The 56203-nt window shown below is 36.1% G+C and overlaps 1 protein-coding gene across 4 annotated transcripts; it reads right to left on the bottom strand.

Annotated features, from left to right (window-relative positions):
- Positions 1 to 21109: 21109 nt before the first annotated feature.
- Positions 21110 to 51912, bottom strand: LOC129952738 (gustatory and pheromone receptor 39a-like). Of its 4 annotated transcripts, none has more exons than XM_056065545.1 (4): positions 51691 to 51912; positions 21534 to 21596; positions 21352 to 21441; positions 21110 to 21292 (listed from the first exon to the last, which is right to left on the bottom strand). In XM_056065545.1, the coding sequence occupies exons 1-4, from the start codon at positions 51817 to 51819 to the stop codon at positions 21191 to 21193; spliced, it is 384 nt and encodes a 127-aa protein (XP_055921520.1). In that variant the 5' UTR covers positions 51820 to 51912; the 3' UTR covers positions 21110 to 21190. The 4 variants fall into 4 exon arrangements, with proteins under 4 accessions (XP_055921520.1, XP_055921518.1, XP_055921519.1 ...); XM_056065543.1 differs by lacking the exon at positions 51691 to 51912 and adding an exon at positions 39068 to 39953; XM_056065544.1 differs by lacking the exon at positions 51691 to 51912 and adding an exon at positions 32976 to 33884.
- Positions 51913 to 56203: the final 4291 nt, after the last annotated feature.

The raw sequence follows: 56203 nt of genomic DNA, 5'->3' as shown, positions 1-56203 counted from the left end.
TCAAAAATTGTCCATTAGGTGCCGACTTTGATACCTTTTAGATGCGTTTTAAGCGAGATATTCGCATTTAAAGTTTGGACATGGATTTTTGCCCATAACTTGTTGTAGAGTTGGTCTTATTCAAAGATAGGCACACCAATGGAAAGGGAATGATTCCTAGATCACAATCCTGAAATTTCAGCCATCTAGGTGGTCTAGATCAAGAAATATTGGAGTTCAAAAATTGTCCACTAGGTGCCGACTTTGATACCTTTTAGATGCGTTTTAAGCGAGATATTCGCATTTAAAGTTTGGACATGGATTTTTGCCCATAACTTGTTGTAGAGTTGGTCTTATTCAAAGATAGGCACACCAATGGAAAGGGAATGATTCCTAGATCATAATCCTGAAATTTCAGCCATCTAGGTGGTCTAGATCAAGAAATATTGGAGTTCAAAAATTGTCCATTAGGTGCCGACTTTGATACCTTTTAGATGCGTTTTAAGCGAGATATTCGCATTTAAAGTTTGGACATGGATTTTTGCCCATAACTTGTTGTAGAGTTGGTCTTATTCAAAGATAGGCACACCAATGGAAAGGGAATGATTCCTAGATCACAATCCTGAAATTTCAGCCATCTAGGTGGTCTAGATCAAGAAATATTGGAGTTCAAAAATTGTCCACTAGGTGCCGACTTTGATACCTTTTAGATGCGTTTTAAGCGAGATATTCGCATTTAAAGTTTGGACATGGATTTTTGCCCATAACTTGCTGTAGAGTTGGTCTTATTCAAAGATAGGCACACCAATGGAAAGGGAATGATTCCTAGATCACAATCCTGAAATTTCAGCCATCTAGGTGGTCTAGATCAAGAAATATTGGAGTTCAAAAATTGTCCATTAGGTGCCGACTTTGATACCTTTTAGATGCGTTTTAAGCGAGATATTCGCATTTAAAGTTTGGACATGGATTTTTGCCCATAACTTGTTGTAGAGTTGGTCTTATTCAAAGATAGGCACACCAATGGAAAGGGAATGATTCCTAGATCACAATCCTGAAATTTCAGCCATCTAGGTGGTCTAGATCAAGAAATATTGGAGTTCAAAAATTGTCCATTAGGTGCCGACTTTGATACCTTTTAGATGCGTTTTAAGCGAGATATTCGCATTTAAAGTTTGGACATGGATTTTTGCCCATAACTTGTTGTAGAGTTGGTCTTATTCAAAGATAGGCACACCAATGGAAAGGGAATGATTCCTAGATCACAATCCTGAAATTTCAGCCATCTAGGTGGTCTAGATCAAGAAATATTGGAGTTCAAAAATTGTCCATTAGGTGCCGACTTTGATACCTTTTAGATGCGTTTTAAGCGAGATATTCGCATTTAAGGTTTGGACATGGATTTTTGCCCATAACTTGTTGTAGAGTTGGTCTTATTCAAAGATAGGCACACCAATGGAAAGGGAATGATTCCTAGATCACAATCCTGAAATTTCAGCCATCTAGGTGGTCTAGATCAAGAAATATTGGAGTTCAAAAATTGTCCACTAGGTGCCGACTTTGATACCTTTTAGATGCGTTTTAAGCGAGATATTCGCATTTAAAGTTTGGACATGGATTTTTGCCCATAACTTGTTGTAGAGTTGGTCTTATTCAAAGATAGGCACACCAATGGAAAGGGAATGATTCCTAGATCACAATCCTGAAATTTCAGCCATCTAGGTGGTCTAGATCAAGAAATATTGGAGTTCAAAAATTGTCCACTAGGTGCCGACTTTGATACCTTTTAGATGCGTTTTAAGCGAGATATTCGCATTTAAAGTTTGGACATGGATTTTTGCCCATAACTTGTTGTAGAGTTGGTCTTATTCAAAGATAGGCACACCAATGGAAAGGGAATGATTCCTAGATCACAATCCTGAAATTTCAGCCATCTAGGTGGTCTAGATCAAGAAATATTGGAGTTCAAAAATTGTCCATTAGGTGCCGACTTTGATACCTTTTAGATGCGTTTTAAGCGAGATATTCGCATTTAAAGTTTGGACATGGATTTTTGCCCATTACTTGTTGTAGAGTTGGTCTTATTCAAAGATAGGCACACCAATGGAAAGGGAATGATTCCTAGATCACAATCCTGAAATTTCAGCCATCTAGGTGGTCTAGATCAAGAAATATTGGAGTTCAAAAATTGTCCATTAGGTGCCGACTTTGATACCTTTTAGATGCGTTCTAAGCGAGATATTCGCATTTAAAGATTGGACATGGATTTTTGCCCATAACTTGTTGTAGAGTTGGTCTTATTCAAAGATAGGCACACCAATGGAAAGGGAATGATTCCTAGATCACAATCCTGAAATTTCAGCCATCTAGGTGGTCTAGATCAAGAAATATTGGAGTTCAAAAATTGTCCACTAGGTGCCGACTTTGATACCTTTTAGATGCGTTTTAAGCGAGATATTCGCATTTAAAGTTTGGACATGGATTTTTGCCCATAACTTGTTGTAGAGTTGGTCTTATTCAAAGATAGGCACACCAATGGAAAGGGAATGATTCCTAGATCACAATCCTGAAATTTCAGCCATCTAGGTGGTCTAGATCAAGAAATATTGGAGTTCAAAAATTGTCCACTAGGTGCCGACTTTGATACCTTTTAGATGCGTTTTAAGCGAGATATTCGCATTTAAAGTTTGGACATGGATTTTTGCCCATAACTTGTTGTAGAGTTGGTCTTATTCAAAGATAGGCACACCAATGGAAAGGGAATGATTCCTAGATCACAATCCAGAAATTTCAGCCATCTAGGTGGTCTAGATCAAGAAATATTGGAGTTCAAAAATTGTCCATTAGGTGCCGACTTTGATACCTTTTAGATGCGTTTTAAGCGAGATATTCGCATTTAAAGTTTGGACATGGATTTTTGCCCATAACTTGCTGTTGAGTTGGTCTTATTCAAAGATAGGCACACCAATGGAAAGAGAATGATTCCTAGATCACAATCCTGAAATTTCAGCCATCTAGGTGGTCTAGATCAAGAAATATTGGAGTTCAAAAATTGTCCATTAGGTGCCGACTTTGATACCTTTTAGATGCGTTTTAAGCGAGATATTCGCATTTAAAGTTTGGACATGGATTTTTGCCCATAACTTGTTGTAGAGTTGGTCTTATTCAAAGATAGGCACACCAATGGAAAAAGAATGATTCCTAGATCACAATCCTGAAATTTCAGCCATCTAGGTGGTCTAGATCAAGAAATATTGGAGTTCAAAAATTGTCCATTAGGTGCCGACTTTGATACCTTTTAGATGCGTTTTAAGCGAGATATTCGCATTTAAAGTTTGGAGATGGATTTTTGCCCATAACTTGTTGTAGAGTTGGTCTTATTCAAAGATAGGCACACCAATGGAAAGGGAATGATTCCTAGATCACAATCCTGAAATTTCAGCCATCTAGGTGGTCTAGATCAAGAAATATTGGAGTTCAAAAATTGTCCATTAGGTGCCGACTTTGATACCTTTTAGATGCGTTTTAAGCGAGATATTCGCATTTAAAGTTTGGACATGGATTTTTGCCCATAACTTGTTGTAGAGTTGGTCTTATTCAAAGATAGGCACACCAATGGAAAGGAAATGATTCCTAGATCACAATCCTGAAATTTCAGCCATCTAGGTGGTCTAGATCAAGAAATATTGGAGTTCAAAAATTGTCCATTAGGTGCCGACTTTGATACCTTTTAGATGCGTTTTAAGCGAGATATTCGCATTTAAAGTTTGGACATGGATTTTTGCCCATAACTTGCTGTAGAGTTGGTCTTATTCAAAGATAGGCACACCAATGGAAAGGGAATGATTCCTAGATCACAATCCTCAAATTTCAGCCATCTAGGTGGTCTAGATCAAGAAATATTGGAGTTCAAAAATTGTCCATTAGGTGCCGACTTTGATACCTTTTAGATGCGTTTTAAGCGAGATATTCGCATTTAAAGTTTGGACATGGATTTTTGCCAAGAACTTGTTGTAGAGTTGGTCTTATTCAAAGATAGGCACACCAATGGAAAGGGAATGATTCCTAGATCACAATCCTGAAATTTCAGCCATCTAGGTGGTCTAGATCAAGAAATATTGGAGTTCAAAAATTGTCCACTAGGTGCCGACTTTGATACCTTTTAGATGCGTTTTAAGCGAGATATTCGCATTTAAAGTTTGGACATGGATTTTTGCCCATAACTTGCTGTAGAGTTGGTCTTATTCAAAGATAGGCACACCAATGGAAAGGGAATGATTCCTAGATCACAATCCTGAAATTTCAGCCATCTAGGTGGTCTAGATCAAGAAATATTGGAGTTCAAAAATTGTCCATTAGGTGCCGACTTTGATACCTTTTAGATGCGTTTTAAGCGAGATATTCGCATTTAAAGTTTGGACATGGATTTTTGCCCATAACTTGTTGTAGAGTTGGTCTTATTCAAAGATAGGCACACCAATGGAAAGGGAATGATTCCTAGATCACAATCCTGAAATTTCAGCCATCTAGGTGGTCTAGATCAAGAAATATTGGAGTTCAAAAATTGTCCATTAGGTGCCGACTTTGATACCTTTTAGATGCGTTTTAAGCGAGATATTCGCATTTAAAGTTTGGACATGGATTTTTGCCCATAACTTGTTGTAGAGTTGGTCTTATTCAAATATAGGCACACCAATGGAAAGGGAATGATTCCTAGATCACAATCCTGAAATTTCAGCCATCTAGGTGGTCTAGATCAAGAAATATTGGAGTTCAAAAATTGTCCATTAGGTGCCGACTTTGATACCTTTTAGATGCGTTTTAAGCGCGATATTCGCATTTAAAGTTTGGACATGGATTTTTGCCCATAACTTGTTGTAGAGTTGGTCTTATTCAAAGATAGGCACACCAATGGAAAGGGAATGATTCCTAGATCACAATCCTGAAATTTCAGCCATCTAGGTGGTCTAGATCAAGAAATATTGGAGTTCAAAAATTGTCCATTAGGTGCCGACTTTGATACCTTTTAGATGCGTTTAAGCGAGATATTCGCATTTAAAGTTTGGACATGGATTTTTGCCCATAACTTGTTGTAGAGTTGGTCTTATTCAAAGATAGGCACACCAATGGAAAGGGAATGATTCCTAGATCACAATCCTGAAATTTCAGCCATCTAGGTGGTCTAGATCAAGAAATATTGGAGTTCAAAAATTGTCCACTAGGTGCCGACTTTTATGCCTTTTAGATGCGTTTTAAGCGAGATATTCGCATTTAGAGTTTGGACATGGATTTTTGCCCATAACTTGTTGTAGAGTTGGTCTTATTCAAAGATAGGCACACCAATGGAAAGGGAATGATTCCTAGATCACAATCCTGGAATTTCAGCCATCTAGGTGGTCTAGATCAAGAAATATTGGATGTTCAAAAATTGTCCATTAGGTGCCGACTTTGATACCTTTTAGATGCGTTTTAAGCGAGATATTCGCATTTAAAGTTTGGACATGGATTTTTGCCCATAACTTGTTGTAGAGTTGGTCTTTATCAAAGATAGACACACCAATGGAAAGGGAATGATTCCTAGATCACAATCCTGGAATTTCAGCCATCTAGGTGGTCTAGATCAAGAAATATTGGAGTTCAAAAAAAGTCCTCTAAATGCCTACTTTTATGCCTTTTAGATGCGTATTAAGCGAGATATTCGCATTTAAAGTTTGAACATGGATTTTTGCCCATAACTTGTTGTAGAGTTGGTCTTGTTCAAAGATAGGAATACCAATGGAAAGGAAATGATTCTTAGATCACAATCCTGAATTTTCAGCCATCTAGGTGGTCTAGATCAAGAAATATTGGAGTTCAAAAATTGTCCATTAGGTGCCGACTTTTATGCCTTTTAGATGCGTTTTAAGCGAGATATTCGCATTTAAAGTTTGGAGATGGATTTTTGCCCATAACTTCTTGTAGAGTTGGTCTTATTCAAAGATAGGCCCACCAATGGAAAGGGAATGATTCCTAGATCACAATCCTGAAATTTCAGCCATCTAGGTGGTCTAGATCAAGAAATATTGGAGTTCAAAAATAGTTCTCTAGGAGCCGCCTTTTATACCTTTTAGATGCGTACTAAGCGAGATATTCGCATTTAAAGTTTGGACATGGATTTTTGCCCATAACTTGTTGTAGAGTTGGTCTTATTCAAAGATAGGCACACCAAGGGAAAGGGAATGCTTCCTAGATCACAATCCTGAAATTTCAGCCATCTAGGTGGTCTAGATCAAGAAATATTGGAGTTCAAAAATTGTCCACTAGGTGCCGACTTTGATACCTTTTAGATGCGTTTTAAGCGAGATATTCGCATTTAAAGTTTGGACATGGATTTTTGCCCATAACTTGTTGTAGAGTTGGTCTTATTCAAAGATAGGCACACCAATGGAAAGGGAATGATTCCTAGATCACAATCCTGAAATTTCAGCCATCTAGGTGGTCTAGATCAAGAAATATTGGAGTTCAAAAATTGTCCATTAGGTGCCGACTTTGATACCTTTTAGATGCGTTTTAAGCGAGATATTCGCATTTAAAGTTTGGACATGGATTTTTGCCCATAACTTGTTGTAGAGTTGGTCTTATTCAAAGATAGGCACACCAATGGAAAGGGAATGATTCCTAGATCACAATCCAGAAATTTCAGCCAACTAGGTGGTCTATATCAAGAAATATTGGAGTTCAAAAATTGTCCATTAGGTGCCGACTTTTATGCATTTTAGATGCGTTTTAAGCGAGATATTCGCATTTAAAGTTTGGACATGGATTTTTGCCCATAACTTGTTGTAGAGTTGGTCTTATTCAAAGATAGGCACACCAATGGAAAGGGAATGATTCCTAGATCACAATCCTGAAATTTCAGCCATCTAGGTGGTCTAGATCAAGAAATATTGGAGTTCAAAAATTGTCCACTAGGTGCCAACTTTTATGCCTTTTAGATGCGTTTTAAGCGAGATATTCGCATTTAAAGTTCGGACATGGATTTTTGCCCATAACTTGTTGTAGAGTTGGTCTTATTCAAAGATAGGCACACCAATGGAAAGGGAATGATTCCTAGATCACAATCCAGAAATTTCAGCCAACTAGGTGGTCTATATCAAGAAATATTGGAGTTCAAAAATTGTCCATTAGGTGCCGACTTTTATGCCTTTTAGATGCGTTTTAAGCGAGATATTCGCATTTAAAGTTTGGAGATGGATTTTTGCCCATAATTTGTTGTAGAGTTGGTCTTATTCAAAGATAGGCACACCAATGGAAAGGGAATGATTCCTAGATCACAATCCTGAAATTTCAGCCATCTAGGTGGTCTAGATCAAGAAATATTGGAGTTCAAAAATTGTCCACTAGGTGCCGACTTTTATGCATTTTAGATGCGTTTTATGCGAGATATTCGCATTTAAAGTTTGGACATGGATTTTTGCCCATAACTTGTTGTAGAGTTGGTCTTATTCAAAGATAGGCACACCAATGGAAAGGGAATGATTCCTAGATCACAATCCTGAAATTTCAGCCATCTAGGTGGTCTAGATCAAGAAATATTGGAGTTCAAAAATTGTCCATTAGGTGCCGACTTTTATGCCTTTTAGATGCGTTTTAAGCGAGATATTCGCATTTAAAGTTTGGACATGGATTTTTGCCCATAACTTGTTGTAGAGTTGGTCTTATTCAAAGATAGGCACACCAATGGAAAGGGAATGATTCCTAGATCACAATCCTGAAATTTCAGCCATCTAGGTGGTCTAGATCAAGAAATATTGGAGTTCAAAAATTGTCCACTAGGTGCCAACTTTTATGCCTTTTAGATGCGTTTTAAGCGAGATATTCGCATTTAAAGTTTGGACATGGATTTTTGCCCATAACTTGTTGTAGAGTTGGTCTTATTCAAAGATAGGCACACCAATGGAAAGGGAATGATTCCTAGATCACAATCCTGAAATTTCAGCCATCTAGGTGGTCTAGATCAAGAAATATTGGAGTTCAAAAATTGTCCACTAGGTGCCGACTTTTATGCATTTTAGATGCGTTTTAAGCGAGATATTCGCATTTAAAGTTTGGACATGGATTTTTGCCCATAACTTGTTGTAGAGTTGGTCTTATTCAAAGATAGGCACACCAATGGAAAGGAAATGATTCCTAGATCACTATCCTGAAATTTCAGCCATCTAGGTGGTCTAGATAAAGAAATATTGGAGTTCAAAAATTGTCCATTAGGTGCCGACTTTGATACCTTTTAGATGCGTTTTAAGCGAGATATTCGCATTTAAAGTTTGGACATGGATTTTTGCCCATAACTTGTTGTAGAGTTGGTCTTATTCAAAGATAGGCACACCAATGGAAAGGGAATGATTCCTAGATCACAATCCAGAAATTTCAGCCAACTAGGTGGTCTATATCAAGAAATATTGGAGTTCAAAAATTGTCCATTAGGTGCCGACTTTTATGCCTTTTAGATGCGTTTTAAGCGAGATATTCGCATTTAAAGTTTGGACATGGATTTTTGCCCATAACTTGTTGTAGAGTTGGTCTTATTCAAAGATAGGCACACCAATGGAAAGGAAATGATTCCTAGATCACAATCCTGAAATTTCAGCCATCTAGGTGGTCTAGATCAAGAAATATTGGAGTTCAAAAATTGTCCACTCGGTGCCAACTTTTATGCCTTTTAGATGCGTTTTAAGCGAGATATTCGCATTTAAAGTTTGGACATGGATTTTTGCCCATAACTTGTTGTAGAGTTGGTCTTATTCAAAGATAGGCACACCAATGGAAAGGGAATGATTCCTAGATCACAATCCTGAAATTTCAGCCATCTAGGTGGTCTAGATCAAGAAATATTGGAGTTCAAAAATTTTTCACTAGGTGCCGACTTTTATGCCTTTTAGATGCGTATTGATCGAGATATTCGCATTTAATGTTTGAACATGGATTTTTGCCCATAACTTGTTGTAGAGTTGGTCTTATTCAAAGATAGGCACACCAATGGAAAGGGAATGATTCCTAGATCACAATCCTGAAATTTCAGCCATCTAGGTGGTCTAGATCAAGAAATATTGGATGTTCAAAAATTGTCCATTAGGTGCCGACTTTGATACCTTTTAGATGCGTTTTAAGCGAGATATTCGCATTTAAAGTTTGGACATGGATTTTTGCCCATAACTTGTTGTAGAGTTGGTCTTATTCAAAGATAGGCACACCAATGGAAAGGGAATGATTCCTAGATCACAATCCTGAAATTTCAGCCATCTAGGTGGTCTAGATCAAGAAATATTGGAGTTCAAAAATTGTCCATTAGGTGCCGACTTTGATACCTTTTAGATGCGTTTTAAGCGAGATATTCGCATTTAAAGTTTGGACATGGATTTTTGCCCATAACTTGTTGTAGAGTTGGTCTTTATCAAAGATAGACACACCAATGGAAAGGGAATGATTCCTAGATCACAATCCTGGAATTTCAGCCATCTAGGTGGTCTAGATCAAGAAATATTGGAGTTCAAAAAAAGTCCTCTAAATGCCTACTTTTATGCCTTTTAGATGCGTATTAAGCGAGATATTCGCATTTAAAGTTTGAACATGGATTTTTGCCCATAACTTGTTGTAGAGTTGGTCTTGTTCAAAGATAGAAATACCAATGGAAAGGAAATGATTCTTAGATCACAATCCTGAATTTTCAGCCATCTAGGTGGTCTAGATCAAGAAATATTGGAGTTCAAAAATTGTCCATTAGGTGCCGACTTTTATGCCTTTTAGATGCGTTTTAAGCGAGATATTCGCATTTAAAGTTTGGACATGGATTTTTGCCCATAACTTGTTGAAGAGTTGGTCTTATTTAAAGATAGGCACACCAATGGAAAGGGAATGATTCCTAGATCACAATCCTGAAATTTCAGCCATCTAGGTGGTCTAGATCAAGAAATATTGGAGTTCAAAAATAGTCCTCAAGGTGCCGACTTTTATACCTTTTAGATGCGTATTAAGCGAGATAGTCGCATTTAAAGTTTGAACATGGATTTTTGCCCATAACTTGTTGTAGAGTTGGTCTTATTCAAAGATAGGCACACCAATGGAAAGGAAATGATTCCTAGATCACTATCCTGAAATTTCAGCCATCTAGGTGGTCTAGATAAAGAAATATTGGAGTTCAAAAATTGTCCATTAGGTGCCGACTTTGATACCTTTTAGATGCGTTTTAAGCGAGATATTCGCATTTAAAGTTTGGACATGGATTTTTGCCCATAACTTGTTGTAGAGTTGGTCTTATTCAAAGATAGGCACACCAATGGAAAGGGAATGATTCCTAGATCACAATCCAGAAATTTCAGCCAACTAGGTGGTCTATATCAAGAAATATTGGAGTTCAAAAATTGTCCATTAGGTGCCGACTTTTATGCCTTTTAGATGCGTTTTAAGCGAGATATTCGCATTTAAAGTTTGGACATGGATTTTTGCCCATAACTTGTTGTAGAGTTGGTCTTATTCAAAGATAGGCACATCAATGGAAAGGGAATGATTCCTAGATCACAATCCTGAAATTTCAGCCATCTAGGTGGTCTAGATCAAGAAATATTGGAGTTCAAAAATTGTCCACTAGGTGCCAACTTTTATGCCTTTTAGATGCGTTTTAAGCGAGATATTCGCATTTAAAGTTTGGACATGGATTTTTGCCCATAACTTGTTGTAGAGTTGGTCTTATTCAAAGATAGGCACACCAATGGAAAGGGAATGATTCCTAGATCACAACCCAGAAATTTCAGCCAACTAGGTGGTCTATATCAAGAAATATTGGAGTTCAAAAATTGTCCATTAGGTGCCGACTTTTATGCCTTTTAGATGCGTTTTAAGCGAGATATTCGCATTTAAAGTTTGGACATGGATTTTTGCCCATAACTTGTTGTAGAGTTGGTCTTATTCAAAGATAGGCACACCAATGGAAAGGGAATGATTCCTAGATCACAATCCTGAAATTTCAGCCATCTAGGTGGTCTAGATCAAGAAATATTGGAGTTCAAAAATTGTCCACTAGGTGCCAACTTTTATGCCTTTTAGATGCGTTTTAAGCGAGATATTCGCATTTAAAGTTTGGACATGGATTTTTGCCCATAACTTGTTGTAGAGTTGGTCTTATTCAAAGATAGGCACACCAATGGAAAGGGAATGATTCCTAGATCACAATCCTGAAATTTCAGCCATCTAGGTGGTCTAGATCAAGAAATATTGGAGTTCAAAAATTGTCCTCTTGATGCCGACTTTTATGCCTTTTAGATGCGTTTTAAGCGAGATATTCGCATTTAAAGTTTGGACATGGATTTTTGCCCATAACTTCTTGTAGAGTTGGTCTTATTCAAAGATAGGCACACCAATGGAAAGGGAATGATTCCTAGATCACAATCCTGAAATTTCAGCCATCTAGGTGGTCTAGATCAAGAAATATTGGAGTTCAAAAATTGTCCATTAGGTGCCGACTTTGATACCTTTTAGATGCGTTTTAAGCGAGATATTCGCATTTACAGTTTGGACATGGATTTTTGCCCATTGTTGTAGAGTTGGTCTTATTCAAAGATAGGCACACCAATGGAAAGGGAATGATTCCTAGATCACAATCCTGAAATTTCAGCCATCTAGGTGGTCTAGATCAAGAAATATTGGAGTTCAAAAATTGTCCACTAGGTGCCGACTTTTATGCCTTTTAGATGCGTTTTAAGCGAGATATTCGCATTTAGAGTTTGGACATGGATTTTTGCCCATAACTTGTTGTAGAGTTGGTCTTATTCAAAGATAGGCACACCAATGGAAAGGGAATGATTCCTAGATCACAATCCTGGAATTTCAGCCATCTAGGTGGTCTAGATCAAGAAATATTGGATGTTCAAAAATTGTCCATTAGGTGCCGACTTTGATACCTTTTAGATGCGTTTTAAGCGAGATATTCGCATTTAAAGTTTGGACATGGATTTTTGCCCATAACTTGTTGTAGAGTTGGTCTTATTCAAAGATAGGCACACCAATGGAAAGGGAATGATTCCTAGATCACAATCCTGGAATTTCAGCCATCTAGGTGGTCTAGATCAAGAAATATTGGAGTTCAAAAAAAGTCCTCTAAATGCCTACTTTTATGCCTTTTAGATGCGTATTAAGCGAGATATTCGCATTTAAAGTTTGAACATGGATTTTTGCCCATAACTTGTTGTAGAGTTGGTCTTGTTCAAAGATAGGAATACCAATGGAAAGGAAATGATTCTTAGATCACAATCCTGAATTTTCAGCCATCTAGGTGGTCTAGATGAAGAAATATTGGAGTTCAAAAATTTTTCACTAGGTGCCGACTTTTATGCCTTTTAGATGCGTATTGATCGAGATATTCGCATTTAATGTTTGAACATGGATTTTTGCCCATAACTTGTTGTAGAGTTGGTCTTATTCAAAGATAGGCACACCAATGGAAAGGGAATGATTCCTAGATCACAATCCTGAAATTTCAGCCATCTAGGTGGTCTAGATCAAGAAATATTGGAGTTCAAAAATTGTCCACTAGGTGCCAACTTTTATGCCTTTTAGATGCGTTTTAAGCGAGATATTCGCATTTAAAGTTTGGACATGGATTTTTGCCCATAACTTGTTGTAGAGTTGGTCTTATTCAAAGATAGGCACACCAATGGAAAGGGAATGATTCCTAGATCACAATCCAGAAATTTCAGCCAACTAGGTGGTCTATATCAAGAAATATTGGAGTTCAAAAATTGTCCATTAGGTGCCGACTTTTATGCCTTTTAGATGCGTTTTAAGCGAGATATTCGCATTTAAAGTTTGGACATGGATTTTTGCCCATAACTTGTTGTAGAGTTGGTCTTATTCAAAGATAGGCACACCAATGGAAAGGGAATGATTCCTAGATCACAATCCTGAAATTTCAGCCATCTAGGTGGTCTAGATCAAGAAATATTGGAGTTCAAAAATTGTCCACTAGGTGCCAACTTTTATGCCTTTTAGATGCGTTTTAAGCGAGATATTCGCATTTAAAGTTTGGACATGGATTTTTGCCCATAACTTGTTGTAGAGTTGGTCTTATTCAAAGATAGGCACACCAATGGAAAGGGAATGATTCCTAGATCACAATCCTGAAATTTCAGCCATCTAGGTGGTCTAGATCAAGAAATAGTGGAGTTCAAAAATTGTCCTCTTGGTGCCGACTTTTATGCCTTTTAGATGCGTTTTAAGCGAGATATTCGCATTTAAAGTTTGGACATTGATTTTTGCCCATAACTTCTTGTAGAGTTGGTCTTATTCAAAGATAGGCACACCAATGGAAAGGGAATGATTCCTAGATCACAATCCTGAAATTTCAGCCATCTAGGTGGTCTAGATCAAGAAATATTGGAGTTCAAAAATTGTCCACTAGGTGCCGACTTTGATACCTTTTAGATGCGTTTTAAGCGAGATATTCGCATTTAAAGTTTGGACATGGATTTTTGCCCATAACTTGTTGTAGAGTTGGTCTTATTCAAAGATAGGCACACCAATGGAAAGGGAATGATTCCTAGATCACAATCCTGAAATTTCAGCCATCTAGGTGGTCTAGATCAAGAAATATTGGAGTTCAAAAATTGTCCACTAGGTGCCGACTTTTATGCCTTTTAGATGCGTTTTAAGCGAGATATTCGCATTTAGAGTTTGGACATGGATTTTTGCCCATAACTTGTTGTAGAGTTGGTCTTATTCAAAGATAGGCACACCAATGGAAAGGGAATGATTCCTAGATCACAATCCTGGAATTTCAGCCATCTAGGTGGTCTAGATCAAGAAATATTGGAGTTCAAAAAAAGTCTTCTAAATGCCTACTTTTATGCCTTTTAGATGCGTATTAAGCGAGATATTCGCATTTAAAGTTTGAACATGGATTTTTGCCCATAACTTGTTGTAGAGTTGGTCTTGTTCAAAGATAGGAATACCAATGGAAAGGAAATTATTCTTAGATCACAATCCTGAATTTTCAGCCATCTAGGTGGTCTAGATGAAGAAATATTGGAGTTCAAAAATTTTTCACTAGGTACCGACTTTTATGCCTTTTAGATGCGTATTGAGCGAGATATTCGCATTTAATGTTTGAACATGGATTTTTGCCCATAACTTGTTGTAGAGTTAGTCTTATTCAAAGATAGGCACACCAATGGAAAGGGAATGATTCCTAGATCACAATCCTGAAATTTCAGCCATCTAGGTGGTCTAGATCAAGAAATATTGGAGTTCAAAAATTGTCCATTAGGTGCCGACTTTTATGCCTTTTAGATGCGTTTTAAGCGAGATATTCGCATTTAAAGTTTGGACGTGGATTTTTGCCCATTACTTGTTGTAGAGTTGGTCTTATTCAAAGATAGGCACACCAATGGAAAGGGAATGATTCCTAGATCACAATCCTGAAATTTCAGCCATCTAGGTGGTCTAGATCAAGAAATATTGGAGTTCAAAAATTGTCCATTAGGTGCCGACTTTGATACCTTTTAGATGCGTACTAAGCGAGATATTCGCATTTAAAGTTTGAAAATGGATTTTTGCCCATAACTTGTTGTAGAGTTGGTCTTATTCAAAGATAGGCACACCAAGGGAAAGGGAATGCTTCCTAGATCACAATCCTGAAATTTCAGCCATCTAGGTGGTCTAGATCAAGAAATATTGGAGTTCAAAAATAGTCCTCAAGGTGCCGACTTTTATACCTTTTAGATGCGTATTAAGCGAGATAGTCGCATTTAAAGTTTGAACATGGATTTTTGCCCATAACTTGTTGTAAACTTGGTCTTGTTCAAAGATAGGAATACCAATGGAAAGGAAATGATTCCTAGATCACAATCCTGAATTTTCAGCCATCTAGATGGTCTAGATCAAGAAATATTGGAGTTCAAAAATTTTTCACTAGGTGCCGACTTTTATGCCTTTTAGATGCGTATTAAGCGAGATATTCGCATTTAAAGTTTGAAAATGGATTTTTGCCCATAACTTCTTGTAGAGTTGGTCTTATTCAAAGATAGGCACACCAAGGGAAAGGGAATGATTCCTAGATCACAATCCTGAAATTTCAGCCATCTAGGTGGTCTAGATCAAGAAATATTCGCATTTAAAGTTTGAACATGGATTTTTGCCCATAACTTGTTCTAGAGTTGGTCTTATTCAAAGATAAGCACACCAATGGAAAGGGATTGATTCCTGTGTGCTTATTATATAAAAACATCATTGTTCCCGTAGAGAAATCAATCTTTTTTTCACGATACAAGCTTGGGCCACCCTAATGTACATTAATGAAGTATGTATATGGATGCATTTTTCTCAATATTTAAATAAGATTTATTTATAACTTATTACTACGAAAATTATTCACAACGCATGATTTTTTTTGAATATATCAATTGAAAACTGTTATTTTTCTTAAACACTTTGTTAAAAATTTTAATGAAAAATAAAATTACTTACTCCTTTAAAGAAATTATTTTCAATACCAACTAACATCAGAAATTCACTGCTTAATCCGTTCGCGAGACGAAATTAAAATTTAAATAAATTAACTTCCAATTACTACAAGCTAGAAAACATTCTTTTCTTAAAAATGTTACTTTTATAATATTTTAATTCACTTTTTTACTACACAATGGAAGAAATAATAAAATAATCACCAAACAGACAGAATTCAAATTTTTAAAAAAACCGCCCGCCAATACAAAATTACCAACGAACACAACCGAACCGAATACGAACACGAATACCCACCCGACCGAATGAGCCACACGATGAATGAAAATAAAAATGAAAATGAAAAGAAAACGAATTTCATTCTGTTTTACATTACACAGAAAAATACTTTAAATAAAATTAAACCTTATTACTTTCTTAACATTTTGTTTGAATTTATTAAAACGCACATTAAAAGTAAACATTTTAATTAATTATTTTATTTTCAATTTGAGACGATCGCAAGCACGAAGCACAAGAATTTACAAACTAACTGTTGCTGTCAATCACCATCACCACACAACAAAGATAAAGAAGATGAACTATGTAACAGAATGAAACAACGAATGAATGTATGAATTATGGTGAACTTACACTCTGTTTAGGTTACAAGAGTGGTTTGAGGGATCGAATCGAATCTGAATGTAAATGTAAATTTCGATCCAGGTGTATGGCTGGGCTGCGCTGTATGAATGATAACTTGAATTCGAATGAAATCGTAGTGGACTCCATTATTATAGGTAGGTAGGTAGAAATGGCGATCTCAAGGCAACCTAGCCTGAGATCCAATTAGCGCTGTAGTGCGCCGTTTTGATACCAAAAACTCGTTTGACCTGTGATAGAAAGGGTAAGATTTATAGAGAAGCTTTATAGCGATTAAATTAGAGCCATTTTGTCGCATTGAGAAAAAAGATTAGGTCTCTAATCTTTGTCTCAGATAGCTCATCAAGTTCGTGAAAGAATGCTTTTCCAAAGTATTTCATTCTAGTGTTTGCCAAAGCAGGACATTACACTTTCTCTTTGGTCACTACAACTACGGCAAAAGGTGTTGTAGGAGATACCCAACTTCTCCGCATGAACTCATATAGGCCAATGTCCGGTACAAACGGCAACAATCCTGGCTATGTCTTGTTTGTACGGGTTTTATTATAGGTGGGCCATATCTTCCTAGATATAATGCAGTTGGGTAAATTGCTCTACCTTCGGTTTGATTTAATTTGGTAGATAGAAAAGATTTTACCCTTCAAAGCACCAAGAGGAATGTTAACCATTTCCGCAAGTGAGCTATGAAGGGCCGATCCTTGCCTGGCTAGCTCGTCAGCCCGTTCATTTCCCACGGTACTACTATGGCTCGGAACCCAGATCAGGGTGACATGACACCGAGGTTAATGTTTAGGCTCGCAAGCTCATCGTGACATTTCTGGACCAATTTAGATGAGGATGTGGCCGAGTTGATGACTTTGACAGCTGCCTGACTGTCTGTAAAGATAGCCGCATTTCGGTTTTGGTTCCGTCTTTGTTTAAGTATCTTACATGCTTTCCTTATTGCCAGCAGTTCAGCCTGAAAAACGCTAGCAAAGTTAGGAAGCCTAAAGGATCTACCTACATTAAGGGACTCAGAAAAGATCCCAGAACTAACTCCGCACTCCATCTTTGTGCCGTCAGTAAAGATGGTTGTGTCGAAACATATCGACACGATGTCATCCTCCCAATCTTACAGTAGTCAGTGTCTACCAAGATAATATCTGAGGGAATCAATTTTGTTGTGTTGCTGTGATAATAAGGTTTTGACAACCAGCTGTTTCATTAAAAAGGTCGATTGGTAGAAGATCCCAAATAACGTTCAAGGCGTCCGCTTCCGTTGGACAAGCTGTTCTCTGAACCTTCTTTAGCTTATCAATATTATAGGCTTTCCTAAGAGCAGGCCACCACCCAATCGATCCATATGTTAAGATTGGACGTACTACGGCTGTGTACGTCCATAAAATCATCTTCGACTGAAGTCCCCACTTTTTGCCGAAAGTTTTGCTGCAGGCGTAGAAGGCAACACAGGCCTTCCTAACCCGTACTTCAATATTTAGTTTCCAGTTCAGTTTAGGGTCCAGTATAACTTCCAAATATTTTGCACCGGAAGACAATGATAGGATTTTCCCGTTGAGTCGAGGTAGCGTGATGGGCGGTACTTTAGTTTTGGTGGTAAAGAGCAAATGGAAAGAGCACTTCTCCAAATTATATAACGGCGATGACGAACCGAATTCCGCTGTAAGGGAGATGGAACCACTCAACCTCGGCGACGCAGATCAACAATTCCGCTTACCCGACTTGGTATGGAGCATGCTCCAACTCATCTGCAAAATATGGTCGGAAGAAAGCATGCCCGATGAGTTTAATCTCAGCTTAGTATGCCCGATACATAAGAAAGGAGACCCTCTAAACTGCACCAACTACAGAGGTATCAGTCTCCTTAATATTGCATTTAAGATCCTCTTCTACCGTATTATGTGAACGTCTGAAACCATTCGTCAACAACCTGATTGGTCCTTATTAGTGTGGCTTCAGGCCAGGAAAGTCCACTATCGACCAAATATTCACACTACGGCAGATCTTGGAAAAAACCCAGGAGCTTCAAATCGATACCCACCATCTGTTTATCGATTTTAAAGCCGCGTATGACAGCATCTATAGGGAAGAGCTCTACCGAGCAATGTCGAGTTTAGGCATCCCTGTCAAACTTATCTGTTTGTGCAGAATGACGATGGAGAATGCACGCTGCTCTATCAAGGTCGGAAAAGATCTCACGAAAAAGGTTTTAGACAAGGCGATGCACTGTCATGCGACTTTTTCAACATCGTTCTGGAAGGAATTGTGCAAAACCCAACTGTCAACACTAGAGGCACAATTTTCCAAAGTTCCATCCAATACGTGATGTCAGTGGAGCGTATTTGAGCATTGCAACGGAAGCGAAGAAGATGGGTTTAGTGGTCAATGAGGGCAAGACCAAGTATATGCTGTCATCAAAAAAGGACACTGAACAACGACGTCTTGGATAAAACGTCAATATGGACAGCTTTAACTTTGAGGTAGTTTAGGACTTTGTCTACTTAGGCACCGCTATTAATACAGACAACGACACCAGCGCTGAAATCAAACAGTGAATAACTCTTGCAAATCTCTGCTTCTTTGGACTTAGAAGGCAATTGAGAAGTAAAGTCCTCTCTCGAGCATCTAAAATCACCATCTATAAGACACTCATCATCCCGGTTCTCATTTTGGGTCTCTCATCTTGGGGAAATAAAGTCGCCACCAAGATCATGCGATTGAACACCACTGGACTTTTTTTTGTGGGGCTACGCGAAAGACCATGTTTATGCAGATAAACCTTTAACTTTTAAACTCTTAAAAACCAACAATCTTTAAGTTATGGCTGAGATACCGACCAATATGTGTTAAGCCATAATTTAAAAACGTTCAGTTCCGAAAATTGGTGCTTATGCATGCCATTTAGCCAACGAAACACTCAATTTATCGAGGGAAACTTTCAGACGTTGACCCAGAGCCGCATTGAGGGGAGGAAAACCGGGGCCTCCACAAACGGGGGCCCAGTAATAGAGACTTCGGAAAATTTGTATTTAAAATTTCAAATAGTAAACAGTAGTAAACATCTTTCCCTTCAATATTTTTTTGCTGGGTAAGGCAGCTGCTAACTCTTGTCCATGGGCTGTTTAATTCTTTGATTTCGTGAGAAATTATCGGAGAAGAAAAGCACCCAGTTTTTTGTCTTGAAATAGCTCAGCGACACTAGTTGGTCTTGTCGAGCTGAAGCTACGAAAGCCTTAGTCAACGGCTATTCGGAAATCGAAGAAGCTCTTACCAGCATATCTTCTAATAAAGAGCAAAAAGACATCGTGAGGAATGAACGCACCTTCTACAGGAGATGAGTGGTCTCGAAACCGCTTTCCTACTTTGAATTCCTTAAGAAGTGAGCACAAGAACATGCTGTCCCACGTAGAAATGTGAACTCCCGACGAGAATCTTCCTCACCGCTTCCATTAAGTACTCGGCAATCAAATGCACCCATTAATTCCAGAATTGCACCACCTTTGGTTTCACAGATCTGGTCCTTAGAATCGCATTGCCTATCCTTCTAGGGAATCTAATCCGTTCAGTAGGTCGTTTATTTTGTTGTAGTTTGTAACGAAGCGTCACACTCCTACTACCGACTGACACCAATCAACCTCCATCTACCGACACTAATCAACCGCCATGTACAAACCCGCCAAGTGAAATACAAAACAAAATACATGCGATATTGTTGTTCGTCATTATAGAGTTCACATTTAGTTTCTGCAGGAGAATTGGCTTATGGACCCGAGAAATCCGAAGAAATTGGAAGCTTTTAAAGATTATTAAAGGTTTTGAGCTTTATATTCAGAAGCGCAAGTTTCCCCTGATATTCCCCTTCTCTATTAAGAGTCGATGGACCGTTCCTCCATAGCGTGCTGTGTAGTAACAACAAACTATTGTGGTTTTCCCCTTCACCCTTCCGGCGTCGACGGGCACTTGCCGAATTATTGTGTTATTCCCCTTCACCCTTCCGGTGTCGTAAGATTAAGTTCGTATGTAATAAGTATCATTATCTATAGGTATCCTATTGTTTAGTCTTAAGCCGCTTTTTATTGGATTAAAAAAATATAAAATCTGAAAAAGGAAAATCTAATTCTTTTTATTTGGAAAAGAGTAGTTTGGTCAACTCTCTATACTCGAGTTTTCTGCTTTCTCTAGAAGACCCTGGAGTCCGGTGAGCTTACCTCAGCCAAAAGAAAAGAAGCATCAAATAACTGTTTACTTTAAGCTCTGATACATTATAACTTAATATTTTAAAATTAAATAGATTACTCCCACTTGTGTGTGCACCTAAATTATTACAGCTGTTATTTTTGGTGAGCTTACGTCTTTAGGTGCTCTTGCTGGTTGACTTATATCTAGGCTCCTATGTTGCCCCGAGGCCTCTGGACCTCTAAATCTGGCCCTGCATTGACCCATTGACAAACTTCTTAATGGCTTCAAAGAGTGGTCGAAAATTTTGACTTGAGTTAATGCGTTTTTTTGAAACCCACACATTTAAAAAACATACTTAGTTTTGTTTTCCGTAGTACCCGTGGCATGATGGTTAGTGCGTTGGGCTGTCATGCCAGATGTCTTGGGTTCGACACCTTCCTATGCCATCTAAAGTCTTTTTTACGGGTACTGCCTCTTGCGAGGAATTGACAATTTCTCCAAGAGTAATTCTTGTCACGAAAAGTGCTTTCTCAAATTTGCCGTTCGGATTCGGTTCAAAAAACTAAACTATAGGTCCCCTCGATTCCTGACAACAGTACTCGCACACAGGAATGGTTGAGAGTTGTAAGTCACTAGGCTCTAGTTCTCAACGGACTGTTGCGCCACCCAATTTATTTTGTATAGTCTTGTTTCCCGATTTTATGTTTCCGACGGTAGATGGGGCCTACAACATTGATTTGCTTTCGACTCAAAGCTGCTTTTCCAAAAATATACCAAAATAATTTCCATTTACTTAAATAACACTTTTATTTAATTGGATCATTCTATATTTTTAAAATAATAAGTTGAAAATAAATCTATTAAAATCGTGGCTTAAACACTCGAGTTTCCATTCATTACAAAGCTACAGGGTAGTAGTTTTTGTACCAACAAGCTTCTTATTAGTATTTTCCATATCCTTAAATTGAATAAGGATCACCATATAAGTAAATATTGCAGCAAAAATCTGTAATTTTTGTTAATTTAATATGTAAGTTAAGATTTAATTAAATTTATTTAATTTACCTTGAATAGGGTTCGCTTGTTTAGTGGAAAAAAGCCATAAGCCGTAAGAATTGGTCTCTGCTGTAAATTTTTCATCAAAAATTTGTCAACCTAAAATAAATTATGATAAACAAAAGAATTAAAGTTGGAATTTATTTGAAATCAGAACAAAAATTGGTTGATTAAATTTTCAAGTTGGTTACCATTTTTTCAATATCAGTCCCTCTTCTTGATATCCTTGAAAGAATTCTTGCTGTCTTATTTGCCTGAAAAAGAAAAGAAATAATACATTTTATAGAATCTAAAAATTCAAGACTTATTAAGTAAAGTTCTTCGGATTAGAAACTGTCTTAGGTGACTTTATGAATTGGTTTACCTCTTCTGTTATATCTTCATGCAAAACAAGAACAGCATAAAACAATGATGGAGAAATCCATATTATAAGCTGATTTATAAAAACCCGACACCTATCTTCGTCAGGCATTGAAAAGCTATTTCGAAGTAGGAAAAACACATGAACAAATCCAATTGGGGCATTGACAATCATGGCCAACAAATGAAAAAGTAATAAAACACCATACAACGATGAAATATCATTTTCACATAATTGCACTATTTCATTTCGATTAATCAAGAGTTTTCGTAATTGAAGAAAAACATTAACGTCACTTTGTGATCTTGAAAAACAACAACTTTCAATTTTTTCATTTATCAATGACAAAGTTTTATTCATGATCTTAATCAATGACGTAAAATATATCAATTGCAAACCACCAAAGAAAAGTTTTGAAATGGAAATCAATACAATGTCGAAACTGATATTTGTTTCAGAATTTTGAGTATTATTAAAAACGAAGATTAAAGTATTGACAGAGCAGATGAAAAATATTCCCAAGTACATCAAAAAGAATCGAAAAGAAAAATCAGCAAGGGCATTTATTTTAGTGACTCCACGGAAATTCAAATATTTCGTTTCCAAGCCTAAGACACTTTTCAAACATTTCAGATTAGATTCTTTTTTGGAATATAGGAAAATATTGCTCAATATTTGTGTTAGACCAGATACGATGGTGCAATATAGTCTATTGGGATCAGTTGTACCACAATAGGAATAGGAACTTAGGGGATATAACAGTATTGGATTCAGAATCATGTTCAAAACACAAGCAACTATAACGAGCGTGGACACAATGAAGACTAATAGAGTTGCAAACCGGACTTTTGAGAATTTTGGTAAAAATTTCAATTGATTTTGGTTTTTGTAAATGGGCAAAATTCCCAAGTAACTTAGCCAATATAGCTGAAGAGATAAGCCCTTGCGAATGTACATCTTTTATTCGGATGGGTTTTTGACACTGAGCTTAAATTTTATTTCATAAGTGCCATCCTCCTTTAGAGGGAAGGTAATTATAATAATTGACATTGATTGAATATTTTTTAGTGGAAATAGATATTTTATTATATTGATTTGTTTATAGAAATGTTGAATGAATCAGTTTTATTTATTATTTTTCTAACTAGTGTAATACTTGTATAACACTTAGTAACATAAACAAAATAATGTCAATATTGTGCTGAGTTTGGTGTTTTGATAGTTGATATTTGATTTCCTTATTGATTTGTTGATTTTAAAAGCATGACTATTAGAAGACCAGTGCTTTCAGTATATTTATCTGGTCACCCAGAGTTAGATATTAGAGTCGTATAACTTATTCTATTAAAAGAAACTTAAAAATTATACTTTTAATTAATTATTAATGCCAACTTTAAGAACTCGTTATTGGTTTTTCAAATCGTTACCTTGTTCTAATATTTTATAAAATATATAAAACAATATGAAAAAATTAATAAATGTAAAGCAGTTGAAATCTGCAACAGTATGTAAGTATTTTAATTCTTTAATCAGTGTTAAAAACAAGCAAACCTACTCTCTTGTTTATTACTTCAAAACTAGGTGTCATATTGTAATTTTGACATATTTTTTATTTCGACTTTGAAAAACAACTTTTTCGTTGGTTATAGAAAAGTACAGAAAATTGATTTGTTTGCTGATATTTCTTTTAGGATGAATTTTTTGATAAATCTGGTTTAAAAAAACTTGATTTTTAAAAATTTGAAACCACTCTTAGAAAATAATTATATTGTTTTAATAAATGCTTCCAATAAATATTCATTTAATAAAAATTACAACTCTTTTACTTTTTTTATCCCAGATATATTTCAATATGAATCAATTTATTTTTGATCTAGTTCTGTCAAAACTTAAATTTCTCCTGGTTGATTTATTTCAGATTTAAGATCAAATCTTTAGACCTGAATTTTTCGGCACTTATAAATTTAAATTATACTAATACAATTTAAAACAATGTTTAGCTGGAAATGTACAAGTACACGAAGTTGCACTTATTAACGGTGATTTTTTAAGAGCTTGAGAACTTTAAAGAAAAAAAAACGCATAAAATTTGCAAAATCTCATCGATTCTTTATTTGAAACGTTAGATTGGTCCATGACATTTACTTTTTGAAGATAATTTCATTTAAATGTTGACCGCGACTGCGTCTTAGGTGGTCCATTCGGAAAGTCCAATTTTGGGTAACTTTTTCGAGCATTTCGGCCGGAATAGCCCGTATTTCTTCGGAAATGTTGTCTTCCAAAGCTGGAATAGTTGCTGGTTTATTTGTGTAGACTTTAGACTTGACTTGAAACAAAATTTGTCGATAAAAAAGCGGATTTTCTGCCAACTTTTCTAGGGCCCATTCACTGAAAATTCGACGTTGTGGCAGATCGTTCGGCTTCAGTTCTTGCCCGAGCTGTATTTTATACGGTTTTAGAGATCTTTGCGTAAAATCTTCCATGTGGTCGAAAAACACAAACCCAATTGCTGCGAACGGCGACGAATCGACATTTCACGGTCTTCAGCAACACTCTCAGAAACAGACGCAATATTCTCTTCTGTACGCACTGTACGCATTCGTGTGGTTGGTTTAATGTCCAATAAAGTAAACTGAGTGCGAAACTTGGTCACAATCGCATTAATTGTTTGCTCACTTGGTCGATTATGTAGACCATAAATCGGACGTAAAGCGCGAAACACATTTCGAACCGAACACTGATTTTGGTAATAAAATTCAATGATTTGCAAGCGTTGCTCGTTAGTAAGTCTATTCATGATGAAATGTCAAAGCATACTAAGCATCTTTCTCTTTGACACCATGTCTGAAATCCCGCGTGATCTGTCAAATACTAATGGATGAAAATCCTAACCTCAAAAAAATCACCCTTTATTTACCTACTTACTTAAGGTGGCGCTACAGTCATGTGTGAACTAGGGCCTCATCCAACAAACTTCTTCATCTAGCTCAGTCCCTAGCAAGATGTCTCCAGTTTCGCGCTCCAAGTTAGATGAGATCACTTTGTGCGCCACCTGATCCGCGGTTTTCCTCTACTGCGCTTTCCTGTGGGTGTGGATTCGAAGACCTTCCGAACCGGAGCATTGGTTTCCATGCGCTCTACGTGACCCAGCCATGTTAGTCAGTCCAACGACTTCTTACACTTCAGGCTAAGTCTACGTCGCTGTACAGCTCGTTGTTCCATCTTCTCCTCTACTCCCCTTCAATGCATATGGGACCGTAGATCACACGAAGAACTTTTCTCTCGAACCGACCCAAGGTGCTTTCATCCGCAGTTGTCATAGTCCATGCTTCTGCACCGTATAGCAGGATGATAAGGGTATCATTTGCTTTCTAGCCCAAAGAAACAGTGGTTAGCAAGAGTTATTCTGCGTTTGATCTCAGCGCTGGTGTTGTTTTTTGCGTTTACAGCGGAGCCTAGGTAGACGAAGTCCTTGACTACCTCAAAGTTTAACCCATTTTTTCTCCCTCTGACTCAATACTCACAAAAGCCCCATTTACTTCACGCTGAGTTCTTTCGATTCTATGAATGTCATCAGCATATGCTAGTAATTGAAAAGACTTTTGAAGATAGTGCCTCTAGTGTTGACGTGTAAGCTCTCCACTATTCTTTCAAGCACGATTCTAAAAAATTCGCATGACAGCGCATCACCTTGTCTTAAACCTTTTTTGCCGTAATGTGAATATTTGATCAACTGTGGTCTTTCCTGGTCTAAAACCACACTGATAAGAACCTATCAGGTAGTTGACGATGGGTTTTAGACGTTCATTGTTGATGTTTCCATTTTCGTCTTTGCAGCCTTCGGTTCTAGGCTTACGTTCCTGTGAGTTTCGTTTCACCTGTTCATAAAACTTTTGAACTTCATTAATGCTTTTAAGCCCCTTAACATATTCGACCGCACGCTTCTCGTGCTCTCTATTTTTCCTTCACATTAGAGGCGGCTTCTCTGATTGCAATGTGTTGGCGGCAGAAAGGTTACTTGTAACTCGGTCGGAAAAAGATTGGCGATCTATTGCGATTGTAGCCTTCGACGTTGTACCTTCTCCCAGCACCTCCCTGTTTTGCCTTGGGTCTGGAAACCCGAAGTGCTACCTTGGCTACAACGAGGTAGTGGTCCGAGATGCTGGAAGCGTGTATGGCGTCGATCGCAATATGGTCAATCTGGTTGACTGTATATTGATCCGAAGAACTCCAAGTTCCTTTGTGGATGTTGAGGTGTGGAAAACGCGTACTGGCTATAAAGAAGTTTCGGCCCACAGCAAAATCTATTAGCCTGCATCTGTTGTCCGAAGTGTTTTCCTGAGGGCTGTTTTTCCCGGTTATTCTGTAAAAGATGCCTTCCCTTCCTAACTTGGCATTAAAATCGCCCAGGACAGTTTTAATATCGTAGCTAAAGCACTGCTCATATGTTTTGTGTAAGAGCTCGAATTACATATCTTTGGTGTTGTAAACTTTCTCTTCTGTGGGGTCGTGTGCGCATATCCTAATGTTGCCGAATTTAGCCTTGATGCGTATGGCCATGAGGCGCTCATTGATGCACCTATAGCTCAAGACTTCTTGCTTATGTCTGGCTCCAATGACAAAGCCGCATCCAAATAAGAGCTGCTGATTTGCTGGTAGAACTCACCACAGTAAATATCGCAGTTTTTCATCCTCTTTTTGCCCGGCCCATCCCATCGTATTTCCTGAATGGCGGGGATGTCTGCTTTATACCAGTCTAGGGCCTCCGCTAATTATTTGGCTACACGTGGTCTGTTAAGGGAACTAACATTCCACGTTCATATCCGCAGTTCGTTGTCGTAGGTTGTCAACAGTAAATCCGTCCGTAACCGAGGCTTGTTGGTGCAGTCACCCCGACAGCACAACTCCTGGAGGGCCAAATCCTTAGTATAACTCCAAAAACGGGATGCCAGATAAAACCGATTCTTATAAGCCTGGGCTCCGAATAACTCGTAGAAGTCCTATAAATTGTTCACTAAGTAGTTCAACCTCACTGGAACTGTAGACGCCCCCGTAATTCCATCTCGGAAATTCCTCCGCTGCCGTCTGGATAAGGAAAGGTGCCTTAGTGGAGGTGACAGTAGGAGTTGATAAACAGTGGTGGGTTTTGAGAAAAACCTGTGGACGCTTGTGTCCTCTTGAATGCACATGTCTACTATTTGCACTTATACAATGACAAAAAAAGTTCCAATGCTTCATGCTCTACAAAAAAATCAATTTTTGAAGGAAATCTGAATTTACGGATGGAAAAGCCCCTACCACTGTAGACTGTATAGACTTGCACCCTAGACAAACATGTTTTATGCAACATAGACCAACAAACAATAAACACCGATCAATGTAACGCGTGTTGTGTTTTTGCATGTTTTCGGAGTTTACCTTTTTGACAGCTGTCACTTGGCTTATGCTCAGTGTTCTTTGCTATTTGATAATTCATAGTATGACTATGAATATTAAGAAAATAATGGTTTGGGTTGCGAAGCTACTCAAAGAACCAATCAATTTATTTAAGGAAACATTGGTTGAGCCCATTAACTCGAGTCCTGGGCCTATGCATGGCGTGGCTATATAATTGGGAGTTATGCGAAATTACTTGTATGCGCAGATAAGCTCAAGACGATTAACGCCTTGAAAGAAAATATTAAGCGAATCCTCAGCTGCATGAAGTCTTCGAAAATTGCGCTGCGGCAGTCACTTCCCCAAAATCATTTTTAAAACATAATTGCATACCCTTTATTTTGTAATAAATATAAATTCTTAGTTGCATCATTTCTTGCATTTTATTTCTTGTTGAAAACCACATATCTCGAAAGCCCCCGTTATTTAAGGAATCGCAGAAACTTGCAAATTCAGTATTGACCGGATTTTGTCTGTTTTTGTCACCACGAATTCTGAATTTTTCTCGTCAAATGTTATTGAAATGATTCCAAGTAATTTTGTGAGAAATACAAATTTTATGAAGTCCAAGTGTAATGGACTTAATATTGTCTAATTGATAATTTCACTGTCACTGCTGCTAATGTTTCACTCACCTGTATTTGAACACATCCTTCATTGAAAACTATTACAGTAATCACTACTGTCGGTAGAGCACAAGCAATAATGCCACAAGCAACAAAAAATTCACTAATGTCAATAGCTTTTTCGACTTCTATGAAATATTTAATCGATAATGGAACACTTATCAATACGATCAAATTTGACAGCATATTAAACAATACACAAATACCGTACAGTTCATTGATGTCACGCGAACAGAACTCAATCAACCACGATCTCTGTCTCAAAAGCGGTTTCAAATTGACATTAGAGTTTTGATATTTCGAATCCAAGACACTTTCAATGTCAAAATTTAACATACACATGATATCAGTTACAATGATAACAATTGAAGCATGATATAACATAATAAGTCCGTTAAAAATCAATGGTAAAGTTCTCAAGAATATCGAAAGTATCTGCAGCGGTGAGATTTCAACAAAAATAAGGGCAAACAAATAAATTGCATGTCCCATAGCCAATGCCAGGGTGACCAACCACACAACAAATAACTTAAGTGTAACATCGTCCTTAAGATTTATACTAGGCAAATGTCTATTATCAAGGCGAATTATAGAAACAACAATTTGTAAAGTACGCAAACGAGTTCTCCAAAAGCAAGCACTTGAAATTATTTGAGTTATTGGTGCCGACGTCATTACTATAGTTTCATAGATGAAGGCCGTTGAATCTACATTCTTGCCGAAATCTACAGAATTTGATTCGAGTTGATAAATTAAAAGAACACAACAAAATGAAGTCATATTGAATAAAATAAACGCGGTTAGAGTTTTTAGTGTATCGGTTTTAGTGCAGATTATATTTGATGTAGTTTTATCCCAGGACCATGGAAATAGACCGAAATATTTTAAACCTTTGAGACATAAATAAAATCCTTTACGTATTTTCATTACACAGCTTGCACAAGTGTAGATTTTACGGAACTGAATCAGGTGCGAAAAGTTGTACTTTTCTTAATTAAATTCACATGGAAAAAACTAATTAATTAATTGATTGCCTACGTACATATTTCTAAACGTCATATAATTAATCAGTATGGAAATTCTGACGTTAGTTCAAATTATAAACGTACATTAACGTTTACAGGAGCCTTAACTTATGTCACATATTATGAAGTAAGAGTTACGAAAAGGGGAGAAATAATTAATTGCATTATTAACATCAATAATTGAATTGCATGCTATATAGGGAGAAATAAAGTTATCAATTATTTTTGTAACTATAGAAAACGATATCAGTCAAATGCGAAACTGTCATTGCAAAATGTGCGACATTTGAGTAAAGAATTTTAACATTTTCATTGCGCTGTTGAAGAGTGTTGTTTTTCAATAAACTTGTAAAATGTCAAAAAATGTACATCTTCAAAAGTGACAGCTGTCACATTGGCAGGCTATTCGAATTTGCTTTGTTCTACTTCTAATCTTTTTATTTGTAGTTCTCTTCAAGACAAAAACTTTTGAAAGTTTCAGTATAACTTTTATAAAGTTGGTTAAATTTGAAGGCATGATTTTGAATGTGAACCACGCCTAAACGTCTAGTTTTGTTCTGCATTTCATTTGACATTTCTAATTTGAATAAACTATGGTACACAATCGAGCACGCGCTGAAGTTATTCAGGCTGGAAACAAACTTGAGCAAATCGGGTCTGTAGGAGATGTGTATCACAACAATGACACCTCTCACAATCGTAGTTCATGAATATTATGCATAAGGACTTTTATATATTATATAAAAAAGTTTGGCTACAGTCCGGGTGGAATTGGGCCTCAAGCAACATGCGTCTCTAGCTAGCTCGGTCCCTATCTAGCTGTCACCAGTTTCGCACGACAAGTTAGTTGAGGTCTTCACCTACCTGCGTGCGCCACCTGAGTCCCAGTCTTCCTCTACTGCACCGTCCCTCGAAATTGGATTCGGAGACCTTCCGGGCTATAGCGTTGATGTCCATTTGCTCTACATGACCCAGCCATCTAAGCCGTTAGAATTTAATTCTGCTAACTAGGTCAGTGTCGCTGTACAGCCCGTGCAGTTCGTCGTTGTATCTTCTCCTCCATTCTCCATCTATGCGTACAGGACCAAAAATCACCCGAAGAATTTTTCTCTCGAAGCATCCTAAGACGCTTTCATCTTTCTTTGACAGGGCTCAGGCCTCAGCGCCATAAATAAGAACCGGGATGATGAGTGTCTTATAGATGTCGATTTAAGATGCTCGATGGAGGACTTTACTTCTCAATTGCCTTCTAAGTCCAAAGAAGCAGCGATTTTCAAGAGTTATTCTACGTTTGATTTCAGCGCTGGTGTCGTTGTCTATGTTAATAGCGGTGCCTAGGTAGACAAAGTCCTCAACTACCTCAAACTTATAGCTGTCCATAGTGACGTTTTATCCAAGACGTCGTTGTTCAGTGTCCTTTTTTGATGACAGCATATACTTGGTCTTGCTGTCCACTAAACCACTTGACCACTAAACCCATCTTCTTCGCTTCTGTCGCAATGCTCAAAAACGCTCCACTGACATCACGCTTTAATCGTCCAATTATGTCAATATCATCTGCGTATCCGAGTAGTTGGATGGAACTTTGAAAGATTGTGCCTCTATTTTTGTCAGTTGAGTTTTGCACAATTCTTTCCAGAACGATGTTAAAGAAGTAGCATGACAGTGCATCGCCTTGTCTTAACCCTTTTTTGACATCAAATGCATCGGTGAGATCTTTTCCCAACTTGATAGAGCAGCGTGCATTCTCTATCTTCATTCTGCACGAACGGATAAGTTTGACACGGATGCCAAAACTAGACATTGCTCGGTAGAGCTCTTCCCTATAAATGCTGTCATACGCGGCTTTAAAATCGATAAAGAGATGGTGGGTATCGATTTGAAGCTACTGGTTTTTTTTCCAAGATCTGTCGTAGTTGTGAATATTTGGAATAGTGGACTTTCCTAGTCTTAAGCCACACTCATAAATACCAACCAGGTTGTTGACGAACGACTTCAGACGTTCACATAATACGGCAAAAAGGATCTTATATACAATATTAAGGAGACTGATACCTCTGTAGTTGGTACAGTTTAGAGGGTCTCCTTTCTTATGTATCGGGCAAACTATGCTGATATTCCACTCATCGGGCATGCTTTCTTCCGAACATATTTTGCAGATGAGTGCATGCTCCCTACCAAGTCATCGCCTGCTACTTTGAATAGTTCAGCAGCGATGCCGTCAGCTCCAGCAGCTTTGTTTGACTTAAGTTTAGATATAGCTATCTTCACTTCGTCAAGGCCGGGAAGGCGGAATTGTTGATCTGCGTCGCCTAGGTTGAGTGTTTCTATCTCCCTTACAGCGGAATTCGGTTCGTCATCGCCGTTATATAATTTGGAGAAGTGGTCTTTCCATATTTTTAACATAGATGGTTCTTCTACGATGTTACCCTGATCGTCTTAACAGGCTTCGATTCCTGGTAGGAGGTTTTTTTACCTTTTGGTAAAATTTACAAACCCCATTCCTGCTGTGAAATCCCTCTATCTCTTCGATAGCGCGCTTCTCATGCTCTCTTTTATTTTATCTAAGAAGCCGGTTTTCCTTTCTACTTTTCTGCTCGAAGAGGTCGCGAGCAGCTCTGGTCCTTCTGTGCAGCGCTGTTTTGTATGCCTATTGTTTCGCTGCGGGCGCTTGCCGGCATTCGTTGTCAAACCAGAGGTTTTGCTGTGGTGGCCGTGTGAAACCTAGCACTTCAGAGGCCGCATCTCTGATGGCTGCAAGGCAATGTTGCCACTGGTTTTCAGTGCTTAAGAGATTACTAGAGACTCGATCGGAAAAGGACATGGCAGTCTCTTGCGATTGTAGCCGTCTAACGTCGAATCTTCTCACAGTACTTGCTTGTTTTGGCTTGGACCGGGATATCCGTAGCCGTACCTTGGCTACAACGAGGTAGTGGTCCGAGTTAATGTTGCCCCCTTGGAAAGTTCTGATATCATGTATACTGGAGACGTGTAGTGCGTCGATCTCAATGTGGTCAATCTGGTTGACAGTTGATTGATCAGGAAATTGTCATGTTCCCTTGTGGATGTTGAAATGTGTGAACTGCGTACTAGCAACCAGAACGTCTCGCACCGCAGCGAAATCGATCAGTCGTGCAGGTTGCATCTCCCGATTGTACTACCAAAGATGTCTTCTCTTCCTAGCTTGGCATTAAAATCTCCTAAGATAATTCTGATGTCATAGCCAAGGCACTGCTCATAAGTCTTGTGCAAGAATATGTCATTGGTGTCTTAATCTTTCTCCTCTGTTGGGACATGCTCGCATATAAGGCTTACGATGGCGAATTAAGCATTGATGCGGATTGTCGTGATGCGCTCGCTCACACTGTTGAAACTCCAGACTATTTGCCTGAGTCTAGTCCCAGCAACAAATCCACGCGCTGTCTTTGTTCTCGTTAGCAGTCGCCTTAGTGTACATCACAGTCTTTTAGTTTGTGTCTGCCTTGCAGCAGTTTAGGGCTTCCGCTAATTGTTCGGCTGCAGGTGGTCTGTTAAGGGACCTAACATTCCACGTACAGATCCGAAGTTCGTTGTCCTTATTTCGTTTGCGTGGGTTGTCAACAGCGAACCCGTCCGTATCCGAGGCTTGTTGGTGCTTCGCAACTATGTATTTTTTAAGTGGTCAGGAAGTCACCCGACGGCACAACCCCCAACCTGGAGGGCCAGATCCTTAGTATAACTCCAAGGACGGTGAGCAGGATAAACCGCTTCTTAGAGGCTTGGGCTCCGAATAAGTCGTAGAAGTCCTATAAGGTGTTCACTAAGTAGTTCAACCCTAGTGGCACTGAAGACGCTACCGCTGATTCCATCTCGAGAATGTGTTCGCTGCCGTCTGGATAAGGTAAGGTGCCCCCTCTCTCTCGTTTGCTACCCCAACAACTTTCCACTGGAGTTAGAACCCAATCTCCAGTTGAGGTACTAGGCACCCAATGGGAGGTGAGAGTAGGAGTTGATAGACAGAGGTGGGTTTTTAGAAAAACCTGTGGACGCTTGTGTGCTCTTGAATGCACATGGCTACCATTTGAACATCCACTTATAACACAGTAAAAAAAGACCTGCTGGATATTCTACAATTTACACCCCCAAATACTTCTGAAAAAAAACAAAAAGAAATTTAATAAAAATGTAACATCAACCGTTGCTTACCTCTTCTGTTAAATCCTGAACAAATATCAAACACGGAAACAGCATATACTGTACCATAGATAAAATACCAATATTTATAATAATATACAAAAAATCCTTAAGTTTCGAAGACGTGTTTACACCAAGCATATAAACAGCATAGTAAGGTCCAGATGCTCCATGCAAAACCGCACATCCAAAAATAAACATTAAGGGAATTCCAAAAAGTGAACTTAAATTCACTTCGCATAAGGACAAAATTTCACTTCTATCTTCAAGTAACTTTTTTAAATAATGTATTTCATGTAAATTTAAAGATTTTTCGATTTCTTCATTGATGTAAATTAGTCTCTTCTTAAGTAAAAGCATAAGTGACGTGATAAATATTTGAATTAATCCCCCGAAAATTAATTGCAATTCATAAACGACCGATTGAAGTACATAGAATTTGTGTAAAATTCCCACCGAAGTGTATACATAAATCATATTTAAAGTACATATTAAACATATCACAAGATACACAATGAAAACACGGAATGTTACGTCATTGATACCACTTATTTCTCCAACATCAAAATTACACTTTTCATCGAATTTTAAAATTCGATTTATCATTTTGACCAATGGGTCTTTTCTATAATAAAACAATAAGTTAGCAATAACTTGAGATAAACCAGCACTAGCAGTTCCATATTGCTCGTATTTTGTAGAAGTAATGGGGTAATTGTAAAATGTTAAATCGACATTGTTATTGGCACAATAAATCGAAAAGTATATTAATGTTACACTGGAAATGAGAAGAACAATTATCAAGAAGGCACGTTCGGGGGTTTTCGAAATGACTTGAAGATGACCGTTCTTAGTGGAAATTGGTAATATTCCTGATACTTTTAACCAGAATACCTGGAGTAAGATTCCTTCACGAATTGAATTGGTCATGGTAAGGACGAATTACTATCAATCTACTGAAATGTTTCGAAGAAATTGATTACAATTAACTATTCATGTTGATATATTAATTGAATTGAGTACGCTTGGAATATTTATATACTCGTAAAAGCTTTAACACATTAAGGATTAGAGAAAAAACAGTAGTGGTAATTTGCATAATTAATGGAGTTACATTACATATGGTTCTTATGTAATGACTACATGCAATAATTTCATTGTTTTCACAAGCTTCACTGTTCTGTGCGTCAATTTAATTTTGGTTTAGGAAAATTTAATTGATTTGCTTTCTGCACCAAAACAAGTTAATACAGAAGTTATTAAACAAGCTTACCCAAAAAAAAGACCACTTAGAAAACAACCAATTTGCAAACAAAAATGGTTTGATTTGAGTGTTCAAAAGCTACAGAAATATCATTAAAGTTCTTTAACCTTCTACGGTTGCACAACATTGATATTTAAAAAAAAAACTGTGTACTGAAGCGAACAAAAATTTTAAACGAACATGCAATAGTATAAGAAAGCAGTTTTTGATCAATCGAATATGGAATCAATAACACTCGTTCTTCCGCTCAGTTCTGGAAAGCTGTTAAGCTTGTAAACGGAAACACAAATCTCATTGCCGCAGGGTTGCAAGCATCAAGTCTAGAAGACTCCATTTTAGCAGACTCCTTAATATCACAACAAGTGCACTTCCGATGCAATATACGCCGAACCACTTATTTTGAACGAGTTTTTGGATGCACCTTTTTCAATTCCAGAAGTGAAACAAATAACAGTGAACACAAAAGACAACAAGGCCTCTGGAGATGATCGTAAACCATCTGGGTTCTACAAGCGTGCCACAAACGAGTTCATAATCCTACTTACAAATGAGTTCAATCTAATCTTCGAAAGTTGTTTAGTTCCCGAAGCTTTTAAGAAATCAATTATTTGTCCAATACATAAAAGAAGCACTTTTGAAAATCCGTCAAACTATAGAGCAATCTCAAAAACTTTACTGTATGGATCTTAAGTCTGGGGATACACCTCCTTCGAAGAAGTAGACAAATTTCTTCGATCTCTCATTAAAATAATTTTCAGATTGCCACGAAACTCTCCGAACTATATGCTGTATCTAGAAATAGGAACTCCTCCTTTGAGTCAAAATTCAACATGATTTTGGAAATAATTGTCTGAAGCTAGATCATCGATATTCAGGAACTACTACAGTGGATTAAATTTGAATTTGCAGAATAGATCGTAACGACACAATCGATAAAATAAGCATTATTCTTAAAGCAAGGGGAGAATTACTTAACCTTAATTATATGCCATGTATAACCTTTGTAATATGAAAGCACAGGAAGATACCTTTCACTTTATTGCGGTGTGTCCAGTCCTTGAAGAATCCCGGATTATATATACTTCAATAATCGCAACCTCGATGAAACTGAATTCGTCAAGTTATTAAATGGAGAAGAAGGCTGGGACTCGCTTTATAATTATTCTATTACTTACTCTCTTACTTAAGGTGGCGCTACAGTCCTGTGTGAACTAGGGCCTCACATAACAAACTTCTAGTTCTAGATTGGTCCCTAGCTAGATGTCTCCAGTTTCGCGCTCCAAGTTGGGTGAGGTCCCTTTCCACTTGTGCGTGCCACCTCATACGCGGTCTTCCTCTACTGCGCTGTCCTGTGGGTGTGGATTCGAAGTCTTTCCGGGCCGGAGCATTGGTTTCCATGCGCTCTACGTGACCCAGCCATCTTAGTCGTTGGACTTTTACCCTTCTGGCTAATTCTACGTCGCTGTACAGCCCGTACAGCTCGACCGTAGATCACACGAAGAACTCTCTCGAACCGACCGAAGATGCTTTCATCTGCTTTTTTCATAGTCCATGCTTCTGCACCGTATGGCAGAACGGGAATGATAAGGGTCTTATATGGCAACACTTTGGTCCCTCGAGAGAGGACTTTACCACTCAATTGCTTTCTTAGTCTAAAGAAACAGCGGTTAGCAAGTGTTATTCTGCATTTGATCTCAGCGCTGGTGTTGTTTTCTGCGTTTACAGCGGAGACTTGGTAGACGAAGTCCTTGGCTACCTCAAAGTTACGTCTGTCGATGGTAACGTTTTGAACAAGATGTCGTTGTTGTATGTCCTTTCTTGACGACAGCATGTACTTTGTACAGCGACTTTATTAGCCTTCAGCTTTGATATAGCAATCTTTACTTCGTCTTAGTCGGGAGGAAGGGATTGTTGGTTTCCTTGTTTTCTATGTTGAATGGATCAACCTGCCTGACAGCGGAATTCGGTTCGTCGTCACCGTTATACAGTCTGCAGAAGTAGTCCTTCCATATCCTCAGCTTTGACTGTGGTTCCACAATGACGTTTCCACTTTCGTCCTTACAGCCTTCGGTTTTAGGTTTATGTACCTGTGAATTTCCTTCATAAAACTTTCGAACTTCATTCCTGCTTTTAAACCTCTCAACATCTTCGACCGCACCCTTCTCATGCCCTCTCTTTTTCCTTCTGAGAAGTCGGCGTTCCTCTCGCCTCTTCTGCTGATAGAGCTTATGAGCAGCTTTCGTCCTTTTATGCAGCGCCACTTAGCGTGCCTGTTGTTTGGTTGCATTTGCCTGCCAACATTCCTCATCAAACCAGGGGTTCCTTGTTGGTGGCTGTTTGAAACCCAGCACATCAGAGGCGGTTTCTCTGATTGCATCTTGGCAATGTTGCCACTGGTTTTCAATCTATTGTGTTGGCGGCAGAGAACTTCGAGAGAGGTTACTGGTATAACTCGGTCGGAAAAGGATTTGGCGATCTCTGGTTATTGTAGCCGTTCGACGTTGTACCTTCTACCAGCACCTTCCTGTTTTGCCTTGGGTCTGGAAATCCGAAGTGCTACCTTGGCTACAACGAGGTAGTAGTCCGAATCGATGTTAGCTCCTCGGAAAGTTCATACATCCATAATGCTGGAAGCTTGTCTGGCGTCGATCGCTATATGGTCAATATGGTTGGCGGTAGATTGATCTGGAGAAGTCCAAGTTCCTTTGTGCATTTTGAGGTGTGAAAAACGCGTACTGGCTACCATGACGTTTCGCCCCGCAGCAAAATCTATGAGCCTGAATCCGTTGTCGGAAGTGTTGTCGTGCAGGCTGTTCTTCCCGAGTATTCCACCAAAGATGTCTTCTTTTCCAAGCTTGGCATTAAAATCGCCCAGGACTATTTTAATATCGTAGCTAGGGCACTGCTCATATGTTTGTCTAGGAGCTCGAAGAACATATCTTTGGTGTTGTCGTCTTTTTCTTCTGTGGGGGCGTGCACGCATATCAGGCTAATGTTACCGGATTTAGCCTTGATGCGTATGGTCATGAGGCGCTCATTGATGCACCTATAGTTTAAGACTTCTTACCTAAGTCTGGCTCCAATGACGAAGCCGCATCCAAATAAGCGCTGTTGGTTTTCGTGGTAGCAGTCACCATAGTAAATATTGCAGTTTTTCATCCTTTTTTTGCCCGGCCCATCTCATCGTATATCCTGGATGGCAGTGATATCTGCTTTATAGTGGTCTAGGGCCTCCGCTAATTCTTTGGCCGCACATGGTCTGTTAAGGGACCTAACATTCTACGTGTATATCCGAAGTTCGTTGTCGTTAATTTGTTTGGGTTGGATGTCAACAGTAAATCCGTCCGTATCCGAGGCTTGTTGGTGCTTCGCAACTGTGAAAGCTTTTACGTGGCCAAAAAGTCACCCCGACGGCACAACCCCCAACCTGGAGGACCAGATCCTTAGTATAACTCCAAGAACGGGGAGCCGGATAAAACCACTAATTATAGGCCTGGGATCCGAACAACCTTACTGGCACTGTAGACGCCACCGAAATAAAATGTAATTCTACTGTCAATAATATTAACCGATCAAATATGACATCCATCATTATCCCATAATGCCTCAATAGTGGCTATATTTGAATCAACATTTTATTAATAAGATTTAAAAAATGTAATCAGCTGCTGGATTGTTGAGCCAATTAGGTCTGTTTAGATACTTTTTTTGCACGAAGTGTAAAATATGTCAAATTTCTGAAAGGAGGGGGAAATTCTCTCAGAAAAAGTAAACAAACTTTTTGTTTCACTTTTTGCCTGAACTTCAGAGTGACAGGATATTTTTTTCGCAACGAAGCAGTACGAAGGAAATTACATGAAAAAGTATCTCGAAGAAGTTGTGCCTTCCTTTTAAAAATTTTCTGGTAGAACATTTGAAATAAAATAGTTTTTCCATTTTCTAACCAGCAAAAATCATCCAAACAAACAATCAAATGAATGTGACAGTGACAGAAATTTCAGTTGCTGATTTTGACAGTTGTTAAATTCCTTGCATTTAGAAATTCTTGCAATAGAAATTTGGGAGTTTCTAATGGAGGTTACATTTTTTACTTTCTCATTATGCTCTCTCGTTGCAACTTTTTTAGTTAACAAACAGGAATTTGTGAAACGTTGTGCGATATCGTACGAAAATCCTGTAGCCAAACATACCTTTTATCTCATATTGCAAACATTAAACTAGCACTATGACACTTCAAATGACACATTGGTTTACCAGTTGACAACTGCTGGTGTTAGCAGTGTTATTTTAAAACAATTTTACTAAAATTCTAAAAAAAAAACAAAACTAAATTTTGTTTTTCAATTGAATTTGAATAATTTGAAATATGTCAAATGCCAGCTGTTTCTGTGGATCATATTGTGGAATGTAAGAACGAGAGAGACGCTGGCGTTTTACTTACAACTAATGAAACGCCAGTAAAACAAAACGACACGACTCAAATAACGACCATTGGCGTTTAAGTAAAATGCACATCAGAATGAGGGTGATTTTGACAGAAAGTAAAAGAGACAATATGGCTGCCACAAGCTGTCAAAATCAACCTTATCCTATTGGATAGCAAAACTTAATATCCGAGTACATACCGTATCTAAATTTAAACGATTTTTTCGGTTTATTGTTCGAAAACTCGAATTTCGATTAAACACAATTTATTACACAAAAACTGGTTATGCCTCCAAAAAATTCGTTTGTTAAACCTTGGTGGAGTTGAAATTATTGTCTATTATTCAAAATTACTACTCTGAAAAATATTAATAAATTCGTTAAAAGAAATAAAATATCACAGCTACTTCCTTACCTCTTCTGTGCAGTCTTGAAGAAATAGAAAACATGGAAACAGCATAAATTGTAGCATAGGAAAAAGCAAATTATATACAATAACCGTCACGTAATCCTCTAAAGGGAACCAAATAGTTCCATCAAAAATATAACTAGTGTAATAAAATCCACCGACTACATTAATAATTGCACCAAGAAAAAGAAATATTAGCGGTGTTCCATAAAGTGAACTTATTTTCACTTCACACAAGTTCAATATTTCACTCCTATCTTCAAGCAACTGGTTTAAGTATTGTATTCCATGTAAATTAACACATTTTTCGAACTCTTCATTGATGTTAATGAGTCTCTTCCTAATTATGATAATTAGTGACGTGCAAAATATTTGAATTAATCCGCTAAAGATTAATTGCGATTCATAAATTAACGACTGTAGTATGTAGAATATGTGTGAAAATCCAACCGAAATGTACGAGTAAAGCATGTTTGATGTGCACGTAAAACAAATCAAAAGATAGAATATGAAAATTAACAATGTCTTATCGTTAATGCCAGTGATTTTTTGATATTTCTTTTCGATTTGCAAAATTTCATTTAGAATTTCGATTAATTTGTCTTTATTGAAATAGATATACAAATGCACAATGACTTGAGATAAACCAACAGTGGCACTTCCATATTGCATGTATTTTGTTGTAGTACTTTCGTAATTAACGGTGTTAACAGTATTAAGGGCACAATACATTGAAGCATATGTCAATGTTACGCTGGATGCACATAGTACAAATTTCAATATCACACTCTCAAGGGTTTTCGAAATTAATTGAAGACGACCGTTTTTGGGATGTATTGGTAATATTCCAAGTATTTTCAAGCAAAATATCTGAAGTAAAATTCCTTTGCGAATGAAACTCTTCATGGTACTAAACGTCAATCTGCTAAAATTACTCAAAAAAAAAGCTTATTTAAATTGAATTGAACATGATATGCTTTAAATATTTATACGCCCATAAAACTAAAGATAAAAGGAAATGATAGTTCTATCTTATTATACATAACTTATTTGCACGCAATACTTGCATCGGAATGACGCAATGGTATCATTAACAAGAAATTGCGTTCTTATTCTAAAATGATTGTAAAATGTTTTCAATGGATAATTTTTATAGTTCACTGATTTATAACTAAAAGACCTTAAACTTTGAAACCATTTTTCGGGTTCCTTCAAGTTCAACCATGTATTGAAACAGCAAACAGCTGTTTTCTCAAATACCCATATACAACAGATGTTTTTGGATATCTTTGGATTCTTTTCTTTGACGTCCTAACTGTTCCGGATAGGATATCGGTCTGAGATTGAAAGCAGCCAATTTATTTTTGATTTAAATGTGTATCATTTGAATTTTTCTTTCTTGGACAGTGTTCACATCGAACTGTCAAATGGCTGAAAATACACAACGAGACAACAACGTCGGTAATATAGCGCACCTGACAGGATACAGTGGTAGGGTTGGGAGTATAATTAGTAGCATTTACTATTAAAGCCGTCTGCCAAAATATAAAAAGTAAATGTTTTAAGTACAAAAAATATATATTTTAAGATTTTATCATATCAGGTTTGAGTAATAAATCTTTATTTAGCGAGTATTATAAATTTGTAAAGAGTTTTGATATAATATTTGTATACGAAACTTTTGTAACAGAAAACAATTATGGAAATATTGAAAATTAATTGATAGTTTTTAAGTTGAAATGGATTCCGGCCTTAAGAACTTGCAAGCGGAGGGTGTTATTTTGGGTTCAAAATAAAGCTGAAATATGTTAAATGCGAGTTTCGGATACACAACGAGATATCGTTTATAGATTTGGAAATAAATACTAAACGGCTTTGGAAACTAAATTCATATGTAAACTACAATAATTGGGAAAACGAATTTTATAAAATAACGGAGGAAATTAACGAAAGAGGATCATCAAACTGATGCTGATTGGTGATTTTAACGCGAAGATCGGTCTTGAGTCAGGAGAAATGAACGAAGTAATCACTGATAGATTATGTAATTTTAGGTGAAGATTGAGAGCCTTTTGTGAAATATTTAGAGATCAATTTCCAGTGGTCGTTACTTTCCAATGGCTTATAAAACCAAATGTAGAAATCTGTAACACGCTATTACTTCCTAGACTCAAATGGAATATCTCAAGAATCCCGACATAAGAACAACAACATGATTTGAAACTTTAATCACACCAGAATGTAGACTTCCCTATATTAGAGCAAATTATAAAGTCATCTAAGCCTCAACAACAAGGCTGTGGAAAAAGGTGCAAATTTATAAAAGAGCTTTGGTTTGATGAAGAATGTCAAAAAGCCCTTTGCATGGTTGAGAGATTTCCGGAATTCCCAAGGATTATTTAGAAAAAATTACTTAGAGGCCAACTCTCAATATAAGGAGGTTTTTAAAATCAAGAAGAAGAACTATGAAGAACTGAAGGCTTCTTAACTGACAACCTGCATAACCGCCACCGATTTTTGGAAACTTTCGTGGGAATTGAATGGTAAACAAATTGCAGTGCATAAGAAACTATGTGCAAACATTCTATCCACTCATTTCATAGAGTTACTGAAATACTGAATACGGAACAGTCATGTTAAAATGGAGTATTGAAGTTGCATATTTCCGTAAATGAATTTCGACACGCTATAATCTTCCCGATATACAAAAAAGGATCCTTGTTGGATGCAGCGAACTATCGTTGACTTTCTTTTCTTAATTCAACTTATAAGATTTTTACAACTCTGTTACAGAAGAGACTCACAACGTGGATTGCAAATCAGAACCTGTTAAAAAAAACTCATGCTGGTTTTAGATCAGGGTACTCTACAATAGATAACATTTTCATTGTCAGGAGGCTATCTAAACGCTTTTAAACAGGGAAGAAAATTGTATGCATTCTTTATTGACTTCAAAGCAGCATTCGACTCAATCAACCGAGGTGCTTTATTCTACAAGCAAGGTCTGTGCTTGTCTCTGAAGTTCGGACGCGTTCTCGAAGAGCTGTGTAGAGGAACACAGGCTGCAGTGTGGAACAGAGCTGAGCTCTCTGATTGCTTCATAACCATCTCGGGAGTAAGACAGGAGTGTACATTGAGTCCCATTTTATTTTCGCTTTCATAGATGACCTTGTATATTACCTTCCAGGTATAGAATGTGTTAACTAATACAAATACCTAGGAGTAATTTTTCAATAAACCTGAATTTGGAGAAACATTTCAGCGATAAACTACAAAAGGCAAAAACTGCAATTAATATTTCATGGAAAAGATGCTTTATGAACGAAAGTCGTTGCAGAAAGTATCTTTTTGTATGGCTCACAAATATGGGAATGCAAAAAGTTGCACACGGTAGTAAAACTCTTAACACATTATGTGAAGAGAATGTTTCGTCTGCCAAAAAATACTCCAAATTACGTGATTATCATCACTGGTACAGTGAGTAGTCGAGCCTCGCACAAGGATGCAATTTAAATTTGGATTTAAATGTGAAAGATGTATCGCACATCAGTAAAGCTCTTATGCACAAGGTTATAGCAGCGGTAGATGAGAAGTGTTGGGTCCTTGTTCAGAACAACTTACAGTAAGCTCAACCATAATCTCGCAGAAAGGAACTACTTCCATGATGCAAATAATGTAAACGTCATTGCTACAATAGTCAAGTTAAGAAGCGAACTACTTGACCTGAACTTCATACCGCACAGACCCGATTTACCACTGGAGTGTTCTATTTGCAATTTAGCAAAAAGAGAGAACGTCATACATTTTGACGGAACGTGTCCAAATTTAAGGGAAACTAGAACACACGATCTAAATACAAAATAATCAGGAAATTTGTATTTAGAAAAGATGTCTGAAACGAAATTCAGTATTGAAAAGCTCCGGGAAACCGAAAACTTCCAAGACTGAAAATTTTCCGTTGGAGCTTATTTCCAAATGAAAGGACTTTGGAAGGCTGTTTGTGATGGTAGTGAGAGGGAGAAGGATGCAACGAAACCTCTTAAATGCAAAATCGGAGCTTATATTGCTTGTTGAAAGATCCATTTATCCTCATATAAGACATTGCAAAAGCGCTAAGGAGATTTGGGATTCTCTTCAGAGAATTTTTCAAGATTCTGGTCTTGTGAGGAGAGTTGGGCTCATCCAAAAGTTTTGTTCTACAAAATTGAAAGATTTAGATGCGTACGTTAACGATGTTTTAAATACATCGTACAAGCTCAGGTCTGTTGGTCTTAATCTAGATGAAGAATCGATAGGTTCAATGCTTTTTGCTGGTCTTCCCGAAAAATACAGGCCAATGATAATGGGAATCCAAAGCTCTGGGATTCTTATTACAGGAGACAGTATTAAAACCAAACTTCTTCAAGACGTTAATTTGGATGCAAGTAAAGATACTGCTTTTGTTACCAAGAAGAAGAAAAACTTTGGGAATAAGAACTTTAAGGGTCCTAAATGTTACAACTGCAACGAATTTGGCTTTATTGCTGCTAAATGTCCAAAAAAGAATAAGACCCATCAAGAAAAGAACAATGCGATGATAGGATGTTTTTCCGTCACGGCTCTTGACAAAGAAGAATGGTATTTCGACTCGGGAACGTCAGCTCACATGTGCACAAATAGTGCATGTTCTCAAGTGAGATGGAAAATCTTAACTCTGAGGTAATTGTTGCAAATAATTCAAAAATTCAAGTCCAAGGTATAGGTAAAGTCGATATGAAGGTATCTATTGGAAAATTCAAAGATAGTGAGGTTGAATTTTTAGAATTCCTTCACGTTCCTGACTTATGCATTAATATTTCATCTGTCTCGAAAATTGTTCAGAAGGGTTTTTCAATGAATTTTTCCAAGAATAGATGTTTAGTGAAAGACCAAAGGGGTAATGTTGTTTCAACTGCGAGCTTGGTGAACAATATGTTTCGACTCAACAGACCACCCAAGCAAAGTGCACATGTTACAAAAAATGTAGCTTTACACTTTGAACTTTGGCACAAGTGTGTTGGAAATTCAAGTATTGAAAACACACAAGCTATGATTCCGAAAGTGGTGCAGAATATTGATTGCGATAGTTCAAAAATCAATTTCATCACATGTATCAAAGGCAAAATGGCACGCCTGCCGTTTAACTCAATTGGTACTAGAGCAGAATCAATCCGATTGAATAAAAATCAATTGGAGGTTCAGAGTACATGCTTCTATTCATTGATGATTTTTCAAGAAAAGTCTTTGCGTTTTTCATTAAAAGCAAGAATGAGGTAGAGGAAAAGTTCCTTGAGTTCAAAAATTTTGTAGAAAATCAGACTGGTCACAAAGTAAAGGCAATTTAAAGCGACAATGGAAAGAAATATTGCAATTTTAAGATGAAGAAGATTCTAGCAGATGCAGGCATTCAAAATCAAACAACGGTTCCATATTCTCCACAACAAAACGGGTTGGCATCGAGTCTGGTTTACACAAACGTTTTTGAGCTGAAGCTGCAAATACGGCAGTTTATTTAACGATCAGAACACCTTGCAAAGGTACAAAAGAAATAACACCTGAAGAAGTCATAATAAGTCGAGACGACGTTTTCCATGAGCAAATTGTTCCAAAAGATGGCGAGAGAAACGATACATCTTATTGTGATATTTTTACAGGATATGATTCAGCGGGGAATGAAGACGAAATTCCATCAGTGAATTCAAGCAATGAAATATTAATCGAAATAAGTGACGAAACGTCAAGTGAAAACAGTTTTTTGGAAGTCCAATATGATTTCATTGTTGAAGAATCTTCAGAAGGAATCATATCTGAGAGAGGAATAAGATAATCTACCAGAATAAGAAATCCACCTGAAAGATACGGTTATCTATCGTACGTGGCCAGCAACAATGATAAAGATCCAAAGACAGTCGCTGAGGCAATGAAGAGCGAACATATGTCTGATTGGAAAAAAGCAATGAACGATGAATATACAGCTCTTTTGAAAAATGGCACTTGGGAAATAGTTTCTTTACCAAAAGGAAAGAAAGCTATAAATTCCAAATGGTCATTTAAAATGAAAAAAGATGCGAGTGGTAAAGCTAGATTGTTCGCAACGTCAAGGGATCAATTATCAAGAAATATTTTCTCCCGTCGGCGTCGTAAGGTATACGTCCATAAGTGTACTTTTAAGTTTGGCTGTACGATATGATTTGGATATCGATCAAATGGATGTTTTGACTGCTTTCCTGCAAAGTGAAATTAACGAAGAAATTTACATAAATCTCCCTAAAGGTTTTGATAATGTTCAAAATAAAGTATATAAACTCAAATAATCTCTGTACGATCTCAAAAAAAGGCTAGCAGAGTTTTGGTATAAGAAATATTATGAAACTTTAAAGAAAATTGGACTTAAGGGGGTATTCTGGTCTAGAGACATGAATTTTAGGTAATTTTTGAAGTGCTGTAGAAAAAAGCAAGCAATAATTTTAGCATCTATTTTTTTGTACATTATTTATTCACATTAGAAGCATGCAAAAAAAAATAAAAAAGTAAAAAAAAAATCAAAATTCCGTTAGTTATCAGCTGATGGAGTGGTGCGTCTTAAAAATTTGGTGCGTGACCATACCCATGATTTTAACTCTCCTAGAAATCTGAAATCAAAAACTAAAAAAGATTATTAATCTACAATAATGTCGCAATGTCTGGAACTACGGAAAAGTTACAAACATTTTTTTTTACAAAATGGCGGCTGTCTAAAGAAAAATACAAAAAAATTACCATTTTTTTGAACATTCTTCGATTTGTTAAAAATAGTAAAAATTAAAATTTGGGGATGGCCGTAGTTCCGGACGTAGACAAGTCACTAAAGAAGACTCTCTTAAAATTTCAAGTAAATCGGTTCGGCAGAACCTGAGAAATAGTGGGTATCAGATTCAAAAAGACAGTTCTGAGAAAAACGCGTTTAAAGTACTCCATTATGTCTTTTGTTCTATTAGTTGCAGCCCAACCGATTTGGGTGGCTGCTCAGCAAAATACTTATTTCTCCGAAAATAATTTGAATTTGGGAATATCCTCTCATAGACATGTTCTTAAATAGTTAAACTATGAAAATATGAAAAGAAAAAAAAATCGATTTTTTTTAATTTCTAGACCAGAATACCCCCTTAAACAATAAAAAACCGATCAGTGTATTTATTACAAGACAAACGGCACAGATACAACTTTCGTCGCTATTTACGTAGACGACATACTGATTGTTACAAATAACGAAGATGAAAAAAGAATTATCAAAGAAAATTTGACTAAGTCATTCGAGATGAAAGATTTTGGAGAAGCTAAATTTGTCCTTGGTATGCAAATAACTCGCGAATATTCTCAAGCGAATCAACATCGAGAACTGTAATCCGGTTTACACACCCTTAGATATTAAGCAAAAGCTTATAAAAGAAACACATCAACAAAGCAAACACGAAACTGATTACATGAAAACCGTTCCATATCAAGAAGCTATTGGAAGCATTTTATATGCAGCACAAGTAAGTCGCCCAGATGTATCCTTTGCAGTGGGGGCTTTATCAAGATTTAACAATAATCCTTCAAAACCTCGTTGGATAGCGGTTAAACGACTTTTCCGTTATATTAAAGGAACAATAAATTACAAGCTAGAATACACTCAAGACATTGAACGATGTTTAGAAGGATTTTCGGAACATATTTAACTATACCATTAGCAGCTTTGATTTTCTTACCTCTACTGTCAGATCGTGAAAAAATATAAAACACGGAAACAGCATAAATTGTAGCATAGACACAAGAATAATATTTACTATAATAGTCAAAAATTCCTTTAAATTATAGGAAACATTTTTATCAAACATACAACTAGCATAGTAAGGTCCAGATATTCCATTAATAATTGTACATCCAAGAATAAATATCAAAGGAATTCCGTAAATTGAACTTATTTTCACTTCACACAAGTACAAAATTTCACTTCTATTATCAAGCAAATGTTTTAAATCACGCTTTTCTTTAGCGATGACAGATTTTTGGATTTCTTCATTGATGAAAATGAGTTTTCGCTTCATTATAAAAGTCAGTGACATATAAGATATTTGAATTAATAGACCAAAAATTAATTGAGATTCATAAATAACCGTTTGTAGTGTGTAGAACATGTGTAAAATTCCAACTGTATAGTAAATGTAAATTATATTTGACGTACATATTAAACAGACCACAATGTAGAGTATGAAAATTAGCAATGTCTTGTCATTAATGTCACTGATTTCTTCTCCAACATCGATTTGTAAAATGTCATTTGTCATTTTGACAAATTCGTCTTTTTTTAAATATAACAATAAATTGGCAATAACTTGAGATAAACCAACACAGGCACATTCATATTGTTCGAATTTTGTTGTAGTCATCCCATATTCAACAATTTTAAAGTCAACATTATTAAGGACACAATAAATTGAAGCGTAGATTAATGCAACACTCGATGTGCTAATAACAAATATCAGTATTATACGTTCAATGGTGTTCGAAATCAATTGAAGACGACCGTTCTTGAGATAAATTGGCAATATTCCTGATACTTTAAAGCAAAATATCTGAAGTAAAATACCTTTGCGAATTAAGGTCCTCATGATACTGACTATAAATAATCAGTACTAAAAATATTCAATTGAGTTGATTTTAATTAAGAATTGTAATTGAATTGAGTACGCTTAAAATATTTATACGAATTGGAGACATTGAAGATAGAAGAAGATAAATGAAAACAGCAGTTCTCAATTTTATAAATATTTGATTTATATGCACTGCAAATGACAGAATGGTATCGTAAATGAAAAATGTCGTTCTTTTTTTGAGTTTACAATGTTTGTGGTATTTTATGGTTTTAATCTGTCAAAATATTGGTTCTAATGTTATTGGATGTATTCACAATGGTCGCTTTCGAAACAAATCAATTTGAAATGTTATCTTTATTCATTTTAAGTAAAAAGAGCCTGAGATGCGACCCACACTGATAGCTTCCAATCCCGCTTATAAGATTGTAGTTTTTGTGTTAGGTTTAAAAAGTTGTTAGTCTATGAAAATCTAGTTTTTTTAAATAGATTTTTAGTCGAAAATAAATTTTTACCAATTTAGGTAGCGTTTCTTGAATAATGGATGAATGAAATTAATTTGAGAGATATCAAGAACCGAGCTTTAAATTTTTAGAAATTGCGAACTATTTTTTGTAGATTTTATTTTTTAAGGAAAAAGCGGACAATTTTTATAAAAAAAAAAAACTATTGAATATCGAAAACAAAATTTTCTGTGAAATAATAATAGTTTGAAGACAATATTTTTAATTTCTGAAAAGCTACTTGAGTCGGAAGTAAATTTTTACCAAGTTTTAATATCGTTTCATTTTTAAATTTTAATTTTTTGTAAACAACTATAAATTAGATTTTTATCAAAATTTGACTCAATGATGACCACAATATATTTGAAAAAAGATAACAGTAGTTTAAAGCCAATATCTCAAATTTTGGAAAAGATATTTGATTCGAAAATGAGTTTTTACTACATTTTATTAATTTTTTTGCTTAGGTTAATTTTTTTTAAAACTGTCATTTCTTTTTTTCTCAAAATATTTCAGAATGTAAAAAAAAATATTTTGTATTAGAAAAAATTAGTTTGAAGCAATAATCCCAATTTTTTGAAAAGATATTTGAGTCAAAAATCAAGTTTTACCAACTTTTATTAATTTTCTTCAAAATACCACATAAGTATATTTTGTGAAAAAAATCCACATAAAGGTTTTTTTTTATAAATCAAAAAAACTTTAAAAACAATTTGTCACCTCGAAAATTTTACGAATACAAAATGATTTTATCTCCAAAACAATTTTGTGAAACGAAAAATAAAGTTTTTAACATCTGGTAAAATTTCACGAAAAATCGAATTGGCGGTTTTTTATGAAAATAAAAACATTACTCAAAGTTGGTAAAAATTGAATTTCGACTCAAATATCTTTTCAAAACTTTGAGATATTGACTTCCAGCTAATTTTCACTTAGAAAAAATTAGAATGTTTTCCACATTCGGACAAATTTTGAGAAAAATCGAATTGACAGTTTTTTTTACAAAAAATAATATTTAACAATAAAATAATATTAAAACGTGGTAAAAATTTACTTACGTCTCAAAAAGCTTTTAAAAATTTAAAATATTGTCTTCAAACTCTTTTAATGTCACAGAAAATGTTATTTTCAATATTAAGTAGTTTTTTTATAACAAACAATAACAACAAACAAAAAATAACCCGACTCAAATATCTTTTCAAAAACTTGAGATTATGGCTTCAAATTTATTTATCTTTTAAAAAATATTGTTTTCAACGTTTGCATTTTTTACATAAATCGAATTAACAGTTTTTTACAAAAAATAAAAACTTAAAAGAAAATTTAACAAAAGTTGTTAAAAATTTTTTCGACACAAATATCTTTTCAAAATTTTGAGATCATGGCTTCCAACTATTTTTTTTATAAGAAATATTGTTTTCAACATTTTGAAAAATTTGGAGAAAAATCGAATTGACAGTTTTCTTACAAAAAATAAAAATCTAAAAAAAAAAAATAAAAGTTCGTAAAAATTGATTTTCACCTCAAATATCTTTTCAAAAATTTGAGATATTGGCTTTAAAATACTTTAATCTATTAGAAAATATTGCTGTCAACATTCAGTAAAATTTTGAGAAAAATAGAATTGAGAGTTTTTTTTACAAAAAATAAAAACTTAAAAGAAAATTTAACAAAAGTTGGTAAAAATTGAATTTCTACTTATATATCTTTTCAAAACTTTGAGATATTGGCTTCCAGCTAATTTTCACTTACAAGAAATATTGTTTTCAACATTCTGACAAATTTTGAGAAAAATCGAATCAACAGTTTTTCTTACAAAAAATAGCAACCTAAAAAAAATTAATAAAAGTTGGTAAAAATTAATTTTCGACTCAAATATCTTTTGAAAAACTTGAGATTATGGCTACAAACTTATTTTATCTTTTAAGAATTATTGTTTTCAACGTTTGGTAAAATTTTAATTAACAGTTTTTTTTACAAAAAATAAAAACTTAAAAAAAAAATTAACAAAAGTTGTTAAAAATTGATTTTCGACACAAATATCTTTTCAAAACTTTGAGATATTGGCTTTTATCTACTTTAGTCTTTTAAAAATATTGTTGTCAACATTCAGTAAAACTTTAAGAAAAATCGAATTGACTGTTTTTCTTACAAAAACTTAAAAGCAAGTTTAACAAATGTTGGTAAAGGTTGATTTTCGACTCAAATATCGTTTTCAAAAATTTGAGATTATCACTTCCAACTAATTTTAACAGATACAGAATATTGTTTTCAACATTTGAAAAATTTTGAGAAAAACAAAATTGACAGTTTAATTAAAACCTAAACAAAAAAATTAATAATATTTTATAAAAATTGATTTCGACTCAAATATCTTTTCAAAACTTTTTAATATTGGCTTTAAATTACTTTTATCGTTTAAAAATATTTCTGGCAACACTGAGTAAAATTTTGACTTAAATCAAATTGACAGTTTTCTTACAAAAATAAAAACCTAAAAAAAAAACAATACTAAAACTCGGTAAAAATTTACTTACGTCTCAAAAAGCTTTTAAAAATTAAAAATATTGTCTTTAAACTCTTTTTATTTCACAGAAAATATTATTTTCAATATAAAGTAGTTTTTTGTTTATTAAAATCCAACAGTCCGCTTTTTTATAAAAAAAATGAAATCTGCAAAAAATAGTACGCAAATTTGGTAAAAACTGATGTTCATTTCTTGATATCTCTCAAATTAATCTCATTCATCAAATTTGTAAAAATGAAAGAAATGAATAATTTAAAATAATTCAACTAACAACTTTTTTAACCCAACACGAAAACCTACAAACTTTTATGCAAGACAAATAGACGGTAGGGATGGGAAGTTATCAGTGTGGGTTGCATCCCAGCCTCTTTTTTAGTTTGCAATGTTTGTGGTATACGAGTATTATGATTTTAATCTGTCAAAATATTGGTTTTAATGTTCTTGGATGTATTCACAATGGACTCTTTTGAGACAACTCAATTTGACATGTCATCTCTTATTCATTTTAAGTAAAAATAAGCTTGTAAGAAATTTTTATATTTCAATAAATATTTTTTTAATTTTGACTTTGTTTTTTGAAACAAACATATTTGTTTGATTTATAAGATATATGACAGATTAGATTAATCAAGATTTTGGAGTTATTTTTGAATCAAAACCTCCCCAGCACTAGGCTGAAATGGAAACCGAAAGTCTCAGAACCTTACAAGAAAATGACAATAGTATCGCCTAAATTATTTTTACTTTCAGTTCTCTTAGGTACCATATTTCTAAACACGAGAATTCAAAACTCACAATCAACCGTTTTTTCTTAGCAATTTGCTTTGTGTTTCCGATTTGATTTCCCGAAGTACATTCTCAAGGATGTCTTTGGCGCTAAGTGACAACTTTTGTTTTGTTCTAAGCATAATTGACAGCTGTAAAAAAAACTCCGAAACTGACACCTTACCATGTTGTTTGCCTTACCTCACATGTCACATCCTGGTGAAAAACCATCATTGGGAAAGCCATAAATTGTGTTATCCAAAAGATGAAAGTATTAACAACCGCAATTGCCAAGTTTCGTTGTTGTGTAAAACCAGTGTATTGAAACATTGAGGCTCCATAATAAGGTCCAATTGGTCCATTTAAAAGAACACCCGCCAAAATAAAAAGTATTGCCAGACCATAAAATTTACTTATTTCCGATTCACATAAATTAAGAATTTCCCTTCGATCTATAAGCATTTCTTTCAATTGTCCTGTCCTATATTTGTAGCATTGATTATTCTCAAATGTCAAATACTGAATTCCTTCATTTATACAAGCTAGAGTTTCATTTAAAATTTGAAGCAATGACGTGTAAACTATTTGTATAATTCCACTTATAATTAATTGTAAGCAATAAATCATTAATTGATAGGAATACATTTGATTCCACAATGTCAAATTTCCAAAAATATATGACATATTTAAGATGCTCGATAGAAATACAACGATGTAAACTAAAAACCAACGCAATGTTATTGTTTTTGCGAAGTTCGAATTTCGAGCATATTTGTTTTCGAAGTCCAAAACACTATTTATTATTCGAAGATTTATTTGTCTGCCTAGATAGAACCACACACTTGTTATTATTTGTGATAGACCAAGAATTATGTTGGCATAAAATTCGAAAGTTATGCCGGTAAGGTTGAAATCATTTGCTATTAGCCAGTAAGAAGGGGTTAGGATACAAAAGACGACTCCGAATAGTATAATTGAATTCGGTACACATAATAGGAAGAATAAACACCAGAGTTCTGATTTTTTAACAATAAATATTAACTTCGAATTGCGTATATTCACCGGGAAAAGTCCCAAATATTTAAGACACCAAAATTGAATAAGTAATCCGTTAGGAATTGACATCGCAAATAACCTAACCAACACATTGAAAAGGATACTTTAAGTATGAAATATGATCGGCCTAATGGTATTTTTTTTATTCAATTACGGAAGTAGAAGTCTATCATTAACAAGAGGTAAATTTAATTTATATAAATGGGTTAAGTTGAGATATATAATAAAAGTGAAAGGTTTCGAGGATATGATTGACATTAGGGTGTTGAAATAATCATAAATGTTTTATGAAAATGAATCTATAAATAAAGAGTTCACGTTTTAATGTGTTTGATGTATGGCTTTAAGTGCATTGTGACGTGGAGGAGTTTTTCAGAGTACATACGCCATCAAAGGTATAGTATTTTTTTTTAAAGTACAGGCACTCAAGGGGATATTAATACCTTTAATACGTTTACGGTTAAACACAGTTCGAGTATTAGGAAAATAGGGAAGGATTAAAGAGGAAATACCGGTGCACATTGGTCTTAAAATTTTGAATATTGAAATGGGAGGCGAAAACAGAGTTCGGTAAAGCATTCCACATTCTCGATGAGTGGTTAAAAAAAGAATCACTATACTTAACAGTAAGTCCGAAATTGAACTCGAGGGTAAACTGATGAGCATTCCTGGAAGTGCGAGTATTACTGCTGAACTGTTTGAGAGGGGGAATGCAACTGGCTAATTCGACATAACATTGTTTGTAAAAGTATATGTAAATCAACGAAAGGCATGAAACATTGCGCCGGTGTTAGAGAAATGTAAATGTTTCGGTTATAGTTCCATCGCCTATCATTTTCAAAGCGCTTTTTTGTATCCTATCTTAAAAGGTTCAAACTTTTTTTAGGGGCTCCTGCCCAAATATGAGAGTTATATTCAAGTTTTGGAAGAATGAAGGCTTTGTAAATTACCGCCACATCAGAAGGGGTGAAAAATTTCTTGCATCGTCGGAGAAATCCTAAGCACCTGGCAGCATTTTTGGCAATATCGAATATGTGATCAGTCCATAAAAGAAGATCTTTGATATACATACGGAGTACTGAAAGTTGATTAGTTTCCTGGATGCAAGTGCCGCTCATAGATAGCGGCATCGGGGATATGTTACGCTTTAACGACAGTAGACAGCATTAAGTTTTCGAAGCATTAAATCCTACAAGGTTTCTAACTCCCCATGCTGCCAAGATTAGAATTTAATGAGCTTATCATGCGCTGACGTTTAAGTTCCACATCCGAAAGATTATGAGAAGCTGAGGGTACTGTCGTCGGCGAAACAGGTTAATGGATTAGAAGTGGCAGACAAAAGATCATCTATGAATATAAGAAAGAGAGTCGAAGACAAAACGGAGCCCTGGGGGACACCAGCATTTATTTTATAAATTTCTCACTTGAAACCATCCAATACAACTTGTATTGAACGCTTAGAAAGGTAATGTCTAATCCAACGAAGAAAACGAAGAAGAGACTCATCAATACCAAAAGCACGCATTTTCGATAAGAGAGTTTGGTGCCAAATTTTATCAAATGCTTTTGAAATATCAAGTGCAATAATCTTACTTCCTCCAAAACGATATAAATATTTGTTCCACTGTTCGGTGAGATGAACCATGAGATCACCAGTGGACCTATTGCAACGAAAGCCATACTGCCGGTCATAAAGAAGCTTTCGTTTTTCAAGTTATTTCTAAAGCTGATAATTAATCAGCGTTTCCATGACCTTGGAAAGAAGGAACGTGAGTGCTATTGACGATAGTTAGAGGGAGAGGAAGATTAGACTTTTTTAGGAACTAGCTGGACAAATGCTATTTTCCATCCGCTCGGACAGAGATCTGTAGAGTAGAAAAGATGAAAAAGTTTACGCAGTGGTTTTGCCAGCGATTAAGAACACCTCTTCAGAACAATAGGGGGAATACTATCCGGCCCAAAGGATTTGTGTATGTCAAGGTCTTTCAGTACTCTTGCCATTGCTCGAGTGCGAAAGAAGATTCGTCGTATAAAATCGTTTACGCTCTCAAGAATAGGAGGAGTCATGGCACTTTGCTGTAGCGTTGAATTACCACCAAACTTTGCTGCAAGCAAATTAGCTTTATCGGTCGGGCTCAGAAAGGGAGTGTCATTGTGGACGAGCGTTGGAAACGAGGATGACGTGTTGCTTCGTACGTTTTTTACAAATGACCAGAAATTTGTACTGCCTTTGGGACATTGTAGTATTTTTTGCCTTAACTTCTGGTCTTTGTAGCTTGTTTGAACTTATTACGGTTTTCTTCAGTCGGGTTGGCCTTATAACAACGGAAACTTACTTAAACTTAGATGTGATACAGTGGTCTGATGTGCTTAGAGGCGGCAATACACTGATTGTGTATTAATTAGGGTCAGAGGTAAGAAACAAGTCTAGGGTGTTGGCGATTTGACCTGCAACGTCAGGGATTCAAGTTGGCTCATCGACAGTATGTAGGTTTTCCAAAAAGAGATATCATTTTTAACTTTACGCTTTTTGGGCAGCTGTCACTTTTGAAGCTTTCATCTTGTGATAGTTGACAGCATTTGAAAATATGCATTTTCATGCCACAATAAGAGAAATTTCAGAAAACAAAATGTTTGTCGCGAATTGCAATCTGATTGTAACGAACTGTCAAACTCAATTCTCGTTCCACACTGCGAACTGTGGATGTTCGCAAATTTTTCTTTTCTTTAACATGGGCTTTATTTCTATTCGCAGACAGCGACGAATTCAATTACCCTTTTCTCCATGTTTTCCTCAACCATCATCTATCACACAAAAACAAAACAAGAGTGGTAGAATTTTGAGGTTATAATGCGCGCTAACAATTTATTCGTTGCAGTGTGGATGGTATGTGGAACGCGAATAGAGTTTGACAGTTCGGAGCAAACTCAGTGCAATTCGTTACTACCAAATTGTTTTTACCTAATTTTCTTATTTAAAAGAGAACAAAATGCGAATTTTATTATCAAAACATTACTGCCAATTGGTTTCTTATAATTAAAATGTGTTTTTGTTTGAAATTGACTTTTTTAAATGTTCGTCCATTCCTTCATTCGTTGTTCGCTCTCATGTGCTAGGCCCTTAAAATGTTCGCGCGTTTCTTAACCTAACATTTTTATTCTATTCCTTGTTGTGTATTTGTAATTACAAATAAAAACAAGCCATGTGAAATAAATGTCATACTGGAGTACTGAAAAAAAAGTCCTTTGCTAGAAATAGAATGCTTGAAAGTTTGGCTTCGCCTGACGTTTACTAGTTCAGCCATAGGAATTCGATGCATGCTATCACAATGGAGCTTCGACCTCACGTTTCGTTTGACAATCGTAAAGAAATAACGTAATGTTACTTAATGTGACTCCAAACGGAATTTGCTGAACGTTTGCTTTGTCTGACAGCTCAACAGCTGTAAAAAAGTCAACAAACAAAATACATTTCCTTTTGGAGGGATTAACATTGGTTATTATAGGCAGTATAAGCTATTTCTGCGATAAATTAAATTTGTCGGTTTCAAAATTCATATTTTTTATATTGATAAAAAACAACAGCTGCCAATAACAGAAGTACCATTTAAGAAATTTCATATTGGAAGTGTCATTCAAAGCAACCTCGAAGCAGACT

This window comes from Eupeodes corollae, chromosome 3, assembly GCF_945859685.1.
Source record: "Eupeodes corollae chromosome 3, idEupCoro1.1, whole genome shotgun sequence".
NCBI lineage: Eukaryota > Metazoa > Arthropoda > Insecta > Diptera > Syrphidae > Eupeodes > Eupeodes corollae.
This window is presented reverse-complemented; position numbering and strand designations above follow the sequence as displayed.

Excerpts from the sequence above, each read along its gene's own strand:
- LOC129952738 (XM_056065542.1), bottom strand. The coding sequence starts at position 28,545 with ATGACTTCATTTTGTTGTGTTCTTTTAATTTATCAACTCGAATCAAAT. Across the intron at positions 21,597-27,774 it reads AAGGATGTGTTCAAATACAG|GCAAATAAGACAGCAAGAAT; the intron begins GTGAGTGAAACA and ends TTTCTTTTTCAG. Across the intron at positions 21,442-21,533 it reads GGACTGATATTGAAAAAATG|GTTGACAAATTTTTGATGAA; the intron begins GTAACCAACTTG and ends AATTTATTTTAG.